This window comes from Trichomycterus rosablanca, chromosome 19 (genome assembly GCF_030014385.1).
Source record: "Trichomycterus rosablanca isolate fTriRos1 chromosome 19, fTriRos1.hap1, whole genome shotgun sequence".
In the NCBI taxonomy this organism is placed as follows: domain Eukaryota; kingdom Metazoa; phylum Chordata; class Actinopteri; order Siluriformes; family Trichomycteridae; genus Trichomycterus; species Trichomycterus rosablanca.
In genome coordinates, this window is record NC_086006.1 from 10,625,478 (window position 1) to 10,697,566 (window position 72,089).

Sequence of the window (72,089 nt, forward strand, 5' to 3'; positions counted from 1 at the left end):
ACAGAAACACCCTGGACAGGGCACCAGTTCATAGCAGGGCACACACACAAACACATACATGTTATCAGCCATGACATTAAAATCACCTCCTTGTTTCTACACACATTCCAAAAAAAAGTTGGGACGGGGGCAATTTAGGGCTAGTAATGAGGTGAAAAAAATTCCAAACAGTTGATGTCCCGTGATTTTCGATCCCTCAGGCGCCACTGCATCAAGAACTGCCACTCAACAATAGCTGATATAACCACATGGGTCAGGGATTACTTTGGCAAACCTTTGTCAAGCACTACAATACAGAGTTACATGCACAAATGCCACTTAAAACTTTACTGTGCAAAAAAGAAGCCTTATGTTAACCATGTCCAGAAGCGGCGTCGACTTCTTTGGGCTCAGAGGCATCTAGGATGGACCATCACACAGTGAAAACATGAATTGTGGTCAGATGAATCATCGTTCCAGGTCTTTTCTTGAAAAAATAGATGTTGTGTGCGCTGTCCAAACACGACAAGGACCATCCACACTGTTATCAGCAACAAGTCCAAAAGCCAGGGTCTGTCATGGTATGGGGCTGTGTCAGTGCCCTTGGTAAAGGTCATTTACACTTCTGTGATGGCAGCATAATGCAGAAAAGTACATTGAGATCTTAGAGCAACATGTGCTGCCTTCAAGACGTCATCTTTTCCAGGGACGTCCATGCATTTTTCAACAAGACAATGCAAAACCACATGCTGCACACATTACAAAGGCATGGCTGCGGAAGAAGAGGGTACGGGTACTGGACTGGCCTGCCTGCAGTCCTGACCTGTCCCCAATAGAGAATGTGTGGAGAATTTTGAAACAAAAAATGAGACAACGATGACCCCGTACTGTTGCACATCTTAAGACGTGTTTGCAGGAAGAATGAGACAAAATAAAAGCTTAAACACTAAATCACTTGGTCACCTCGGTGCCAAAACGTCTTTTAAGTGTGGTGAAAAGAAATGGCAACATTACAAAGTGGTAAATGCTTTACTGTCCCAACTTTTTTTGGAATGTGTTGCAGGCCTGACATGCAGGAATGGATGTTTATTAATAAATGAAATGAAGTTGAGCAGATAAAATGAAATATCTCAGGTTCATCCTGTCTGCAATTAAATTAATGTCAAAGTAAATGTAAGAAACTCTGTGTTTTTTATTATTTGCATTTTCCATACTGTCCCAACTTTTTCTGATTTGGGGTTGTTTTATGTTGAAGTAATTGGAATTCACCATCCATATGTATGTTTAGTCTTTGGTAGAATACTCTGTAATTGTAAGGTAACACAGTCACTGCAGATTCAGATTCATATAAAAACAAATGATTAATATTAGGATGTCAGTTGTGTCTAGTGTATCATAAGAATCCCGCTCCCCTAATTATTACAGCATGGGCTTTCTCAAAACATCAGCAGCCACCTTTCCCACCATCAACAAACCATATGTGAGTGATCATACAGTATGTGAAAGGCAGAACAGCAGCAACCCAACATCTGTGCTTTTGTCTAAGGTGGGTTGGACAATCCCAGTCCAGGAGGGCCAAAACTTTAGCACAGCCAGATGACCAGCAGGTGGGACAGACCATGACTGCACCTGACTGACCAGTTAACTTAAATGCTGTGGCGCCAGGTCATGTGGCGCTTTATAGGTTAGTAGAAGTATTTTGTGATCACTGATGTCAGTAACGCGTTACTCTAATCTGACCACATTTTTCAGTAACGAGTAATCTAACGCGTTACTATTTCCAATCCAGTAATCAGATTAAAGTTACTTATCCAAGTTACTGTGCGTTACTATTTTTGTCATTTTCCTTAGTAAAAAGATATATTTTTGCTTTCTTCTTGTGTCTCGGGGAGTGACGTCTGTCCTATGCGACAATTAAGTCACGGGCTGCGTCCGGAATCGCATACTTACAGAGTACGTACTAGATTGGAGGAAGTATGTACTACTCGGCCGGTAAAGAAGTACATCTTACCAACGTCAAGTGATGACGTGGGGACGTGATGACGTAATATCACCATAGTTACAGACTCATTACAAACCCCACTCGCCAAAATTTAGGATATTTATTGTCTTTTTGTTATTTATTTGTCTTTAAAAAAAATTCTTTTATTTATCTTACTTACACTTGTGAACAGAGGACTCCGTTTTCCGCTGTCTTTCTTGTTTCTTATTCCGCTTCAATCGCCTACGCAGCTCCAGTTGCATTATGGGATACATTAGCGGACCGCATTATATAACTAATGAAGTAACTTGTAATCTAACTTAGTTACTTTTAAAATCAAGTAATCCATAAAGTAACTAAGTTACTTTTTAAAGGAGTAATCAGTAATCAGATTACTTTTATATCTGGATCAGTTGTGATGCCCATATGTTTTTAACATCTAAACTGGGTGCCACAGAAAAAGGTTTAGCACCCTGTTAGACAACTTATCCCATGCGGCCATTGACTAGTAATACCACAATTTGCAGTTTGCAATTTTTTTACATATTGTTAGGTTTATTTGATATTTACAACCCCAAAGTACCCCATGGGCTGCGTCCTGTGACCAGTGATGAAGGTCTAGAAGATGACCAACTCAAACAGCAGCAATAGATGAGCGATCGTCTCTGACTTTACATCTACAAGGTGGACCAACTAGGTAGGAGTGTCTAATAGAGTGGAAATTCCAGCAGCGCTGCTGTGTCTGATCCACTCATACCAGCACAACACACACTAACACACCACCACCATGTCATTGTTACTGCAGTGCTGAGAATCATCCACAACCCAAATAATACCTGCTTTGTGGTGGTCCTGAGAGAGTCCTGACCATTGAAGAACAGGGTGAAAGCAGGCTAAAAAAAAGTATGTAGAGAAATGAGATGGACTACAGTCAAGTAATTGTAAGTGGAGCTGATAAAATGGACAGTGAGTGTAGAAACAAGGAGGTGGTTTTAATGTTATGGCTGATCAGTGTATACATACAGTATATACATACAACTATATACGTTTAGTTTTCACAAGTTTATTTATAGTCCAAACAAACATTAACACTAGTTTGTCATCAGTTTAATAGAGTTCTAGCAAACAAAGACAGTGGAATGTTAAAAAAACAACAACAAGAGGAGCATGAATAAAGTAGACGGCAAGAGAAATACAGATGTATGACTAAAGATAAACCAAGATAAACATTACACCGACTTCTCCAGCTTTATTCATTGTTTCTTTGGCATATTGCTAATTGACAATTAATGTTTAATAATTGCAACACACCGACAAAAGTAGAACAGGTTTCAGGAGCCAATATATCAATACAACTACACAATTATACAACTAGTACTAAAAATCATAATACTCAGTAACGGCAAATATGAGAAAATTCCAGAATGTATCTTTTTTTCTATTGTATTTCTGGCCTGTGAGACCAGTCTCGCACATGGAGAGTCACACACTGATCTCCACATTCCTCCACTTCTGTACATGCACTTTGGGATACTAACCAGGGTCCTTACACAGCAATGAAGCAGACTTAGTGGCCAATATTTTCTGATGCTGGCACTTCCAATTGTGCCTGCTAGAGGGCACCCAGCCTGAACTCAAGGAGTTCAGAATCCCAGCGCTGGTATGCTAGCAGAAAATCCCACTGCGTCACCTGGGTGCCCTCCAGAATGTATTGTATCCTGTTGTGGGTTGTATGCAGTGATGAAATGCTGGAGTTTTTAAACACCTCACTGTCACTGCTGGACTGAGAATAGTCCACCAGCCAACAGACCACTGATGAAGGTCTAGAACATGACCAACTCAAACAGCAGCAATAGATGAGCGATCATCTCTGACTTTACATCTACAAGGTGGACCAACTAGGTAGGAGTGTCTCATAGAGTGGACAGTGAGTGGATACCAGCACAACAGACACTAACACACCACCACCATGTCCTTGTCACTCCAGCGCTGGTATGCTAGCAGAAAATCCCGCTGTGTCACCTGGGTGCCCTCCAGAATGTATTGTACCCTGTCTTGTTATTGGATTGTCGTGGGTGGTATGCAGTGATGAGTGAGGAGTCGTGTGAGAATCGTTAATCAGCGAGATTCAGCACCAGTTGAGTCTTCGAATCACTTCAACTCTACAAGTCATCACATTGTCACAGTTTTTTTGTTTTTGTTTTTTTCTTACAAAGGTTGATGTACGATACTTGCCCACATGGGCACACGATTCATCCATACTGGTATGCACATGTGACACAATTTTAAACCTCACAAAAAACACACACAAACATACAAAAAGGAAACAGTTTAGCTTAGCATTTCTTCAGGGATGGCGTGCTCTTGGACTGGGAGCCACATGGAGGGACTTGGAAATGATTGCATATTGCAACATGTACATTGGCCAAGGCTTGCCAACTCTGTGAGCCAGTAATGAATCACATAGGAGGTCTTTCAGGCCAGTGTTCAACATTAGGTCAGAGATCCACAGCCAGATAAATTTCACATTATAATGGCCTAACGTTATATAACACCAAAATTACTGCAGTTCTTCTAACTACCCAAACAACCATAACTTTAAAACCACCTCCTTTCCATTTTATCAGCTCCACTTACCATATAGAAGCACTTTGTAGTTCTACAATTACTGACTGTAGTCCATCTGTTTCTCTGCATGCTTTGTTAGCCTCCTTTCATGGTGTTCTTCAATGGTCAGGACCCCCACAGGACCACTACAGAGCAGGTATTATTTGGGTGGTGGGTCATTCGGAGCACTGCAGCGACACTGACATGGTGGTGGTGTGTTAGTGTGTGTTGTGCTGGTATGCGTGGTATGAGTTTATAAACACCTCACTGAGAATAGTCCACCAACCAAAAATATCCAACCAACAGCGCCCTGTGGGCAGCGTCCTCTAGATCGCTTAAACTAGATGAGCGATCATGTCTGACTTTACATCTACAAGGTGGACCAACTAGGTAGGAGTGGACAGTGAGTGGATACCAGCACAACACACACTAACACACCACCACCATGTCAGTGTCACTGCAGTGCTGAGAATGATCCACCATTTAAATAATACCTGCTCTGTGGTGGTCCTGTGGGGGACTGTTGAAGAACAGCATGAAAGGGGGCTAACAAAGTATGTAGAGAAACAGATGGACTACAGTCAGTAATTGTAGAACTACAAAGTGCTCCTATGGACAGTAGGTGTAGAAACAAGGAGGTGGTTTAATGTTATGGCTGATCGGTGTATAAAACAATGTATCGGGGCAGGTGATAGACAAATACATGACTTACTTACTACGTCATTATAAGCTACATTGCTTGTTAGTTGTATTGCTAACTGTACTGTATCAATTCCACAGTCATTCATAGGCCAAGGTTGGGGCACATCAGCGCTCGTGATAGTGATCTTCGACCCATAACCTGTGTGGTTGAGATGGACTCTCACAGCTCAGTGTCGGCTTTAGTGGCGGAGTGGCCGTTGATGGTGTTGGGCGGGTTCTGAAGCTTCACAGACTCGAGGGACTCTCCGTTCTGACTCGGCTTCTCTTGGCTCTCGGGTGGATTCAGGGGCGCAACAGACACCAGCGTATTGCCCTGGTTCTCTTCGTCAGCCACACATGACTCTTCAGCCTGAAGGAACACACATAACAAGCGTTTATAAATAAGATCTGCATTATAATACCATATACTTCTATAAATCAATACAATTACAGCTCCAGTTGCTTTCTGCAGCCTGTTTGTAAAATTAAAAGCTTTGTGCCATTGTTTCTGAGCTTCATTTTGCTGTTTACTTGATGTCCAACACTGAAAACAGCTGCATTTATTTGGCATGGAGATAAAAAAATGAGAATGATTCACCCTGTTAATGGTTTAGGTCTTGGGCATGTGTGCTGGATGGTTTTCATATGGTGTTTTTTATTTGAAAATGATCTTTGTTGTTGTTGAAATGTTTATGTTGACTAAATTACGAACCCCATTTCAAAGAATTTGGGACATTTAGTAGAATCCTGATGAAACAGAACGCGATGGTTAGTATAATGTCTTTTACAGGTATATAACTGAAACCAGCACATGGATCTTTACTTATTACTGTTATTGATTGTTCAAACCCTATTTCAAAAATGCTGGGACACCAATGATTTGAAACAATGTCATGAAATAGGTTGTAAACAGCTATGAAGTCCTATAATGCTTTTTAATATGGTGATAGATTTGAAAGGGTACACCGATCAGCCACAACATTAAAACCACCTCCTTGTTTCTACACTCACCGTCCATTTTATCAGCTCCACTTACCATATAGAAGCACTTTGTAGTTCTACAATTACTGACTGTAGTCCATCTGTTTCTCTGCATGTTTTGTTAGCCCCCTTTCACCCTGTTCTTCAATGGTCAGGACTCTCCCAGGACCACCACAAAGTAGGTATTATTTAGGTGGTGGATCATTCTCAGCACTGGAGTGACGTTGACATGGTGGTGGTGTGTTAGTGTGTGTTGTGCTGGTATGAGTGGATCAGACACAGCAGCTCTGCTGGAGTTTTTAAACACCTCACTGTCACTGCTGGACTGAGAATAGTCCACCAACCAAAAATATCCAGCCAACAGCGCCCCGTGGGCAGCGTTCTATGACCACTGATGAAGGTCTACAAGATGACCAACTCAAACAGCAGCAATAGATGAGCGATCGTCTCTGACTTTACATCTACAAGGTGGACCAACTAGGTAGGAGTGTCTAATAGATGGGACAGTGAGTGGACAGTGAGTGGACAGTGAGTAGCACGACACACACTAACACACCACCACCATGTCAGGGGTCTTGTGGGTGTCCTGACTATTGAAGAACAGCATGAAAGGGGGCTAACAAAGTATGCAGAGAAACAGATGGACTACAGTCAGTAATTGTAGAACTACAAAGTGCACCTATATGGTAAGTGAAGCTGATAAAATGGACAGTGAGTGTAGAAACAAGGAGGTGATTACGGTCATGTACTAAGAATGTAAAACAGTGTCCCATTTCTATGCTATGAATGGAGTGGAGTTTGGCTTTCAAATTACACAAAGACAACTGAGGTAAATACATGTTAGACGTACATAATAAATACGAGGGATCTTCAAAAAGTTTCCACACTTTTCTATTTTGGTTGGAAACGGTGAGGGCGGGAGGAGTAGTAATTGGTAATTGAGAGAGAGCTTATAGTCTGGATTAAGTGCCATCTGATTTCCACCTTTTTGGACACTCAAAGAAGCTTTAAGGGGAAGAAGATTTTCATTTGATGATGATGTGAAAGCAGCATAGTTAATAGTTTAAGAAAACTTACCAGTGCCATCCCCTTGCCCTTTGAGCACCTGTGATTTTTCCACACATGTCCTCCGATCAGTGCAGCAGCAAGGAGCAACCCAGTAACAAGCAATCCCCAAAAAACAGAAGCACCTTGACTGGACTCCTTAGGGGCATAAAGAGAAAATGAATTTAAAACACTCATACACAAATTAATCACAAACCACTAACATATTTTATTTGACTTGTTAGATCAGGAAAACAGGTTAATGTAAATGTACACTATGGCCAAAATTATGTAAACACCTGATATAAACCATGAAAATGAATATGTAGCTGTATCCACTCTCCTGGGAAGGTTTTTTATGAGATTTTGGAGTGTATCTGTGGGAGTGTATTTGTGCTCATTCAGTCAAAAGAACATTTGCTGGCTTAGTCAAAATAAGGACTGGTTTGCAACTGACATTTCAATTTTATCCCAAGGTGTTCAGTGGGGTAGAGACCAGGGCTTTGTGCAGCCCACTGAAGTTCCTCCAAAACAAATACAGCATATACATGGAAAACAGCATAAAGCCTCAAACTACTGCCACAGAGTTACTAATCATATTATTTTATAATGTTGCTTTTATAGGTGTGTCTGAAACACCTGGACTCAACAAATCAGAAGGAGTGTTCACATAATTTTGGTTGTATGGTGTTGATATTACCACAGTTTGATTTTATGTCTGATTTAAGTCCAACATTATTAATTACCCTGAATGTTGACTATTATATTGACATTAAATTGTATTGACAGCCCTTTGACCCCTCTATGTAGTTTATAAACTATATTGTAGTATCCCAAGTATTGGGACACCCCTTCTAATTATTGAATTTATGTGTTTCAGCCAAAACAGTTGCTAACAAGTGCAATGTTTAAAAATATATTAGATATAAGCTTCCAACTTTACAGCAACAGTTTAGAGAAGGCCCTTTCCTGTTCCAGCATTACTGTCTGTCTGTCTGTCTGTCTGTCTGTCTGTCTGTCTGTCTGTCTGTCTGTCTGTCTGTCTGTCTATCTATCTATCTATCTATCTATCTATCTATCTATCTATCTACCTACCTATCTATATGTTTATCTGTCTGTCTTTCTGTCTGTCTGTCAGACTGTCTGTCTATCTACCCACCTATCTATCTATCTGTCTGTCTTTCTGTCTGTCTGTCAGACTGTCTGTCTATCTATCCACCTATCTATCTATCTGTCTGTCTGTCTGTCTGTCTGTCTGTCTGTCTGTCTGTATGTCTGTCTGTCTGTCTGTCTGTCTGTCTATCTATCTATGTTTGTCTGTCTGTCTGTCTCAGTCTATCCGTCTGTCCGTCCGTCTGTCCATCCATCTATCTATATCATGTAAATACTGGCTGAAGTGGAATGCACATCTGGATAAAGCATTTAAGCTAAATTGTAAATGCAAATTCAGGATTTACAGCCCATATTGCTAATATGATCAATGTTGCTAATAAATTTCAATTACATGCCACTAACTCCCCTCTGAAAACGCCCCTCTTTGCATGGATTGAAATGTACAGAGTTGTTGAATCATCGTTTGCATGTAAGAGTATCTGAATGTTTTGCATGCATATGTACGGTGCTCTGCTTCAGGCCCATGATGACTTCCAGCTGACAGAAAGAGAAATGGACAGTGGGAAGTTGATAGGGAGAAGTGGAAGATGGAAGGCATCAAGTAGGGATGGGTGCATGCAACAGGGTTATGTCAGGTGGGCCTGACGTCAGTACTGGGCCCTAGGGTGAAGAAAGTTAAGCCAAGATCAAAATCCTCACTTGGGTGAGTACACACATCTTAGACGTCCCTCAGGACTCTAATTACACTTGAGCAAAATCTGTTTTGGATTTGGCTTTTGATCCAAATCCTTCCCATTTGTATCTTTTTCTTTTGCATAGATTTTTAATCTGAGAAAACAGCTGAGAGTATCATTCCCTGTAGTACTACTGTTAAGAAAAATACACAGCTGGGTGGATTTGGCTTGTAAAAAACACACTATATTGCCAGAAGAACATGGACACCCATCCTAATGATCAAGTTCAAATGTTTCAGCCACACCCATTCTTAACAGGTACATAAAATCACTCACTCACTTTCTTAGCCTCTTATCCAATTAGTGTGGCTTGGGGCGGATACTGGAGCCTATCCCAGCTTTTCAATGGGTGCAAGGCACACAGTAACACCTCGGACAAGGCGCCAGCCCATCGCAGGGCAGACACACACACACCTATTCATCTAGGGCAATTCAGTGTCTCCATTTAACCTGACTGCATGTTTTTGGACTGTGGGAGGAAACCCACGCAGACACGGGGAGAACATGCAAACTCCGCACAGAAATGACCCGGACTGCCCCGCTTTGGGATCGAACCCAGGACTTTCTTGCTGTGAGGCGACAGTGCGAGCCACCGTGCCGCCGTGATAAGCTTTTAACTGGACACTTAGGTGGTGCTGTGGTCTATTACGTTAGCCCACCATTGCTAAGATCTGGGTTCGACTGCCTGAGGCCGACTGGTCCAGATATTTAGCATGCTAGATATTTTTCTTGAGCCACTCGGATCGAGTTGTTGAACTAGGCGTTAGTAAGCAAAAACTGAGGTGACGTAATCTCCGTAATCGCTGTCCAGGTAGTGCGTTTGATGTCTTATTAGAATCCTCTCTACTCAGGCAGCTGCCTATGTAGGCAGTAGGCAGAAGGCAGCTCACTAGGTTTTCAGACAGACCCTACATATTCCAGATTAATAATCATACTCCTTTACTAACTACTTATGGCTGACTTGGTGGTCTTTACTCAAGGCCACTTGGAGTAGAAACATCTCTCTCTGGATATATTGTTGTTTGAAAAAGAGGATTTATTGTCTCAGAAGAGAAAAGTTAAACAGGATACTTGTAGTCTGGATACTTAGTCATCCCAAACTGCCTGGTTCTCACATTTATCTTTGACCAGTTGAAGCTTCCTTCCTTGACAATATGCACAGCACTAGATTAAAACTACTGCAAGTGAACACAAGTTGCCCTGTTATTGTGCAGTTTGCAAATAATTAGATAGATTTTATCCACCTTTCTTCTTTAAATGTAGAACTTATGGCCAAAAGTATGTAGAGTTTTTGCTTACCATAAATAGCTACCAAGTAAATAAAGTAAATAATATAAAACCTATTATATGTTTTGACCGTTTAGGGAAAGGTCCTTTTATAGACCAAAATAAAAGTGCCCTGGTGGTTTGACAAGTTTGGCATTGAGAAACTACAGCTGCTTATACAAAGCTCTGATCTTAATCTTAATCAATAATAAAACATGACTGGAATACATTAAACTGTAAATTCTAACAAATGCTCTTTTGATTAGACGGGCACACATTTCAAAAGACATGCCCCAAAAGGTTGTGGAAATACCTCTCAGAAAAATGAAGGATATTATAGACGCAAATGGGGCAAATGGTGTCCACAAGGCTTTGACCTTATAGAGTCAATTAATGGAGTAAAATTTGTGTAAAATTAACTGATTACTATGCTTGGTATAGAATAATTGTCTGTTTTCCCAGCGGTTTATCCCAGTCATAATCGTGGTGGGTCAGATTCATTGGGCGAAAGGTAGAAAGCTCCTACGTTAGTAGCTCCAATTAGCCTGGCTGCATGTCTTTAGACTTGTGGCAGGAAACCAGAGCCTAAAAAAAAATGCAGACACAAGGAGAACATGCAAACTTCACACATAAAGGACCCTGGCCTCTGGACTAGAAAATCAAACCTTGGCCTTTCTTGCTGTAAGGTGACAATGCTTTTAAAATTATTTTAGTGGCCTTATAGAATAATCGTGCAATAATAATGTGCTCATAAGTAAAGAAAACAATATTTAAATACAAACCCAATTTCCAGAATAGTTGCGACATTTAATAAAATGGAATACAAACAAGAACTTACAACCCCAAATCAGAAAATGTTGGTACAGTATGGAAAATGCAAATAAAATAAAAATACAGTGATCCTCACATTTACTTTGACTTTTATTTGATTGCAGTTTGATGTTTTATCTGCTCAACCTAAATTCATTTGTTAATAAACACATATTCCTGCATTTTAGGTCTGCAACACAGTCCAAAAAAAGTTGGGATGAGGGCTATTTAGTGCTAGTAATGAGGTGAACAAACTAAATAATAATGTGATTCCAAACAGGTGATTGTAATCATGGTTTGGTACAAAAGCAGCATCCAGGAAAGGCTGAGTCTTTGATGAGCAAATTTGTCAACAAATGTGTGAGAAAATGATTGAAATGTTTAAAAACAATGTACCTCAAAGAAAGATTGGAAGGGATTTGCATATTTCTCCCTCTACAGTGCATAATATCATTAAACCATTAAAGGAATCAGAAGGAATTTCAGTGCGTAAAGGACAAGGGCGCAAGCTTAAGCTGAACGCTTGTGATCTTTGATCCCTCAGACGGCACTGCATCAAGAACCGCCACTCAACAATAGCTGATATAACCACATGGGTGAGGGATTACTTTGGCAAAACTTTGTCAAGCACTACAATACAGAGTTACATGCACAAATGCCACTTAAAACTTTACTGTGCAAAAAAGAAGCCTTATGTTAACCATGTCCAGAAGCGGCGTCGACTTCTCTGGGCTCAGAGGCATCTAGGATGGACCATCACACAGTGAAAACGTGTATTGTGGTCAGATAAATCAGCATTCCAGGTCTTTTTTTGGAAAAAAATGGACACTGTGTGCTCCGGACCAAAGACGAAAAGGACCATCCAGACTGTTATCAGCAACAAGTCCAAAAGCCAGGGTGTGTCATGGTATGGGGCTGTGTCAGTGCCCTTGACAAAGGTCATTTACACTTCTGTGATGGCAGCATTAATGCAGAAAAGCACATTCAGATCTTAGAGCAACATAAGCTGCCTTCAAGACGTCATCTTTTCCAGGGACGTCCATGCATTTTTCAACAAGACAATGCAAAACCACATGCTGCACAAATTACAAAGACATGGCTGCGGAAGAACAGGGTATGGTTACTGGACTGGCCTGCCTGCAGTCCTGACCTGTCCTCAATAGAGAATGTGTGGAGAATTTTTAAACAATGACCCCGTACTGTTGCACATCTTAAGTCGTGTTTGCATGGGAATGGGACAAAATAAAAGCTGGAACACTAAATCACTTGGTATCCTCGGTGCCAAAGCGTCTTTTAAGTGTGGTGAAAAGAAATGGCAACATTACAAAATGGTAAATGCTTTACTGTCCCAACTTTTTTTGGAATGTGTTGCAGGCCTGAAATGCAGGAATGGATGTTTATTAATAAATGAAATGACATTGACCAGACAAAACATGAAATATCTCAGGTTCATCCTGTCTGCAATGAAATAAAGTAATTGTAAAGTAAATGTAAGAAACTCTGTGTTTTTTATTGTTTGCATTGTCCATGCTGCCCCAACTTTTTTTGATTTGGGGTTGTACGATTTGTTAAGTCTCAGAATCACTCACCTCACTATAACTTTTTCTGACATTCCCAGGTTTATCTGTTCCGGAGGCCACAGTACTCACTGCATTTAAATGATCATTATGGCTTTTCTCTACCATGTTTCTGTTATCACTGATACTGCCAGTAGTAGGTTGACTTTTCTCTGTGTCTTGGGAATTGGGGGCTGCCCTTGCTATGTCGGCTGTCGGTTGCTTGGTTGCTGGTTTAGCTGGATCACCACTACCCATGATATTTGTAGTATTTTCAGATGCCACAGATTGAGTAGTCCCTAAAACACATGAATCAAACAGGCTGTTAAAAATGTCCTTTTTTACGTTTGATCCTTGACTTACTACTGTAAATTGCCTCCTGTGTGTAAATGAGTGGACAGGAGCACTAAAACTGTACATTGCATTCATTTATTGTTCCCAGAATCGGCTGTGGACTTATAGTGACCTTAATTAAAAATATATTCACAAGGTATACAGGTGCATTGCTAAAAATAATACACTAGATCATTAGATGGTTAGACATCCCATTCTAAACTTATTGGTATTATTATGAATTGGACTCCCTTCATTAATGCTACAAAGGATTTGCACAAGGTTCCAATTTGTGTCTGGAGGAGTAAGTATGAGGTCATGCAACAGTGTTGAATAGGAAGGCAGTGTACCATTTCATCGAGGTGTTCAATGATTAATATGCACTTAGTGAGCACATTGTTAGGTTCAACAATCTGGTATTTTCATGAAGCTGTTATAATGGAAGTAGAACCCAATTAGTCCCAATGTTTAATCCAAGGGAAAGTAATACTGTTGCTAAAGATCCACTAAAAAAAGAGGACAATCACAAAAAGGTGGCCAAATTTATAGAGAAAAACTACCAAATAAAAGACAAAAAAAAATAATCGACAGCCCACAACGGAGAAAGTAGATAGAACAGGGATAGCGCAGCACTGACAATTGGAAACAGAACAGACAGGGAAATATCAGAACCTGAGTGGAACCCCTACCCTGGTGCCTCCTATACATGAAGTGATTTTACAGGTGGGTCCGCTTCACAAAAGAGATGTCACACCACCACTGGGGCAATCCGCTGTACAAGTATGCGTCCATCGTGAGGCCAAAATGCCACAATACCAGTTTGAAAAATGTAAAGAATGCTGACATCCCATGTCAGTGGAAAACCAGATGGGATAGAGCAATCTGGCATCACTGCTTCATAGAAAAGCAAGTGTGTGAACAATTGAGCTGGTGAGAATGAAAGAATGTAATCACCTGCACCTCCGTGCCATCTTAGCTGCCCAAAATGGCAACACTGAATGACACAACTCATAAACTGACTCAGTGCTGAATTAATCATACAGCAGATTAAGATTATGACTAATTACAGATGATTAGGATTATTTTCTATACATCAGCATAACTGATAGGAAGTGCAGGATTGAGTATAAATCATTAGAAATGATCATTTTAATACACTTGAAAATAAAACTGAAGTAATGCATTGACACACAGTTAACACAAAAATTGCACTTACCAGGATTCCCAGTAACTGGGCTAGCTGTAGATTCTGGATTAACAATGATAACTGTGCCAGTCAGTGTTTGAGAGTTCACTATGTTGCCAACAGTGCTATGATGTTGTTGTTGTTGTGTTGTTTGTTCTGTGGCAGCACTCGATGGTTCTACTGATGTTGATGTGGTATTTTGACAGTTACTCTGGCAAGCTACAAAGAAAATGTTAAAATGTTAAATGTTGGCCTAATCTTTGAAAGACAATACAATGTTAAACTTAATCAGAAACTACATATACACGTATATATATATATATATATATATATATATATATATATATATATATATATATATATATATATATACAGTGTATCACAAAAGTGAGTACACCCCTCACATTTCTGCAAATATTTCATTATATCTTTTCATGGGACAACACTATAGACATGAAACTTGGATATAACTTAGAGTAGTCAGTGTACAGCTTGTATAGCAGTGTAGATTTACTGTCTTCTGAAAATAACTCAACACACAGCCATTAATGTCTAAATAGCTGGCAACATAAGTGAGTACACCCCACAGTGAACATGTCCAAATTGTGCCCAAATGTGTCGTTGTCCCTTCCTGGTGTCATGTGTCAAGGTCCCAGGTGTAAATGGGGAGCAGGGCTGTTAAATTTGGTGTTTTGGGTACAATTCTCTCATACTGGCCACTGGATATTCAACATGGCACCTCATGGCAAAGAACTCTCTGAGGATGTGAGAAATAGAATTGTTGCTCTCCACAAAGATGGCCTGGGCTATAAGAAGATTGCTAACACCCTGAAACTGAGCTACAGCATGGTGGCCAAGGTCATACAGCGGTTTTCCAGGACAGGTTCCACTCGGAACAGGCTTCGCCAGGGTCGACCAAAGAAGTTGAGTCCACGTGTTCGGCGTCATATCCAGAGGTTGGCTTTAAAAAATAGACACATGAGTGCTGCCAGCATTGCTGCAGAGGTTGAAGACGTGGGAGGTCAGCCTGTCAGTGCTCAGACCATACGCCGCACACTGCATCAACTCGGTCTGCATGGTCGTCATCCCAGAAGGAAGCTGACGCACAAGAAAGCCCGCAAACAGTTTGCTGAAGACAAGCAATCCAAGAACATGGATTACTGGAATGCCCTGTGGTCTGACGAGACCAAGATAAACTTGTTTGGCTCAGATGGTGTCCAGCATGTGTGGCGGCGCCCTGGTGAGAAGTACCAAGACAACTGTATCTTGCCTACAGTCAAGCATGGTGGTGGTAGCATCATGGTCTTGGGCTGCATGAGTGTTGCTGGCACTGGGGAGCTGCAGTTCATTGAGGGAAACATGAATTCCAACATGTACTGTGACATTCTGAAACAGAGCATGATCCCCTCCCTTTGAAAACTGGGCCTCATGGCAGTTTTCCAACAGGATAACGACCCCAAACACAACCTCCAAGATGACAACTGCCTTGCTGAGGAAGCTGAAGGTAAAGGTGATGGACTAAACCCAATTGAGCACCTGTGGCGCATCCTCAAGTGGAAGGTGGAGGAGTTCAAGGTGTCTAACATCCACCAGCTCCGTGATGTCATCATGGAGGAGTGGAAGAGGATTCCAGTAGCAACCTGTGCAGCTCTGGTGAATTCCATGCCCAGGAGGGTTAAGGCAGTGCTGGATAATAATGGTGGTCACACAAAATATTGACACTTTGGGCACAATTTGGACATGTTCACTGTGGGGTGTACTCACTTATGTTGCCAGCCATTTAGACATTAATGGCTGTGTGTTGAGTTATTTTCAGAAGACAGTAAATCTACACTGCTATACAAGTTGTACACTGACTACTCTAAGTTATATCCAAGTTTTATTTCTATAGTGTTGTCCCATGAAAAGATATAATAAAATATTTGCAGAAATGTGAGGGGTGTACTCACTTATGTGATACACTGTATATATATATATATATATATATATATATATATATATATATATATATATATTATACATTAAGAGATAACAAATCATCAGAAAAAAATGTGGACGTTTATTTACAGTTATACTGTAGTTTATACTGTATTATAAATAATATAAAGTTAATGTATTGGCTTGGTAACTGTTTTACTTACTTATTTTAAACATTAATTTCTAAGAAGCAGGCTTATCTGTTAATGCAAAAAGTACTTTTACTTGAAAACAACCCCTCCATAAAAAAAAAATAAAAAATAAAGTAATAAATCAAAAAATACAATAAGTAGAAATATTAAAGATTAGTACCGAAAACAGATAGTAAATTAAGAAAAACTATTTTATCAATCATTTTTTAATTGGTTCATAATTAGAAATATGAACTACGATATTAATGTACAGTGCGTGGTACTTTGTAACTCATTCCCTAGACTCAAAGTCTTTGAAACTCATTGCTCTTAGTTGAGAAATGTATACCCTTAAACTTAACATTTACTTTAAACTCAACGTATTCAGCTTTTTTTTATATATATAAAAAAAAAAAAATTAACAATGAACAACCGCTTTGCTCAGGGCCTGGCTTGAGCTGTGCCGTAAAATGTCATCAAAGTGTGAATATAAGAAAAAAATAAAAATAAAAGCTTAACGTGACAATGTATTGAAAGAACAACACAGGAACACTAAATCTCTCTTAATTATTACTGCTCATAAGATCCCTACACTAATGAAATTCCTCGCTCATTGTTTGAGTACAGTAAGTCATGTTAAGCTTTGTGCAGACACACTTCATAGGAAATAACAGCACAGTCAGCGCAAAAGCTATTGATGTGCCTGTACTGAACGGAACACGGTGTTCAGTGTTTTTTATTAAATTTGTATTATCTTCAGTGTATAAGTGTCAAGAACAACCCCTTTATTTTATATTAGCCTGAAATATATGCAGTTCCACAGGACCATGGAACTCAGTAACAGGTTTCCCATACATCCTTATGGGGAAAAATACCTTGAAACTCAATGTCTTTTAAACTCAACGCCACTCCCAGAATCAATTGACGTTGAGTTTCAAGGTACCACTGTATAATAAAATAATTGGAATTTTCTCCAGTTTCTTTACAAAACATTTTACCTGTTAACTTTTGTTCTGTGCTATAGACAGATTCCTCTAATTTTCCCTTTTTATTGTATACTATGTGATTTCACCCCAAGCCTGTAAAATGTAAATACACACCGATAGAAATCCCACTTTAGTGTGAGTAAATTGTAACATATGCCGAGCACCTGTTAATAATCTGCTGTTGTACTTATTCCTTTTAAGTGTTCCATATAATGTTGCTTTCACAATGGTGCCATGTTTTTAACCCCAATGACACCAAAAACAGCCCCCTTTCTCCCCACCCTAATTAATTTCCTACACACCCAGAACAGATTTTACAAAAACAGTACATTTAACATTGTTATTGTGTTTGTTTTACATTCATAGAGCCATGTTAAAAATGAGTATTGATTAATTGTGTGAGCTAACCTTTTCATTATAACCTGGGCAAACAAATCAAGTCAACCAACCAAAGTCATGATGCTTTCATGAAATACCTTTCAGATGGTTTTGTTTTGGAATTTTAATACACTGGTCATTAATGTAATTAGTGCTGGTATTGTTCAATTTTCTAAATATTTGTGTTTAGTTTTTTACCTTTAATTTAATTTGTATTTAATCAATTGTAAGTATATAAATACTGTATGTATCCATTCAATCGTAGTTTTACTGCCGCTTTATCCTATTTAGGGTCGTGGTGGGTGCGATTCACTGGTGGAAAGGTAGAAAACACCCCAGAGAGTTTGCCAGTCCATCACAGGGCAAACACAAACACACACAAACACAAACACAAACACACACACACATTATATGGTGTATAATTTTACCATAATTGATATTAAGTTCTGATTTTTTAACATTAGTAAAATCCTGTTCTTGTCTACATTACTAGTTGCATATAGTATATACAGTATATATAGGGTATAAACAGGACCAACAGTGCCCACATGTTAGCTTTTAAATACATTTAAGGAAAGGGCTTAAGGTCTACATTTAAGGTCTCCGCCAGTTACAGTGACTAATTGCAATACACATTGCTTTTAAACTTTTAGCTCAGGATCAGTCAGGTCAACTTTCATGTATATGAACTATACTACATTTTAAATTAAATTACTTTATCCTCCTCATTCCAAATATCCAGTATACTGGACTTTTTTTCTGGGTTTTATAACTCAACAAGAAGTTTACTTTGTCACACTCACTTTTAGACACTCCAACACAACTCTGGCTTTCTACTGGATGGTAAAACACATTGAGGATTTTTTTTTAGCTTCTTGAAAAAAGATCCTAAAATAGTAGCTGTTGAGAAAGACGCTCATCGCCTCTGTGACCAAACAAGACATAGGCTTTTATATGCTTTTAATGTTATGAACATGTATTACATTATGCCATAAATGTACAATACTTGATATGTCATGTTTTAATGGTTAATAATAAATATGTTAATTTTTTCAGAATCTTGCACATTTAATGCTCTTAATTCCAAATGTCCAGTATACTGGACACTGAATAACTCACAGTCCCTATGCAAAATGTATTATTTTTTTGTACAATGTCATTTAAAAGGCTGAATTGAACAAGTGTTGCTACAGGATATTGTTTGTTTTTAAAGTGTCCAATCTCGGGAGTGAGGAGGATATCATTAATTACATTACAATAAATTGTAATTTAAAGCTTTGTAAGCATTATAAAATAATAAACCATTCTTGATTTTATGTAAATAATTTTTATTGTTTATATTTATATTGTTTAGGGACCAACAAGTACAAGCCATATTCTGCATGTTACAACAACATGGCTTTGTAGTATGAACTGTCTCCTATTGAAAGTAAGTAGCACAGTAAGTAGCACACTTTTTATACATTTAGCCCTTTTTTCTCCCAGTTTTTACCCAATTGCATTATGCTTCCTCTCTACTGGTGCTGGCCCCCACCCCGTTTGAGGAGAGTGCACTGACACATGTCCCCTCCAACACAGAGCAGTAGCCGACTACATCTTTTCACCTGCACGAGGCGAGTTTATATGCGTATCAGCTTCCTTCAGACACAGCAGCGCTGCTGGAGTTTTTAAATACTGTGTCTACTCTATTAGATGATCGCATATATATTGCTACTGTTTGAGTTGGTCATCTTCTAGACCTTCATCAATGGTCACAGGACACATTACTGTGTGTTATCCACTCATACCAGCACAACACACACTAACACACCACCACCATGTCCGTGTCACTGCAGTGGTCTGAATGATCCACCACCCAAGTAATACCTGCTCTGTGGTGGTCCCGTGGGGGTCCTGACCATTGAAGAACAGGGTGAAAGGGGGCTAACAAAGCATGTAGAGAAACAGATGGACTACAGTCAGTAATTGTAGAACTACAAAGTGCTTTTATATGGTAAGTGGAGCTGATAAAATGGACAGTGAGTGTAGAAACAAGGAGGTGGTTTTAATGTTATGGTTGATCAGTGTATGTTGAGATGTGAGACGTGATGTCTCACTTAAGAAACTCTTCAGTAAGAAAGCACATTTCCTGTTCCCGAAAAAATGTTCTGTCATTGTTTTGACCTCATTTCCTTTCTTTGCTTCCTCTTCTCATGTTTACAAATTATAGAGATAAGAATCAAGTAAAGGAAGCAGAGGGGAAAAAAAACAAGGAAATAAATCAGGGACAAACTTATAACAAACAGAATGCACTCTCACTTTATGTCTTATCTTGTTCCTTGTTACATCAGGCGTTAACTGTTCCAGCATGACTGTCCATATAGGTCTGGTCTAAAGAGTTTGGTGTGGACTGTCTTGTCTCACATAAGAATGGGCACAAATTCTTAGAGACTCAGTACAAAAAAAGTGCGGAGAGCGGGGGAGGTGTGGCAACTTCATATTAATGTCCATGGTTTTGAAGATATCAAACAAGCCTATGGTTGTGTCCACATACTTTTGGCCATATACTGTATCTAATCCCAATCCCTTATTATGATCTGCGCTTGGTGTCCACTTTAAATAATAAAATAATGAAACCATAGCAAACAGAGATAGAAACTGAATCATCACGAGAAACAAACATTAGAAGGACCAGCCGTTTAATCAGCTCTGTAATTTATTTGGAGAGCACTAAAGATGTGGTGTTCTGCAGGGCGGAGCCTCTCCACTGTGACAGATGTGGAAGGCTCCACAGAGGTTTGCTCCTCCTTATGTTCTCTGAACTAAAACCCAGGACCTGGCCCTAAGCCTGGGGCTTACACAGCTGCTCCACCCAGGAACTGAGAAAGAAACTTTGGCTTGCCTTATCCTCTTTTTTTGTCAATCCCTACCTCCAGATGTTTTGCAGCAGCCTAGCAGCTTCCTTTTTTTCTAAATAGTGTAGTTACATGTATAAATCTTAGCCACTCCATAGTCTCTCTCTTTATAAAGTGTGAAAAGTTCAGTTTATCTTATCAAGCGAGCTTATTAGGAGGGTTCGTTTAACAAAATACAACTTGGGTAGAGTGTAGTAACTTTAACCAAGCCCCAATAACTTAAAGCATGAACGGCATGAGCTGAGCTGTGATCATGTGACAGATATGAGACACTACCTCTACCTTACCATATAGAAGCACTTTGTAGTTCTACAATTACTGACTGTAGTCCATCTGTTTCTCTGCATGCTTTGTTAGCCCCTTTTCATGCTGATCTTCAATGGTCAGGACTCTCCCAGGACCACTACAGAGCAGGTATTATTTGGGTGGTGGATCATTCTCAGCACTGCAGTGACACTGACATGGTGGTGGTGTGTTAGAGTGTGTTGTGCTGGTATGAGTGGACACAGCAGCGCTGTTGGACTAAGAATAGTCCACCAACCAAAAATATATCCAGCCAACAGCGCCCCGTGGGGGGACGCGAGTGCCTGACCGGGGGGCGTGGCATTACGAGATTTTTTCTAAAACTACTTCTAAAACTAAAGCAATTCATTTTTCACCCACGGGAGACATATTTCATTAGTGTAACTGACCACACACATACTCACGTTTAATGTTATTCAGTTCAGTTTGAAAAAAAACTTTGACAAAAGCAACGACAGCTGTTATAGGACGTGTGTGTTTCTTTAAGAGAGATGCTCTGTTTACAGTTTGGGGCAAGTTCGCGGTTGGCACACGAAAGGGGGCGCATGTCCAAAAAGGTTGAAAACCCCTGGTCTAGAAGATGACCAACTCAAACAGCAGCAACAGATGAGCGATCATCTCTGACTTTACATCTACAGGGTGGACCAACTAGGTAGGAGTGTCTAATAGAGTGGACAGTGAGTGGAAACTCCATCAGCGCTGCTGTGTCTGAGCCACTCATACCAGCACAACACACACTAACACACCACCACCATGTCAGTGTCACTGCAGTGGTGGTCCTGTGGAGGTCCTGACCATTGAAGAAGAGCATGAAAGGGGGCTAACAAAGCATGCAGAGAAACAGATGGACTATAGTCAGTAATTGTAGAACTACAAAGTGCTCCTATATGGTAAGTGGAGCTGATAAAATGCACAGTGAGTGTAGAAACAAGGCGTAGTGGTCGATAACACTGATCCAACTATTATGTACACAGACATGACTGGCTATGTCTGGGTTGGGCAGCCAAAGCTCTGGTTAGACGGGTGCCCTGTCTAGGGTATTCCAGCCTTGTGTCCAAAGTTTCCTAGTGAAGCTAAACCTGCCCAAATAAAGAAGCTGGTAAATAAAAGTAAATAATGGACTAAATTAGAGTGATCTCAGACTTTTTGCCCCTACTGTACATCCAACAAAGAAAAGGTTTAATCACATGCAGTTTTGGATATCTGGATTGCCTGTGTGCCTTATATTTGGAAAACTAAACATCTGGGGAGGTGCCAGGCTTGCCATGCACACTTAAGTCAGAATGTGAAGTCTTTGATTTTGTATAATAATGGGTAGGATTATGACCGTGGCCGACTTTTCTGTTTGGTCATGCTCTCACTAAAAGAGCTGCAAGTTTTAACCTTGTATCTCATAATAAGCCCCTGTTTTAATTTTTTAACCTTATGTTCACTTCATTTTGATCTCATTTGACTTTATTTTACAACCCCAAATCAGAAAAAGTTGGGACAGCATGGAAAAATGCAAATAATTAAAAAAGCACAAAGTTTATTATATTTACTTTGACTTTTATTTCATTGCAGACAGGATGAACCCGAGATACTTCATGTCTGCTCAACTTCATTTCATTTTGACTCTCCCAGGACCACTACAGAGCAGGTATTATTTAGATGGTGGATCATTCTCAGCACTGCAGTGACACTGACATGGTGGTGGTGTGTTAGTGTGTGTTGTGTTGTTATGAGTGGATAACACCTCTGTTCCTGCTGGACTGAAAATAGTCCACCAACCAAAAATATCCAGCCAACAGCACCCCGTGGGGAGCGTCCTGTAACCACTCATGAAGGTCTAGAAGATGATCAACTCAGACAGCAGCAATAGATGAGCGATCTTCTCCGACTTTACATCTACAAGGTGGACCAACTAGGTAGGAGTGTCTAATAGAGTGGACAGTGAGTGGAAACGGTATTTAAAAACTCCAGCAGCGCTGCTGTGTCTGATCCACTCATACCAGCACAACACACACTAACACACCACCACCATGTCAGTGTCACTGCAGTGCTGAGAATGATCCACCACCTAAATAATACCTGCTCTGTGGTGGTCCTGTGGTGGTCCTGACCATTGAAGAACAGGGTGAAAGCAGGTGAAAAAGGTATGTAGAGAAATAGATGGACTACAGTCAGTAATTGTAGAACTGCAAAGTGCTTTTACATGGTAAGTGGAGCTGATTTGAATCTCAAAGGTGCCATTGGACACCAAGAGTCTACGCAGACATTACTGGCTATATCTGTTGGAGAAGGGTGGGAGGGTTGGGTGGATAAAGCCCTGCAATAGATTAATAGTTTGGCGCCCAATCCAGAATATTACTGCTTTGTGTCCAGTGTGGACCTGCTGTGATCCTGACCAAGATAAAGTGGTTCATGAAAATAAAATAGCCCAAATATTCTTAAAGACAATCCCATAAAACAGACCATAAAACAAAACAAAACACCATAAAAAGACCCATAAAACAAAACTGTTATTTTGCATGTTCAAAAGATAAACAATTTGACTTTTAACACACATTAACCTTAATAAATAGAAGCCTAAAAGAGCCATTATTTCTTGTTAACTGTTCCATTATGCTCAGGGTCATGGTGTGTCTAAGTCCAGTGTAAAACACTTGGCAGGGGGCAGGAATACAACGAGGCTCAGAACAACACACACTAACATTCTACTCATTTACACCAGGGGCAATCTTTTTGGGAAACCAAAACTCTTCTTTAATTTACAACCCCAAATCAGAAAAAGTTGGGGTTGTACTTACTTTGACTTTTATTTGATTGCAGACAGGATGAACCTGATATATTTCATGTTTTATCTGCTCAACTTCATTTCATTTATTAACATCCATTCCTGCATTTCAGGCCTGCAACACATTTCAAAAAAAGTTGGGACAGTAAAGCATTTACCACTTTGTAATGTTGCCATTCCTTTTAGTGTTTCAACTTTTATTTTGTCCCATTCTTCCTGCAAACACGTCTAAAGATGCGCAACAGTACGGGGTCGTCGTTGTCACATTTTTCATTTTAAAATTCTCCACACATTTTCTATTGGGGACAGGTCAGGACTGCAAGCAGGCCAGTCCAGTACCCGTACCCTCTTCTTCCGCAGCCATGCCTTTGTAATGTGTGTAACTGTTGAAAAATGCATGGACGTCCCTGGAAAAGATGACGTCTTGAAGGCAGCACATGTTGCTCTAAGATCTCAATGTACTTTTCTTCATTAATGCTGCCAACACAGAAGTGTAAATGACCTTTACCAAGGGCACTGACACAGCTCCATACCATGACAGACCCTGGCTTTTGGACTTGTTGCTGATAACGGTCTGGATGGTCCTTTTTGTCTTTGGTCCGGAGCACACGACGTCCATTTTTTCCAAAACAGACCTGGAATGCTGATTCATCTGACCACATTACACATTTGCACTGTGTGATGGTCCATTCTAGATGCCTCCGAGCCCAGAGAAGTCAACACCACTTCTGGAGATGGTTAACATAAGGCTTCTTTTTTGCACAGTAAAGTTTTAAGTACGGTATTGTAGTGCTTGACAAAGGTTTGCCAAAGTAATCCCTCACCCATGTGGTTATATCAGCTATTGTTGAGTGGTGGTTCTTGATGCAGTGCCGTCTGAGGGATCACGGGTGTTCAGCTTCAGCTTGCTTCCTTGGCCTTTACGCACTGAAATTCCTCCTGATTCCTTAAATGCTTTAATTATATTCTGCACTGTAGAGGGAGAAATATGCAAATCCCTTCCAATCTTTCTCCGAGGTACATTGTTTTACAAACTGGAGATCCTCTTATCATCTCTGCTCAGCAATGATTCAGCCTTTCTTGGATGCTGCTTTCGTACCAAACCATAATTACAATCACCTGTTTGGAATCACATCATTATTTAGTTTTTTCCACCTCATTACTAGCCCTAAATTGCCCCCTCCCAACTTTTCTTTTTGGAATGTGTTGCAGGCCTGAAATGCAGAAATGGGGGTATATTAACCATACTGTCCCAACGTTTTCTGATTTGGGGTTGTACTAAAATGTTTACTGAGCCCGTTTACTGAGATGTTTTTCTTTTACAGTATGTGTGCAGATGTTGCTCCGTGGCTCATGTTTAGTCTCCGGTTCTTTGTGTACAGATTAATTTAAGCTTGCATAACTGGATCTGAATGTTTGGATCAAGCCAAGCTGAACACAGTTTACACAACTGGTTTGGAGAATGATGCAGCAGGAGTGAATCAGAAGAGCTTTTGTAAGTTCTCTTCACACAAAAGAAAAACTTGTTTTAGGTTTTTTTTTTTTACCCTTCCTCCTTTTGGATAACCAGAACAATTCCCCTGGGTTCTTTATAACCTTAGGTAAGGGGGGAGGGGAAACCATTCAGAGAACATTCTGGGGCTCACAAATGAAGGAAAAGGATGTAAACTTCTGTTTTCAATTAGAGAACATTAACTAGAATTACCTCTGTCGTTTGCTGCACGTTAATTACCCAAAGCGCAGGTTTTAAAACACATTTTCTTGTTTAATCCTCATGTTTGCACACAAAAAGCTGTTCTTTATTAAAAAAAAATACAACTTTTTATGAGCAAAAACTAAAGGTGGTTGTAAACCCAATTAAAAAAGAGAATTCATACGCCTCTGTGCCTTTCATGATCCTTATTCTGACGGGAACACACCCAGAGGCGCTTTCATAAACATAAATACGCTTATAAACATGCATGGGTGTAGAAAGTCCTGTAGATGATGCAAGTACTCGAGTCTGATTTCTTAAAATTTTCCACTCATGGAACAGTTCTGTGTACCTTTGGGCTAATTACGCTCTAATGTAAGTTATTACAGAAGTTTTTGGATCTGCTCGTTGCCTGTGTTTCTGATTGGAAATGAAAGCGCAGCGGTGGGAAAAGCATGTGATCTGTTTAACGCCTAACGACTTCAAAATTGCATGACTACAGCGGCAATGAGGTAAACACAACCTTACCAGAAAAGCAATTATCCAAAGAGTAGACATGAGTGCAAGTAGCCTTTCTTTTTCAACCCCAAATGAGAAAAAGTTAGGACAGTATGGAAAATGCAAATAAAATAAAAATGCAGTGTTTCTTATATTTACTTTGACTTTTATTTGATTGCAGACAGGATGAACCTGAGATGTTTCATGTTTTATCTGCTCAACTTCATTTCATTTCTTAATATACCTCCATTCCTGCATTTCAGGCCTGCAACACATTCTAAAAAAGTTGGAACAGGGACCATTTAGGGCTAGTAATGAGGTGAAAAAAACTAAATAATGGTGTGATTCCAAACAGGTGATTGTAATCATGGTTTGGTACAGAAGCAGCATCCAGGAAAGGCTGAGTCTTTGATGAGCAAAGATGATCAGAGGATCTCCAGTTTGCCAACAAATATGTGAGAAAGTGATTGAAATGTTTAAAAACAATGTACCTGAAAGAAAGACTGGAAGGGATTTGCATATTTCTCCCTCTACAGTGCATAATATCATTAAACCATTCAAGGAATCAGGAGTAATTTCAGTGCGTAAAGGACAAGGGCACAAGCTTAAGCTGAACGTCTGTGATCTTCGATCCCTCAGACGGCAGTGCATCAAGAACCACCACTCAACAATATCTGATATAACTACATGGGTGAGGGATTACTTTGGCAAACCTTTGTCAAGCACTACAATACAGAGTTACATGCACAAATGCCACTTAAAACTTTACTGTGCAAAAAAGAAGCCTTATGTTAACCATGTCCAGAAGCTGCATCGACTTCTCTGGGCTCAGAAGCATCTAGGATGAACCATCACACAGTGGAAACGTGTATTGTGGTCAGCTGAATCAGCATTCCGGGTCTTTTTTTGGAAAAAATTGACACTGTGTGCTCCGGACCAAAGACGGAAAGGACCATCCAGACTGTTATCAGCAACAAGTCCAAAAGCCAAGGTCTGTCATGGTATGGGGCTGTGTCAGTACCCTTGACAAAGGTTATTTACACTTCTGTGGTGCAGCATTAATGCAGAAAAGTACATTGAGATCTTAGAGCAACATGTGCTGCCTTCAAGACGTCATCTTTTCCAGGGACGTTCATGCATTTTTCAACAAGACAATGCAAAACCACATGCTGCACACATTACAAAGGCACGGCTGCGGAAGAAAACGGTACGGGTACTGGACTAGCCTGCCTGCAGTCCTGACCTGTCCCCAATAGAGAACATGTGGAGAAATTTGAAATGGAAAATGCGACAACGACGACCCCGTACTGTTGCACATCTTAAGACGTGTTTGCAGAAAAAATGAGACAAAATAAAACCTGAAACACTAAATCACTTGGTATCCTCGGTGCCAAAACGATTTTTAAGTGTGGTGAAAAGGAATAGCAGCATTACAAAGTGGTAAATGCTTTGCTGTCTCAACGATTTTCGGAATGTGTTGCAGGCCTGAAATGCAGGAATAGATGTTGAGCAGACAAAACATGAAATATCTCAGGTTCATCCTGTCTGCAATCAAATAAAAGTCAAAGTAAATGTAAGAAACTCTTGCTTGCTTGTGTTCAACTAGAACACAATAGTGACTTGGTCATTGTGTGCATTTGATATTTTTGATTCGGTATAAGTACAGGAGCTGTTGTCAGCATGTATCACTATTGCCAGTTATGTAATGTTGCTGAATATAGGGTGGGGTGAAATTCGGTCCTTAAAATCTTTTAATGCAGAACTTATGCTGCAAACTCAGTGGACGGACTTTTGTAATACTTTGGTATTTCAATACGACATGCAAACTCTGTGTTATTATGGCTATTCTTGCTATTATTCTCAGAATCAATGAACACTGAATAACAATCAAAAGAAGAAGCCAATTCAGTGGCTGCATGTTTTTGGACTGTGGGAGAAAACCGAAGATCCCATAGGAAACCCACTGGGACACAGGCAGAACATGCAAACAGAAGTGATCCTGACTGCTCCACATGACCTTCTCTTGCTATTACTCTCTATTTCCTCGGCTGCTCCCGTTAGGGGTCGCCGGCGGATCGTGATCCGCATTATTGGTTTAGCACATTTTTTACGCCGGATGCCCTTCCTGACACAACCCTCCCTATTTATCCGGGCTTGGGACCGGCACTACAATGCACTGGTTAATGCATCCTAGCGTTAATATACAGTATATACACCATTCAGGGATAACATTATGACCACCTCCTCGTTTCTACACTCACTGTCCATTTTATCAGCTCCACTGACCATATAGAAGCACTTTGTAGTTCTACAATTACTGACTGTAGTCCATCTGTTTCTCTGCATGCTTTGTTATCCCCCTTTCATGCTGTTCTTCAATGGTCAGGACCCCCACAGGACCACTACAGAGTAGGTATTACTTAGGTGGTGGATCATTCTCAGCACTGCAGTGACACTGACATGGTGGTGGTGTGTTAGTGTGTGTTGTGCTGGTATGAGTGGATAAGACACAGCAATGCTGATGGAGTTTTTAAACACCTCACTGTCATTGCTGGACTGAGAATAGTCCTCCAACCAAAAATGTGACCACTGATGAAGGTCTAGAAAATGACCAACTCAAACAGCAGCAATAGATGAGCGATTGTCTCTGACTTTACATCTACAAGGTGTACCAACCAGGTAGGAGTGTCTAGTAGAGTGGACAGTGAGTGGACACGGTATTTAAAAACTCCAGCAGCGCTGCTGTGCCTGATCCACTCATACCAGCACAACACACACTAACACACCACCACCACGTCAGTGTCACTGCAGTACTGAGAATCATCCACCACCTAAGTAATACCTGCTCTGTAGTGGTCCTGTGGGGGTCCTGACCATTGAAGAACAGCATGAAAGGGGGATAACAAAGCATGCAGAGAAACAGATGGCCTACAGTCAGTAATTGTAGAAGTACAAAGTGCTTATATATGGTAAGTGGAGCTGATAAAATGGACAGTGAGTGTAGAAACAAGGAGGTGGTTTTAATGTTATGGCTGATCAGTGCATATAGAAAATCTTTAATAAACTTCATGGGTAATTGTTTTTTGGACAGCACGGTATGTATTCTAGTTACAAAAACAATAGCATAAATAAATGTTTTTAAATGAAAACGTCTAATTCTACAAAGTCTTATTTTACTATCACCCATCCCCCCCGTACCACCACCGCCAACTTGGTAATGTGATGTAATGTGAACAGGACATGGCTAGGAACTGCAGGAATGCATGACCTAAGGCTATGAGAAAATAAATGGCAATTTTGGGCTCATGTTTATATTGGCACGAGATTTGACCAGATGTAAGACGGATCACTAAAGAAATACCCCCTGTCCTTAAAGCAGTGGTTTGCAAACTTTTTCTCTCATGCCCCCCTTTGGAAGATGAAAAATTTTCATGCCCCCCCAACAAAATGCTGACAAAAATAGGTCAAGTTTAACTTTGTTGAAATAACTTCAAAGATCATGAATGTTCCTTTCACCTTTATACTGTATCAGTCATTTCTGTTGTACTTGACTTTATCAAACCACTTTTTGACATATCACTAAACTGCTCCTTCAATCAGTCTGCTATTTCAAATATAAAAAAAGCTAAATAAATTTTGCAAACACTTTGCAAAAAAGATAAAGTTAAATCTATGCCAAAAACGTGATTTGTGAGAGTTCAGGTCTTATCACTGTATTAGTGGCTGTTTTTCTTTTCATCCCTGTCAAATACCTCTCCATTCTGTACATCTAGACCAGGGGTGCCCACACTTTCATGGCTTGAGATCTACTGTTTCAGTCTACAGGTCATCACCATCTACTTTTTACGGTCCCCTCATCATTTTTCAAAAAAGCTTTGAAGCTTTTTAAATGCGCTTCAGTTCCTGTATTGATATTCAGCTTTACAGGGCAAGTGACTGAAAATTCACACTGACCTTATTGTGATTATTTGCTCTGAATGGTATCAGTCAGGTTTATGTGGTCTGGACAGGAGCTGCTGATACTGATTCTCAAGCAGTTTTTCAGGTGTTCATCAGTAAGCGTGGACCAATATTTACACTTCATCATTTTCATGTGGGAAAAGGTCGATTCACACAAGTAGGTTGATCCGAAAAAGCTGTCAAATATTTGGCAGTCAAATATGTGGAAGTTTCAAAATTGATGCTATCTAATTCTTTTATGGTTACAGCACCTTTTCATGTAGAGTTGTAGAAATTTAGTTTTTACAGGATCCAGTGAATTTTCTATATTTGTAATTTAAGTGGCTTGTTTCACCTAAGTGCAGCGTTTCATATGAATGTCAGATAACAAACCGCAAATTAAACAAACAGTGGCCACGTTTCATGTCAGTCACGTTGACCTGTTTAAATGAGACGTGATCTACCAGCGTGCACAGTGCGATCAACTGGTACATCGCGATCCACATATTGGGCACCCCTGATCTCTGTCAGAATGAATACTTCTAACCTGAAAGCACGGTTTGTTTATTGTTCACTGTGAAAAAGATTCCGACGTTAAAACAATGGTTCCGCGCTTCATTTCTCCAGGGGGGGGCGCACCCCACACTTTGAGAGAGGCTGCCTTAAAGGAAGGCCTTTTTACTGAACGCCTTGCATGCCATCTATCTTGCTTTGATCACCAAAAAGTTACTCTAATGGTAAACTTACAGTAATGGTACAGTATATAGACGCTGGACATGAGCACTCACAGCCATGGAGCTTCCTTCCCTCAGTGCCAAGACTGTGTGCCTTTGTGTGGTAGAATGTAGAATGCTCATAAACTCAGCATCTGGAGTGCACTGAATAGCTCAGCTGTATTGAAGTCGATAAAAATGTCACTCACAGGCTGTAATCTATATTGTGACAGTGCTACACTAGGCGGAATGAAGTGCAGTACCATTCAAGGTTTCTCCAGATGGATCCAGCTGTTCTTATGGGTATTCTCTGTATAATTAAAGCTCAGGACACTTTCCAGCTTGTAGTCATGTGCTACAATGCCAGTGTTAGCAATGGAAACGGCTCTCGTACTGGTCGCACTGGGTGTGCCTGGGTATTAGAAGTGAGAAAGCTTTTCCCCTCTTCAGAGTCTAAAATCCATTTGCAGCTGTGGCAGAACCTAGTTTTACCCTAATCCACCTTAACACTCAAAACACATGTAAATACCAGGTTACCTTAACCATAATTACCTGGCTGAGTGTCTTTCCAGCTTCACACAGCAGCTGACTTGTGGCGTTGTATCACACCTGAGCAACCTGGTACACTTTCTTTATTTTGTTAATGCATTTTCTTCCCTTTTTCTCCTGACATCCAATTACCCACGCCCCCTCAGACACGTGTGCAGTACCCGACTGCATCTTTTCACCTGCACGAGGCGAATTCATATGCGGATCAGCTTGGTGTACGGAGAACCACACCCTGATCAACACATTATCCCTTGTCCTGTGCAGGCGCCATCAATCAGCCAGCAGAGATCGTAATTTCATCAGTTATACGGCTCTCACCCTGTATGAACAACAGCCAATCGTTGTTCATGTAGGCGCCCAGCCTGCCAGATAGCAGAGCTGAGATTCGAAACAACGAGTTCGAAATGGTAGCTCTGGTATGCTAACATGTTTTAAAGCTGTTTTGGGAGCTACCATTAGGGGACGCCATAGCGTGCTATTTGATTCGGCACAGTTTTTACACCAGATGCCCTTTATGATGCAACCCTCCTATTTATCCTATTTACCTACTTAGGAGACTGAGAGGTGGCTAAGTGGGTAGCACTGTCGCCTCACAGCAAGAAGGTCCTGGGTTCGATCCCCAGGTGGGGCGGTCCGGGTCCTTTCTGTGCGGAGTTTGCATGTTCTCGCCGTGTCTGCGTGGGTTTCCTCCGGGAGCTCCGGTTTCCTCCCACAGTCCAAAAACATGCAGCCAGGTTAAATGGAGACACTGAATTACCCTATAGGTGAATGAGTGTGTGTATGTGTGTGTATGTGTGTGTATGTGTGTCTGCCCTGCGATGGACTGGCGCCCCGTCCAGGGTGTTACTGTGTGCCTTGCGCCTATTGAAAAGCTGGGATAGGCTCCAGGAGGATGTTAGCCAAGCTGGCATCCATGCTGGAGACTCTTACCCCTTTTCCACCGACGCGGCACGGAGCCCGTTCCGGTTCCCGAACTTGATTTTGAACCGGTTCCGCGTGTTTCCACCGGAAAAAAGAGGTTCCAGACAGTGAACTAGCGGGCCAATCTGGCACCACAGAATACTTGGTTTTTCAGCCCGAACCGTGACGTCCGTCAGTGAGCGTGTCATGTTGTACAGCATAACGCGTTAGCAACAATGGCGTCAGTCTCGTATGGAGCTTAATGCTGCATTTTTATCTTTTAAAGTTCTCCTGATTAAATTTTGAACCAGTTTGCCGCTTATATTTTCAAAGCGCCTTTAAAAAGGTGAATTGTGTGATATTACGAGATAAAAGTGACCCGGACAGAACGAAACACGCATAACGTGAAAAATAAAGCATGAAACTTTTTCAACTCCCCGAGCTACATAAACACCACACGTGAAGTGAATACAGTTAAACACAGATACATGTATTTTAGAGTAGATTTGATGGTTATTTCACACAGATGGATGTTCGTGTTGTGGAACTTTAATGATGTTTTATCGCTCAAGTCGAGCGCTGAGCAAATCGGCTGAGCAAAACTCCTTTCACGTTAATGAACTAAAGAAAACAACAACTGAGACAAACACTTATCTTATATATTGTCTTCTTATCACCGATAGTTAGATTGATGCTTTTTCCATAAAAACAAACATCTGTAACAGCAGCACAAATGCTCGCACATAATCCACACACTCGGCCATGTTATTACTTCTCTTAACTCTTAGTATGTTACGTCCACCGATGATGACGCTGCTTGGTTCTCAAAAACTGGTGGAAACGCGCGTCGGTTCTCTACAGAACACCAAGGTTCAGAGAAACCTGAACAGAACCGGTTCAAGAGCCATGGTTTTTTTGGTGGAAAAGGGGTTTCTGTGGTGGACTCCCACCTTATGCATGAGACTCTGGCAGCACTGGGCAGCTCCTTCAGCGACAGGCTGCTTCACCCCAGATGTGTGAAGGAGCGGTATTGCAGGTCCTTCCTTCCTGCTGCCGTTAGACTCTACAGCCAGCACTGCTCCCAGCAGATCACGTACACACACTTAAAACTATACACACTTACAGGAAGTGCAGTTTTTTTTTTTTTCAATAGAGCATAACAATGTGCAACATTTTTTAACTTGCTGGAGCCTATCCCAGCTTTTCAATGGGCGCAAGGCACACAGAAACACCCTGGACGGGACGCCAGTCCATTGCAGGGCAGACACACACACACACACACACACACACACACACTCACTTATAGGGCAATTCAGTCTCTCCAAGTAACCTGACTGCATGTTTTTGGACTGTGGGAGGAAACCAGAGCTCCCGGAGGAAACCCACACAGACACGGGGAGAACATGCAAACTCAACACAGAAACGACCGGGACCGCCCCGACTGGGGATCGAACCCAGGACCTTCATGCTGTGAGGCCACTGTGCTTTCCACTAAGCCACCGTGTCGTGAATCCCAGCTCGTTTTCAAAGCTGGGTTCAGAGTGCAGGGTCAGCCATTGTATGGTGCCCCAGGAGCCCAGAAATGTAAAGGCTTTGCTCAAGAGACCAACTGTGGCTGCAAGGCAGTGCTGAGATTCAAACTCTTAGCTTTTTGATTGATAGCCCAAAGCACTACCCAATAGGCTACCACGGTCCCCTTAGGCACTGCTCTTAACATTACACCTCACAAACTCATGTTATAATATTAATATATATATATATATATATATATATAATAATATAATATAATATTAATGTTTCAATACTAAGCAAATAAATGTTGAAAAACCTCACTCGCATTAGTGCAGTATGATTTTGCTATTGCAATTGCCTTAGTGCTGTTCTGACCCGGTAATTTTTGTTTACACAAGCTTACATTCATTTTCTCTTTAAGTGAACCTCTCCACCAAGTAAACTGTATATCATTTAAGTCTGTATTTTGATTCAGGGAATCTAATGCTGACTCTGTAAACTGCAGTTTACAGTGAATGTGTGAAAGGGGCATGATGCCAGTCAGATGCCATACTGTCTGCATTAGCTAATGGAATTCTACTTCTTAGGTTAATTTAAAGAATCAGAATAAATATTATATAAACAATGACTTATAAATCAGGATTGTATTTCCAGTATGTATTACTGGGCAGTTTAAGTCTATTCCAAGCAAAATACACGTATTTAAGACATTTACATTTTCAGCATTTAGCAGACGCTTTTATCCAAAGTACTATGACAGTATATTGTCTAAGCAATTGATGTTTAAAGGCCTTGCTTAAGGGCTCAACAGTGGCAACCTGGAAGTGGTGGGGCTTGAACCAGCAACCTTTCCATTACTAGTCCAGTAACTTAACCACTAGGCTACAACTGCCCATAAATAATAATAATAATAATAATAATAATAATAATAATACAACACATGCACAATACATTTATAGCATTCAGATGATGACATTTTGCTACACTTGTATATAGTTTGTAATCAGGGTAGACTCTACTACATTAAAACAAAGTGGCACAGTGGCACATCTGGTGGTGTGGATTTCATGAAGCAGCATTAATATTTACGTGTGATGCTTTGTGATCAATTTGTGATAAAAAAAAAAAGCCTAAAACATGATGTTTATGTAATGCTGGATGCTTGGTGATTAAAAAGCAGCATATAACTTTAGCATGTAGAGTAAACCAGATAACATGATTTAGATCACTGTCTGTCTTTATATACTCAGTACCAGGTCTTTGGTCGTTTCCATTTACTTTTGTAGGTCCAAAAATGTCCCTTGTATTTATGACACCGTTTTTTGCCTGATTGTTTATACTTGTGTTCTGTGTTGCACAAGGGTCCTGGAGGAACCTTGCTTTGTTTTAGTATGTACTTGTATATCGCTAAATGATAAAAAGCCACCAAAACTCTTACCGACCAACACCCAAATTTCAGTACCAGATATTATTCCCACCTTATTTGGCAGTCCCACCTTACCTGGAACAGATGCTGTCAAATGTCCATAGAATAAATAATAATAATTATTATTATTATTGTTGTTGTTTTTATTATCATTATTTTTATTATTATTATCATTACAAGGATTATTATTATTATTACTAGTATTATTATTATTACTACTCTTCTTCTTATTATTATTATTGTTGTTGTTGTTTTAATATTATTATTATTACAAGGATTATTATTATTATTACTATTATTATTATTACTATTATTATTATTATCATTATTATTATTATTGTTTTAAAATTATTATTATTACTAGTATTATTATTATTGTTGTTTTAATATTATTATTGCTATTATTATTATTATTACTAGTATTATTATTACTAGTATTATTATCATTATTATTATTGTTGTTTTAAAATTATTATTATTACTAGTATTATTATTATTATTATTGTTGTTGTTTTAATATTATTATTATTGCTAGTATTATTATTATTGTTTTAATATTATTATTGCTAGTATTATTATTATTACTAGTATTATTATTATTATTGTTTTAATATTATTATTATTGCTAGTATTATTATTATTGTTGTTGTTTTAATATTATTATTATCATTATTATTGTCGTTGTTTTATTATTATTATTATTATTATTATTATTATTTTAATACAGTCTTCTTACCCCAGTTCAGGCCTCGTTGGAATGTGCATATTGATCAGGCCCGAGCTAAATGTGTCACTTTAGTGCCAATTGCTCACTAGTGTCAACAATGTAACAAACTCATGTGAATGCTGTAATGTGGTTTCAAATAGGTCGGGGGAAGGGGAGAGAGTTTGTGCCTTAAATTCCCAAAGGCTGGTAAGTTGGTACACTCCCTGGCCAAAATATTGCTCAAACTTAATTATTTTATTGCAGTTGGGCTTTAAACATGGCACATGGCCTGCTTCGGTATGCTTTGTCCCTGACCAAGGAGGGCAACCAAATTTATCACAAGGTACTTAGGTCAAGTTTAGGTCACTCAGCAATTGAAACAAACACACAGGGGTTAAAATGCATCACACCACAGGGTATCGTGCGATGGGAAAGGGCGTTATCTGCTCTGATAGTGAATCCAACCACTAGCCTATATTAAATTAAACCACTTGCATGTTTATAAGTATTCAGTAAAATAAAATTCAAGTGTACGGACAGTAAGCAAGTTTAATGTTTATCTAAAATTATTTAGATTTAAGCCATACAGCATCATTCCAACACTGTCTGTTCAGAATTAACTTATTTTCTGTGTTCTTAATACCCAACTCTACTCCTATACTAATGAAATAAGCCTGGTTTAATATGCCTGAGGTCATCCTGAGGTACATCATCTACAAATGGCATTGAATGGCCAACATTTGCCAAACTACTCTAGTGGTCATGGGTTGGCTAATTAGTGTATGCATCATGTGTCATGTATCTTAGCAATACGCCCGCTGCTGATTTTCCCTGCAAACAGCAATGTGGTAGTATTTTTCCATGAACATACTGTTGCCATGTCTGCGTTTATGGTATAAACCTCCCAGTAAAGCCACCAAGATTTACAAGAAGTTGTTCCATTGGACTGAGCTCAACCTGAAGTCAGACCTCAACCTGCAATTACTAGCAGCCCTGAGCTCACCTTTAGTTTTAACAGTTAGGGCTGGAGAAGCTAGAAATCCCTATCTAGTGACATGTGGTCACTTGTTCAGTGACAAAATGTGCACACAAGCTAATTCAGCCATGTGACCGCTAAAGTAAATATCAATTTCTACCTAAATAAGCGTTAAGTAAACACAGCATGAGGAGCAACAAAGACGTGAAGTGGTTTTCTTTTGAACGGATCATTAGCGAAGGAGGGAAATGCCTGATGTCTGATGCCTGCTGCCTACACACACACACCCGTTTCTACACGAGCCTGCCCGACTCCACCCAGCTTTAGAGTAGGATAAACTCCATAATGACATTCAACAGGCAAGTTTCCACGCCGTTTCAGCCCTCTTTGTTTCAGCTTCCCGCTTATTTTTTTTAACCAGGCGGTTGTGGTTAAATATTTCAAGCTGCTGAGCATCTCATACGACAGGCTGAGAGAGAAAATCCTCAACAAACCATCTTGTTCAAATTAGAAGTCATTCATTCATCTAGTTGGCTGTTTTAACTCTCATTAAACAAAAAAACATGTTCCAAAACAGAGCATATATAAACTATCCATGTAAATAAGGGGAAAAAAACAATTCTAGTTGATTTTTAATAAATTAGTGAGTATGGATGTACTTACTGAGCAGAAGCAGAACACACAGGATGGGCATTAGAGGCATCTTTCTCCACATCTCATTCATTCTCTGCATGGTCGTCCTCCTTTGTGAGCGGGCCTTACGTTGGGCGAGTGCTTGAGGGTTTCCTGTGACTGAATCACCTACTACTCACAGGACACACTGGCAGGATAAAGCATGGTCTGTGCTGTAGAGGTTTTATATGGCCCCACCACTGCCCCCCTTTTTTACTCTCCCCCCTCCCGTCTCATTTGCTCCACACCCACTGGCTTGTCTCGCCTCCATCCTGCCCCCCTGTGCAAACAAACCAGGCCACCTCCTTTCCTTTGTGAGTGAGTAAAGTGAGGGAAAATAGGTACACTTTATGGACACTTTAGCATCAGCTTGAACAATTTAGGTGGGATTTGTGTCCATTCAGTCAAAAGATTTGTGAAGTCAAGAAGGCCTGGCTCACAATTACCATTCAAATTCATCCCAAATGTAATTACTGGCATTGATGTTAGGCATTGTTTCTCCACACCAAACTGTCAAACCACGCACATGCTGGAACAGGAAAATGCCCTTCCCAAAAAGGCTGAAAGGCCTGGCACCCAGGTCCAGGTGGCACAGCTGTCTAATAAGCTGTCTCTTTAATGCAGAAGGCTTGAACGTTTGAGTTTGAATAGCAGCTGTGATATTGATTTGACCAGTGATCCAATTGACACAACTGGCCATGTCTGAGGGAGGGACGAGTAATAGGGTTTATACTCATTGCTGCTATGAAGTGTGACCTCAGCACCAGGTTAAGGTGCCGACACCACAAGTGCTAGAGTTACATGGGACATAGTGTGATTATCCATATACTGTATGGTATCGGCAGTATGGGTGGGTGGCGCAAACGGCAGAGGAATTTTTGAAAATTAGGGAATTGGAAATGACTAAATTGATAGCAAAAGGGAGAAAAGGCTAAAGAAAAAAATAAAATAGTAATTTATGAATAATAATCTGATATTAGACACTTATTAGACAGTCAGTGGGGGTTTGAATCCCCAGCAGTGGTTCTGATCGATCAGGCATCTACATACAGAAGTGATTAGACCTGTATATCTGAGAAAAGGGGGATGGTCCCATGATGGATTGGCGTTCTGTCTGGCATGTGATACTGCATTGTGCCCAGCAAGAACCTAGGACCTTCTTGCTGTGAGGCAACAGTGATACCCACCGAGCCACAGTGCCCATATACACCGATCAGCCATAACATTAAAACCACCTCATTGTTTCTACACTCACTGTCCATTTTATCAGCTCCACTTACCATATAGAAGCACTTTGTAGTTTTACAATTACTGATTGTAGTCCATCTGTTTTTCTGCATGCTTTGTTAGCCCCCTTTCATGCTGTTCTTCAATGGTCAGGACTCTCCCAGGACCACTACAGAGTAGGTTTTATTTGGGTGGTGGGTCATTCTCAGCAGTGACACTGACATGGTGGTGGTGTGTTAGTGTGTGTTGTGCTGGTATGAGTGAATCAGACACAGCAATGCTGATGGAGTTTTTAAACACCTCACTGTCATTGCTGGACTGAGAATAGTCCACCAACCAAAAATATCCAGCCAACAGCACCCCGTGGGCAGCGTCCTGTGACCACTGATGAAGGTCTAGAAGATGTCCAACTCAAACAGCAGCAATAGATGAGCGATCGTCTCTGACTTTACATCTACAAGGTGGACCAACTAGGTAGGAGTGTCTAATAAAGTGGACAGTGAGTGGACATGGTATTTAAAAACTCCAGCTGTGTCTGATCCACTCATACCAGCACAACACACACTAACACACCACCACAATGTCAGTCACTGCAGTGCTGAGAATCATCCACCACCTAAATAATGCCTGGTCCTGTGGGGGTCCTGACCATTGAAGAACAGGTGAAAGCAGGCTAAAACAGTATGTAGAGAAACAGACTGACTACAGTCAGTAATTGTAGAACTACAAAGTGCTTATATATGGTAAGTGGAGCTGATAAAATGGATAGTGAGTGTAGAAACAAGGAGGTGGTTTTAATGTTATGGCTGATCAGGGTATATGGTGTTTGCATGGGTTCCCTCCAAAGACCCTAGGTATCATTCCTGATATTTACTCCCAGTACACATTTCTTCTCTTATGTCAGTTAGGGTCACTACTATATTTAAAGAATTTGAAATGTCAGAATAACATCAGGAACAATGAATTATTTCAGCTTTTCATTTCCAGTGGCCGAGTGGTTTACATACACCAGGTTAGTATTTGGTAACATTTGCCTTTAAATTGTTAAACTGGGGTCAAACGTTTCTGGTAGCCTTCCACAAGCTTCTCACAATAAGGTGCTGGAATTTGGGTCCATTCCTCCTGACAGAACTGGTGTAGCTGAGGTTTGCTCATAAACATTGTATGGGATTGAGCTCAGTGGTTGAGGTACTGGACTAGTAATCAGAAAATTGCCACTTCAATTCACACTATAATGCAAAGTTGACATTGTTGGGTCCCTGAGCAAGGCCCTTATGACTGAATACCATGTAAGTAATCAAGGGTTAAGTGAAAGTTACCCAAGCACTGTAAATTAGGCTATCACCCAATGCTTTGTGTAAATATCAGGGGAAACATCTGGACGGGTTGTGAGATAGGCTTCATGTTTTCTTAGGCACTTACAAGATGGCTTGTCAAACAATTCAACCAGATGGGGTCCTCCCACAGTATGCCTGTCAGTCCTCAGTCATTTAGGGGTAAGAATATACTTTCGGAGGACACTCGCTTGTGTATACAAGCACAAATAAACGTTTAACAAATTTGCTAATGCATATAAGACTTTGCATAGTCCCAATTTAGATATATTCGATTCCTTGTGCACTTTGGTGACCTCTGCTTGTCACAGGACACTTACTGGCCAGTCCCAGCTTTGTTGTATTTCTTCACCACTTACTAATTTACTGTTAGAGCGACAAAGTGGTGAGTGAGGTAGAAAGTGGCCAAAGTAGTAATGAAAACCTGACATGTCACCTAAGAGGAAATTCATCCAGATGTTCAGAACTTGTATATGGACAAGTATTGGGACACGCCTTCAAATTTTTTAATTCATGCTTGCGGTGGGTAGCACTGTCGCTTCACAGCAAGAAGGTCCTGGGTTCGATCCCCAGGCGGGGCGGTCCAGGTCCTTTCTGTGCCGAGTTTGCATGTTCTCCCCGTGTCTGCGTGGGTTTCCTCCGGGAGCTCCGGTTTCCTCCCACAGTCAAAAAACATGCAGTCAGGTTCATTGGAGACATGGGTGTGTGTGTGTATGTGTGTCTGCCCTGCGATGGACTGGCGCCCTGCCCAGGGTGTTACTGTGTGCCTTGCACCCATTGTAAAGCTGGGATAGGCTCCAGCACCCCCCTGCAACCCTAATTGGATAAGCGGTTAAGAAAGTGAGCGAGTACTTGAATTCATGTTTCAGCCACAACAACTGCTAACAGGTTATCAGATCAATTATATATAGTAAATTATATGCTTCACACTTTGCAGCAACAGTTTAGGGAAGGCACTTTCTTGTTTCAGCACGACTGTCCCCCCACACACAAAGCAAGGTCTATACAGACATGAGAAAAAGCTTGGTGGAAAGAAAATCCAGTGGCCTGCACAGAGCCCTGATCTCATTCCCACTGAACAGCTTCAGAATGAACTGGAACATCAGTTGAGGCTTTCTTTAACAACATCAGTGCCCAGCCTTACAAATTCTCATTTGACTGAATGGGCATAAATTCCCACAGTCTTGTGAGATGTCTTTTCAATAGAGCGGTTGTTGTTAAAGCTGATCACATACAGGACTGTTTGTTTTTGAAGTGGGATTTCCAAGAAGCTCTTGGTCAGGTGTCCAAATACGTTTGGCCCTATAGTGTATATGCAAAAATTGAAGTGATGCTCCTAATTTCAATTTGTTTACATTTACATTTTTGGCATTTAGCAGACACTTACAGTACTGTGACAGTATACTGTCTAAGCAATTGAGGGTTAAGGACCTCAGAGGGTTCCAGAGCCCAACAGTGGCAGTGGTGGGGCTTGAACCAGTGACCTTTGGATTACTAGTCCAGTACCTTAACCACTAGGCTACAACTGCCCTACCAAAAATGTAGATTTTACATTTGCAGCATTTAGCAGACACTTTTGTATCCAAAGCGACTTACAATTTGGACTAAACACGATTTGAGCACTTGAGGGTTAAGACCCTTGCTCAGTGGCCCAACAGTGGCAGCTTGGTGGTGGTGGGGTCTGAACTGGCAACCTTCTGATTACTAGTCTAGTACCATAACCACTGAGCTACTGTTGCCCCATGAAATTAACATTAACATTTAGTGAAGCTTTAAAGTGTCGATTTTAGGAAATAAGCTTATAAAGATGCCAGATAGTGACTTTGTATGCTAGATGGTCTTGTCGTCCTGTGACCACTGATGAAGGTCTAGAAGATGAGGTGAACCAGCTAGGTAGGAGTGTCTAATAGAGTGGACAGTGAGTGGACACGGTATTTAAAAACTCCAGCAGCGCTGCTGTGTCTGATCCACTCATACCAGCACAACACACACTAACACACCACCACCATGTCAGTGTCACTGCAGTGCTGAGAATGATCCACCACCCAAATAATACCTGCTCTGTGGTGGCCATGTGGGGGTCCTGACCACTGAAGAACAGAGTAAAAGCAGGGTAAAACAGTATGTAGAGAAACAGATGGATGGATTTGTCCATTCAAAAACCCAAGTGATGAAGCACTAGCAATAAACCCAGTACATCAACCAAAATCAGACAATATCAAGATTTTATTCCTATTATGAATTCATAAAATTTCCCATGAGCACAACCTGTGGCAAGGGGGTCAGATAATTTTTTTTAACACAGGGGGGTCTAAGAGAAAAAAAGGTTAAGAACTTAAAGCATAGGCTTTAAGATGTACTTTCCATCCCCCTTTGTTACTATTATAGACTCCACGTTTTGTGTGACCAGGCACACAAGTTCTTGTTCAGCCTGTTGTTTACTAGAAGTATAGACACAGCTGGCAAACAGTCACATCACCCCTTGTCTTGTTGACCACTGCTAAAAGCAAGAGGTTAAATAGCTCACTTACTGATAGGTCAAACTCTGGACAGAAGAGTGACCGCTCCAGGGCAAGCAGTGAGCTGACTAAAGGACTGCCAGTGCCTGCAACACACAGTGAAATATGATAAATTATATTAAGGAGTTAATACAAAAAAACAACAGAAAATCAAAATAATAAGACAAAATAACATACAGAAGAATAATATAACTAGTGATTAATATTACATTATACTGTATTCATAAATTTCAATATGTACATTTTAAATAATATTACTACTACTATTACTACTAATAATGATGATAATAATTATTATAATAATAATTTCCATTTATATTAAAAGTTCTGTTTATTTAGCACATACCCAAGGATGCTGTACATTAAAAGCAAAAACAACTTACAATATTGGGAAAAGAAACCTTGGCAAAAAACACCCTGGACAGGTCGCCAGTCCATCACAGAGCAAACACACTCTCACACTTGGTGCAAATTTTAGTAACTCCAATTAGCCTGACTGCACGTCTTTGGACTTTTAAGATAAGATAAGACTTTATTGATCCCCTTAGGGAAATTAACTTGTTACAGCAGTATGAAGACAGGAAAAAACAGAAAGAAATACAACAAAGTTAAAATATTGCACACATAGTGTGTAGTAATTTACTCAAAACATCTAAAAAAAAAAATATATATATATACATTCAGATATGCAAAATATATTAAGTATTGCACTTATTGTAAATAAGTTACATATTGCACCTCTTATTTCGCCATGAACATGAAAGAATAGGTATGAGTGATATTATTATATATTATTACTGTTGTAAGCCCTGATGGCTGCTGGAATGAAGGACCTGCGGTAGCACTCCTTACACATGGGATGGAGGAGTCTGGTACTGAAGGAGCTTGTTAGGTCTCCTACAGACTCATGTAGTGGATGTGTGGTGATATCCAGGATGGATGACAGCTTGGCTATCATCCTCCTTTCTTCCACCTCCTCTACAGGTTGGAGAGGACAGTTCAAGACAGAGCTCGCTTTCTTGATCAGCTTGTTCAGAAAAACTGGACCACCCAGAGGACACTGGGAGAACATGATAACTCCACAGAGAAAGGACACTGGTCACCCAGCTGGGGAATCAAACCCAGGCCCTTCTTGCTGTAAGGCGACAGCATACTGGCTGTATGTTCTGTTTATTTAAAGTCTTGCAGTTTATTTCTAAGCACCAGTGAGAATGCTCCTGACACAAAGCTACAACATATTATGCTAATAATAATAATATACACACACCAATCAGCCATAACATTAAAACCAACTCCTTGTTTCTACACTCACTGTTCCTTTTATCAGCTCCACTTACCATATAGAAGCACTTTGTAGTTCTACAATTACTGACTGTAGTCCATTACAGGACCACTACAGAGCAGGTATTATTTAGGCAGTGGGTCATTCTCAGCACTGCAGTGACACTGTGGTATGTTAGTGTGTGTGTTGTGCTGGATGAGTGTATCAGACACAGCAATGCTGATGGAGTTTTTAAACACCTCACTGTCACTGCTGGACTGAGAATAGTCCAACAACCAAAAATATCCAGCCAACAGCGCCCCGTGGGAAGCATCCTGTGACCACTGATGAAGGTCTAGAAGATGACCAACTCAAACAGCAGCAATAGATGAACGATCATGTCCAACTTTACATCTACAAGGTGGACCAACTAGGTAGAAGTGTCTAATAGAGTGGACAGTGAGTGGACACGGAATTTTAAAACTCCAGCAACAATGATGTGTCTGATCCATTCATACCAGCACAACACACACAAACAATCATCCACCACCTAAATAATACCTGCTCTGTGGTGGTCCTGAGCATTAAAGAACAGGGTGAAAGGGGGCTAACAAAGCATGCAGAGAAACAGATGGACTACAGTCAGTAATTGTAGAACTACAAAGTGCTCCTATATAGTAAGTGGAGCTGATAAAATGGACAGTGAGTGTAGAAACAAGGAGGTGGTTTTAATGTTATGGCTGATCGGTGTATATATACACACTGAGGACTATACTAGGTACACCTATCTGGTACATATATTAATTATTTTTAAGCTACATCATAAATACACATTTTGTGAGTTTAGTACTAACTTTAGCCCACACCTAATTTATTAATTAAAAAGGGATTAAATCAGCAAATTACTTTTTTGTTTGCTTGTGCAGAGGAGAATTGGTAATGCATTTTATAGCGCAGGCATGTTTGAAGTCTAGTCAAAGCCTGGCGTTGAGAACATGTGGTTGTGATGCTTTTCAAAACCTGTAGATGCCAAACTCAGGACCGACTGCAGTGTTACAGCAAACAATATAATCGTGTTTCAGCATCTGTTGTTCGACTGTGTGTGTGGTAAATCAGTTACACCCCCATTAAAGATTTACCATGCTCGGCATTTGCTATTCATTATTTGCTTTTAATTCATTTAATCTGACGGATCGTTTTATATTGCCCCTGAATAAACACACACAAGAAATTGCAAGTTTTAAATGACAACTCTAAACAGAACCATTAATTTTCCATTCCCTGAAACTTTCATGTCGTTCGCTTGTTTACATGAATCTTCGTGAAATAGAATCACTGAACAAACGTACTGTACATTGTACTGGGGAGGCATTCGCAAACCCTTCATGAATCCGCCCCGCCTTTTTATTTTTGTTGGAGTGGGTGAAACAATTTGTAATGTCTGTTTCTGGGAATTTGTGCCTGTTCAATCAAAAGAGCTGATTTCTATGGCTGGCACTGATGTTGATGTTGAGTGGGGCTGAGGTCAGGGCTCTGTGCAGGTCACTGGAGTTTCTTTAAACCTTAAAACCGAGGTGAAAAAACTAAATAATGGTATGATTCCAAACAGGTGATTGTAATCATGGTTTGGTACAAAAGCAGCATCCAGGAAAGGCTGAGTCTTTGATTAGCAAAGATGATCAGAGGATCTCCAGTTTGTCAACAAATGCATGAGAAAATGATTAAAATGTTTAGATACAATGTACCTTAAAGAAAGATTGGAAGGGATTTGCATATTTCTCCCTCTACAGTGCATAATATCATTAAATAATTCAAGGAATCAGGGGGAATTTCAGTGCATAAAGGGAGCAAGCTTAGGCTGAACGCCTGTGATCTTTGATCCCTCAGACGGCACTGCGTCAAGAACCGCCACTCAACAATAGCTGATATAACCACATGGGTGAGGGATTACTTTGGCAAATCTTTGTTAAACACTACAATACAGAGTTACATGCACAAATATCACTTAAAACTTTACTGTGCAAAAAAGAAGCCCTATGTTAACCATGTCCAGAAGCGGCGTCGACTTCTCTGGGCTCTGAGGCATCTAGGATGGACCATCACACAGTGGATTTAAAAAAATAGCATTCTGAAAGAAAAAATTAAGAAATTTTGGACAGAGCCTCAAATCACAGCCATTAAATCATACTGAGCGAAAGCACAACGCTAACAGGCTGGCTAATTAGCCATTTTTTCAGACTCTTCAAACAGGAGGTGATGGCGATGAAGTCATTTGACCCAAAACCCAAATCTAATAAGAAATGTTCTGTATTGTCCCATATAGGTTTCAGCAGGAACTGTGTAAAACAAAACTACCTGTACACAGACAAAACTGAACCAGCCGAATTTAGGGCTGACACCAAATGTGCTGAAAAACCAGTCAAAAGTCTCTTTTTTTTATAGAAACATCCCTGTGCTGTTTGTTCTCCCTGAATGAGAATGAAAATATTGAGACCATAAAAATAGTCTTTGATTAGCAAAGATGATCAGAGGATCTCCAGTTTGTCAACAAATGCATGAGAAAATGATTAAAATGTTTAGATACAATGTACCTTAAAGAAAGATTGGAAGGGATTTGCATATTTCTCCCTCTACAGTGCATAATATCATTAAATAATTCAAGGAATCAGGGGGAATTTCAGTGCATAAAGGGAGCAAGCTTAGGCTGAACGCCTGTGATCTTTGATCCCTCAGACGGCACTGCGTCAAGAACCGCCACTCAACAATAGCTGATATAACCACATGGGTGAGGGATTACTTTGGCAAATCTTTGTTAAACACTACAATACAGAGTTACATGCACAAATATCACTTAAAACTTTACTGTGCAAAAAAGAAGCCCTATGTTAACCATGTCCAGAAGCGGCGTCGACTTCTCTGGGCTCTGAGGCATCTAGGATGGACCATCACACAGTGGATTTAAAAAAATAGCATTCTGAAAGAAAAAATTAAGAAATTTTGGACAGAGCCTCAAATCACAGCCATTAAATCATACTGAGCGAAAGCACAACGCTAACAGGCTGGCTAATTAGCCATTTTTTCAGACTCTTCAAACAGGAGGTGATGGCGATGAAGTCATTTGACCCAAAACCCAAATCTAATAAGAAATGTTCTGTATTGTCCCATATAGGTTTCAGCAGGAACTGTGTAAAACAAAACTACCTGTACACAGACAAAACTGAACCAGCCGAATTTAGGGCTGACACCAAATGTGCTGAAAAACCAGTCAAAAGTCTCTTTTTTTTATAGAAACATCCCTGTGCTGTTTGTTCTCCCTGAATGAGAATGAAAATATTGAGACCATAAAAATAGAGAAGATCTGCAGGGTTTCCTATGAGACCAACCAGCTGAACACGGTTCAGATTTACATGGTGGACACCACCTTTGCTGGTTTTAAGGAAGATAAAAACCTTGACCGTTTTTTTTATCTTTTGAGAAAGACGGCTCAAATGAGCCAAGTGAGAAGAAAGCACAATGGTCCTCTTAATTAGATGAGCCTCTCAATTATTTTGAGATGATCAGTTCTGGCTCCTGTAGGAAGGAAGTGGAGTTTGCCCAAGGAGACAAGGCGCCAGGGCAAACGATCTCTGTGACATCAACAGCCTCAATGAGCCGCTAGAGGAGGTGGAGGCATGCTAGATTGGAAAGAGAAGGTGGTAGAGGTGGATCTGCAGATACAAGCCTCCAGAAATAAGATCTTGGGTGCTGCGATTAGAAGAACCATTGCAGAGCTCATCTTTGCTCAAATAGAAGAAGATCTATAGGAGCAGGAGCACTCTTATGCAGCTCTGCTGAGCTTTGCTCAGACTACAGAAGCTTTAAGGGGAAGAATATTTTCATGTGATGATGTGAAAGCAGCCAAAAACCAAAAACAAAGTTGGTACGAGGCTGGGAAAAATGCATCCGAAGGTGACTGTAGAAAAGTGATGTCATTTGTTTGAAAAATTCTTACAAACTATAACAGCTTCAACTCTTCTGGGAAGGCTTTCCACAAGGTTTAGGAGTGTGTTTATGGGAATTGTTGACAATTCTTCCAGAAGCGCATTTGTGAGGTCAGACAATGATGTTGGACGACAAGGCCTGGCTCGCAGTCTCCACTCTAATTCATCCCAAAGGTGTTCTGTCGGGTTGAGGTCAGGACCCTGTTCAGGCCAGTCAAGTTCTTCCACACCAAACTCGCTCATCCACGTCTTTATGGAGCTTGCTTTGTTCACTGGTGCGCAGTCATGTTGGAACAGGAAGGGGCCATCCCCAAACTGTTCCCTTAAAGTTGAGAGCATGAAATTGTCCAAAATCTCTTGATATGCTGAAGCATTAAGAGTTCCTTTCACTGGAACTAAGGGGCCGAGCCCGACTCCTGCAAAACAACCCCACACCATAATCCCCCCTCCACCAAACTTTACACTTGGCACAATGCAGTCAGACAAGTACCGTTCTCCTGGCAACCGCCAAACCCAGACTCGTCCATCGGATTGCCAGACGGAGAAGCGTGATTCGTCACTCCAGAGAACACGTCTCCACTGCTCTAGAGTCCAGTGGCGGCGTGCTTTACACCACTGCATCCAACGCTTTGCATTGTGCTTGGTGATGTAAGGCTGGGATGCAGCTGCTTGGCCATGGAAACCTATTCCATGAAGCTCTCTACACACTGTTCTTGAGCTAATCTGAAGGCCACGAAGTTTGAAGGTCTGTAGTGGTCTTTAGTGATTGACTCTGCAGAAAGTCGGTGACCTATTCGGGCACACTATCCTCCTCAGCATCCGCTGACCCCGCTCTGTCATTTTACGTGGCTACCACTTCGTGGCTGAGTTGCTGTCGTTCCCAATCACTTCCACTTTGTTATAATACCCCTGACAGTCGACTGTGGAATATTTAGTGGTGAGGAAATTTCACGACTTGTTGCACAGGTGGCATCCTATCACGGTACCACGCTGGAATTCACTGAGCTCCTGAGAGCGACCCATTCTTTGACAAATGTTTGTAGAAGCAGTCTGCATGCCTAGGTGCTTGGTTTTATACACCTGTGGCCATTGGAAGTGATTGGAACACCTGAATTCAATGATTTGGATGGGTGAGTGAACACTTTTGGCAATATAGTGTAGTTCCCATCCAACTCCGTTGATTAAAAAAAGGTCAAATGGACCAATAATCACTTGACAAATAAAATTCACATCCTCTTTACCTGGCGTATTTCAATATTTTGCTGTTTGCTGATCTGAAAAACATGATGTTTCGATTGGTTTGCATGATGTTCTAAAACATACAATATTTTTACAGACGATTCTCGATTTATGATGGGATTACTTCCGATAAACCAGAGAGAATTCTTCACTTTTGGTAAATGTGCTACACTGATGATGGCATCCATGCTGATCTGGGTTCGTAACTCCTAACAGCGGTGCTATGGGCCTTTTCCTTTTTTTTTTCACCCAGCGCAATCCACTCTACAGCAGCAAGGAGAAAAACAGACATAATTTAGAGCAGTCATGTACACCACATGAAATCGGCTGTATCATGACCCAGGGCAGCTAACATCAATGTTATTATTGTTACCAAAAGAAATAGCTCATTGCTGAAGGGCATCAACAAAACAACAAAATAAGACGTCCACTGTTGCAAAAAAACATCAAATAGATAGCAAAAATTTAACCTTTATAAGGACATTGTGAACACATTTAAAATACATTTAAAAGTCACACTCAGTGTAGTAAAAAAAGCTAGGAGTTCTTTTCGTTCATTCAAGCTAATATAATACTGAGCAAAAAAATTATAAAAATGTTTTTCTTGGAACAAACTGCTGCAGGTTTTAGATTTTCACATTTTAGTTTTAGAAGCTTCACATATTCAATAGATACATTAGATAGACAGACAGACAGACAGACAGACAGACAGATTAGATAGATAGATTAGATAGATAGATAGGATAAATTAGATAGATAAATAGATTAGATAGATAAATATATATTTATATATATATATAAAAATATAAATACATATATATAATCACGTGTATATACAAAGTACTATACACTATATACACTGATCAGCCATAACATTAAAACCACCTCCTTGTTTCTACACTCACAGTCCATTTTATCAGCTCCACTTACCATATAGGAGCACTTTGTAGTTCTACAATTACTGACTGTAGTCCATCTGTTTCTCTACATACTTTGTTAGCCTCATTTTAACCCTGTTCTTCAGTGGTCAGGACCCCCACGGGACCACCACAGAGCAGGAATTATTTAGGTGGTGGATCATTCTCAGCACTGCAGTGACACTGACATGGTGGTGGTATGTTAGTGTGTGTTGTGCTGGTATAAGTGGATCAGACACAGCAGCGCTGCTGGAGTTTTTAAATACCGTGTCCACTCACTGTCCACTCTATTAGACACTCCTACCTAGTGGGTTCATCTTGTAGATGTAAAGTCAGAGACGATCGCTCATCTATTGCTGCTGTTTGAGTTGGTCATCTTCTAGACCTTCATCAGTGCTCTCAGGACGCTGCCCATGGGATATATTTTCGGTTGGTGGACTATTCTCAGTCCAGCAGTGACGTGATGTGATGTGATTATTATTTACATAAAAAGGGGATTAGAGGGGAACTTAACCGTGCTGAAAAAATTGTGTCATGTTCCTTATTTTGACCTGAAGTATCTAGGCGTAGTTCTTCCAGTTAACTATCCAAATCACAGGACAGAGCTATTTAGAATCCACACTTTGAATAGATACACAGACAGTACCTCAGGAAATGGTCCTTTTCCTGGTGCAGCCAAAAGAGACACGCCACAGATCATCCTGTCTGGCCAAGGTATAATTCTCCCTGTTCTGTAACCTATGATAGGCAGAAAATACACACCTGGGAAGGTTTCTGAGGATGCAGAGCCATCAGGAGTGGCAGTGGTTGCAGCTAAAGCGGGCTTTTAATACTTTTTTGTTAACTTATAGAAATAATAATCTAATACACCTTGTGTAAATGTGCTATGTACAACCCCAAATCAGAAAAAAAAGTTGGGACATCATGGAAAATGCAAATAATAAAAAAGAGTTTCTTACATTTACTTTGACTTTTATTTGATTGCAGACAGGATGAACCTGAAATATTTCATGTTTTATCTGCTCAGCTTCATTTTATTTATTAATAAACATCCATTCCTGCATTTCAGGCCTGCAACACATTCCCAAAAAAGTTGGGACAGTAAAGCATTTACCACTTTGTAATGTTGTCATTTCTTTTCACCACACGTCTTAAGATGTGCAACAGTAGGGGTCGTTGTTTTCATTTCAAAATTCTCCACACATTCTCTATTGAGGACAGGTCAGGACTGCAGACAGGCCAGTCCAGTATCCGTACCCTGTTCTTCCACAGCCATGCATTTGTAATGTGTGCAGCATGTGGTTTTGCATTGTAATGTTGAAAAATGCATGGACGTCTCTAGAAAAGATGACGTCTTGAAGGCAGCACATGTTGCTCTAAGATATCAATGTACTTTTCTGCATTAATGCTGCCATCACAGAAGTGTAAATGACCTTTGCCAGAGGCACTGGCACAACCCCATACCATGACAGACCCTGGCTTTTGGACTTGTTGCTGATAACAGTCTGGATGGTCCTTTTCGTTTTTGGTCTGGAGCACAAGGCGTCCATTTTTTCCAGAAAAAGACCTGGAATGCTGATTCATGTGACCACAATACACGTTTCTACTGTGTGACGGTCCATCCTAGATGCCTCCTAGCCCAGAGAAGTCGACGCCGCTTCTGGACATGGTTAACATAAGGCTTCTTTTTTGCACAGTAAAGATTTAAGTGGCGTTTGTGCATGTAACTCTGTATTGTACTGCTTGACAAAGGTTTGCCAAAGTAATCCCTCACCCATGTGGTTATATCTGCTATTGTTGAGTGGCGGTTCTTGATGCAGTGCCGTCTGAGGGATGTAAGATCACGGGCATTCAGCTTAAGCTTGCGCCCTTGGCCTTTACGCACTGAAATTCCTCCCGAATTCCTTGAATCGTTTAATGATATTATGCACTGTAGAGGGAGAAATATGCAAATCCCTTCCAATCTTTATTTGAGGTACATTGTTTTTAAACATGTTCTCACTCATTTGTTGACAGACTGGAGATCCTCTGATCATCTTTGGTCATCAAATACTCTTCAGAGATCCCTTTCCTGGATTCTGCTTTTGTACCAAACCATGATTACAATCACCTGTTTAAATCACCTATTTGGAATTACATCATTATTTAGTTTTTTCACATCATTACTAGCCCTAAATCGCCCCCTGTCCCAACTTTTTTTGGAATGTGTTGCAGGTGCAGGAATGGAGGTACAGTATATTAACAAATGAAACAAAGTTGAGCAGAGAAAACATGAAATCTCTCAGGTTCATCCTGTCTGCAATCAAATAAAAGTCAAAGTAAATGTAAGGAACACTGCATTTTTATTTTATTTGCCACTTTCAAAATTGATAATAAAAAAATAAAACCTCACTTCCTGTGACAGGTTTAGCTGATTTACAGTGCCTGAAGAAAATGTCATACCCTGTCAAGATCCCTACCTTTTGTCACATAACACTTTGAAAATGAAACTGTATTGTACTCAATATAAACTTTAAAAGGTCAAAATGACGTTCATCAATCACACACACCAGGCTTATTGGCCCCCATCTGTCATCAGTTGTACAGATGTATTACTTAGTACAGATTCCATTACTTGTAGTGTATGGTAATGTAAAGAATTCACCATGGTTGGAAAAAGTGCTTTTTTTTTTTAGAAAGGCTCTGGTACGGTGGCCGAGAAGTGCAAAACAAATTTACATTTCAGAAAACAAAATTACAAAAAAACAAAAACAAATTTACAACAAAAGCAAAAACAAATTTACAAGTGCTCGGGTACCCAGTGTTTGTAAATTTGTTTTGGCATATGTAAAAGTGTTTCAGCACTTGTAAATTTATTTTCGGCATATGTAATTTTGTTTTCTAAAATGTATATTTGTTTTGCACTTCCCGGCCGCACATTTCTGACGGAAAAGGCAGGGACAATAAACCGGAAGTGCGTGTTGCTTACCTGCTGTCAATCAAACTGTTTCTCAGCGATAAAGTGAACGGAGTTTGTGATGGTGACGATAAACAAGGTTTTGTCTAGTTTGTGGAAATCATTTTATCCAGTTGACCCGCTATTGTTTTTCTTGTGGAAAGTTTTGTGCAGATGTTTAGACGTGGCGTGTGCATCTCTATTTACCGTCCGCTCTTCTAAACATCTAAGGAATTCCCACAAGAACAACAAAAGCGAAATAATGAAAATAATTAACACAAAATGGACAAAACATTGTTTATTAGGGACGGAACATTTGATACCGAGGCTTTAAAACTTGTTTCACTTTTGTAACACTGGACTCAGTGTATCGGAGCTTATATTAAAGCAGCATGTGCGGGACTGATGAAGCTTTGTGCTGAGTTTTATCTCACTCACTATATAAGAGACAATCAAACCAGGGTTACCCACCGTCCTGTAAAATACAGAATCCTGCTTTATCTGGAGACCAAACGCCGCGTTCAGTATTGAACTGATACAGGACGCTTTGTTCCGTATTTTTATCAGTGGGAGACTGAGGGAATTATATTAAGTAGTGTTCACTTTTATTCTTAGTAACGGTGTGTGTGCGCTGGTTATAGCAGCAGGGGGGGACCTTACACAGTCATGAGAACAAAGGTTTTATTTATGGTGTTTAAAATTTATTATTTTCATTCTTTATAATAAGTCAGAACCATATTTTAGGCAAAACAACGCACTCCGCCCACTGTGCTACTCATACAGCGGTGTATTAAACAGGTTATGTCACGTTACTAAGAATAAAAGTGAACACTACTTAATATAATGAATTAAGCAGCAGTTTCCTTCTGTTTTATACACCACACCGTCTCCCATTGATAAAAATACGGAACAAAGCGTCCTGTATCAGTTCAGTACTGAACGCGGTGTTTGGTCTCCAGATAAAGCAGGATTCTGTATGTTACAGGACGGTGGGTAACCCTGTTTTGATTGTCTCTTATATAGTGAGTGAGATAAAACTCAGCACAAAGCTTCATCAGTCCTGCACATGCTGCTTTAATATAAGCTCCGATACACTGAGTCCAGTGTTACAAAAGTGAAACAAGTTTTAAAGCCTCGGTATCAAATGTTCCGTCCCTAATAAACAATGTTTTGTCCATTTTGTGTTAATTATTTTCATTATTTCGCTTTTGTTGTTCTTGTGGGAATTCCTTAGATGTTTAGAAGAGCGGACGGTAAATAGAGATGCACACGCCACGTCTAAACATCTGCACAAAACTTTCCACAAGAAAAACAATAGCGGGTCAACTGGATAAAATGATTTCCACAAACTAGACAAAACCTTGTTTATCGTCACCATCACAAACTCCGTTCACTTTATCGCTGAGAAACAGTTTGATTGACAGCAGGTAAGCAACACGCACTTCCGGTTTATTGTCCCTGCCTTTTCCGTCAGAAATGTGCGGCCGGGAAGTGCAAAACAAATATACATTTTAGAAAACAAAATTACATATGCCGAAAATAAATTTACAAGTGCTGAAACACTTTTACATATGCCAAAACAAATTTACAAACACTGGGTACCCGAGCACTTGTAAATTTGTTTTTGCTTTTGTTGTAAATTTGTTTTTGTTTTTTTGTAATTTTGTTTTCTGAAATGTAAATTTGTTTTGCACTTCTCGGCCACCGTACTCTGGGATAACTTGTGAAAAGACACTAATTAGGAGTAAAAAGAATATACAGTGTATCACAAAAGTGAGTACACCCCTCACATTTCTGCAGATATTTAAGTATATCTTTTCATGGGACAACACTGACAAAATGACACTTTGACACAATGAAAAGTAGTCTGTGTGCAGCTTATATAACAGTGTAAATTTATTCTTCCCTCAAAATAACTCAATATACAGCCATTTATGTCTAAACCACCGGCAACAAAAGTGAGTACACCCCTAAGAGACTACACCCCTCAATGTCCAAATTGAGCACTGCTTGTCATTTTCCCTCCAAAATGTCATGTGATTTGTTAGTTTTACTAGGTCTCAGGTGTGCATAGGGAGCAGGTGTGTAGTACAGCTCTCACACTCATACTGGTCACTGAAAGTTCCAACATGACACCTCATGGCAAAGAACTCTCTGAGGATCTTAAAAGACGAATTGTTGCGCTACATGAAGATGGCCAAGGCTACAAGAAGATTGCCAACACCCTGAAACTGAGCTGCAGCACAGTGGCCAAGATCATCCAGCGTTTTAAAAGAGCAGGGTCCACTCAGAACAGACCTCGCGTTGGTCGTCCAAAGAAGCTGAGTGCACGTGCTCAGCGTCACATCCAACTGGTGTCTCTGAAAGATAGGCGCAGGAGTGCTGTCAGCATTGCTGCAGAGATTGAAAAGGTGGGGGGTCAGCCTGTCAGTGCTCAGACCATACGCCGCACACTACATCAAATTGGTCTGCATGGCTGTCACCCCAGAAGGAAGCCTCTTCTGAGGTCTCTACACAAGAAAGCCCGCAAACAGTTTGCTGAAGACATGTCAACAAAGGACATGGATTACTGGAACCATGTCCTATGGTCTGATGAGACCAAGATTAATTTGTTTGGTTCAGATGGTCTCAAGCATGTGTGGCGGCAATCAGGTGAGGAGTACAAAGATAAGTGTGTCATGCCTACAGTCAAGCATGGAGGTGGGAATGCCATGGTCTGGGGCTGCATGAGTGCAGCAGGTGTTGGGGAGTTACATTTCATTGAGGGACACATGAACTCCAATATGTACTGTGAAATACTGAAGCAGAGCATGATCCCCTCCCTCCGGAAACTAGGTCGCAGGGCAGTGTTCCAGCATGATAATGACCCCAAACACACCTCTAAGACGACCACTGCTTTATTGAAGAGGCTGAGGGTAAAGGTGATGGACTGGCCAAGCATGTCTCCAGACCTAAACCCAATAGAACATCTTTGGGGCATCCTCAAGCGGAAGGTGGAGGAGCGCAAAGTCTCGAATATCCGCCAGCTCCGTGATGTCGTCATGGAGGAGTGGAAAAGCATTCCAGTGGCAACCTGTGAAGCTCTGGTAAACTCCATGCCCAGGAGAGTTAAGGCAGTTCTGGGAAATAATGGTGGCCACACAAAATATTGACACTTTAGGAACTTTCACTAAGGGGTGTACTCACTTTTGTTGCCGGTGGTTTAGACATTAATGGCTGTATATTGAGTTATTTTGAGGGAAGAAAAAATTTACACTGTTATATAAGCTGCACACAGACTACTTTTCATTGTGTCAAAGTGTCATTTTGTCAGTGTTGTCCCATGAAAAGATATACTTAAATATCTGCAGAAATGTGAGGGGTGTACTCACTTTTGTGATACACTGTATAGTTGTAACACTGATCCCTCTTTTCTTTTTTTTGTTGTTGTTGAGAAAACCAGGTTAACAGACCTACAATATTAATTGCAGTCTTTAAGGGTAAGGATTGTCCGACCAAACTTACAAAGTCACAAAAAGTAAAGTTTATTAGCTTTATCAAATCCCATAACCTCCAAAGCAAATCACTGTATAACAGTAAACACAATCAACCAATCTGTACATTTTACACACATCACCATTTCAAACATTCTCAGTCTCTATTGCCATAGTCCACAACCTGGTTGAATCAGAACTCCTATGTCATACGCGATGAGTAGCCAGCCAAGTTGATGGTGTACCTAATGCCCTATGCCCAAAGGACGTACGCTGATGGCCTAAATCACAAAGATGGACACAAAGCATAAGGAGAACTTATTTCTGTAGGGAGCTTTCTAGCTTACTAAAAAACAATCAGGAAAGATATAAGATGGATAGATGTAACTATAAATGTATACTAAACAATTAATAATTATGCATAGATTTTTTTATTAATTAAAATGTCCTGCTCACTGGTACATTCATGCTAGTGCAACCCATATCACTAGGTTCTGAAGATTTGCATATGACACTGACTTATATGCGATCACTTTATTTATCTACAACACTGTGTCCAGTCCAATAACTTCCTAAACTTCCTCAAAACTTTCCCTCCCTCCAATGCTATTGTCTTCAACAGGCGAGCCAGAATCAGTTCAGATGTTTTACTTCAGCACTTGTCTCATGAGGGAAAAACTCTGAATACTAATAAAACGAACCTCACCACACCCAAAACAGCCATAAACCCAACAGTCAGGCAGACAAAATATACATCATATTCAGCCAGCCGGCATGAACCCCAGAACAGACACACGCCCTATTTACATTAAAAAAGCCTGGAAACAAGTATAAAGCTGAACAATTTAACATGTTCTTTCAGATCAATGCTAAAAATCCACCCTGTTATCAATGAGTGCATTTACACAATCTAATTAATCTTAGGTTCTGGCAGTTTGATTATTTAAATGATGTAAAAGTATCTGATTAATGCCACATTTCGATTATTAATAATGCAGATAAAATACTTGAATTTCTTTGCTTCATACAGTTTTCTGCCACTGGAATGTGTAAGAAAACACCACTGGCTTGCACGATGCTGCATTGTAGTGTTGTAACCATACTGATAGACTAAATAATGAACTACTGCATTTTTTAGGACACTGCTTGTGCTTGATTCAGGAAGATACTGAGAAGATTACGAGGTGTTTTCAGTCTAAAAATAAATACATTCTTTATATGTACCGTCACATCAGATTACTGACTAACTCTTGTAAATTGAGAGGTTTTCTGTAATCACATTATTACATGTAAGTGCAAGTTAACCCATAAAGGCCGGCAAGGTGGCTCGGTGGGTAGCACTGTCGCCTCACAGCAAGAAGAACCTGGGTTCGGAGTTTGCATGTTCTCCCCATGTCTGCGTGGGTTTTCTCCCACAGTCCAAAAACATACAGTCAGATTAACTGGAGACACTGAATTGCCCTATAGGCGATATGTGTGTCTGCCCTGTGATGGACTGGCGCCCTGTCCAGGGTGTTACTGTGTGCCTTGCACCCATTGAAAAGCTGGGATAGGCTCCAGTGCCACTAGACCCCTGAAGGTGTGCTGTGGTATCTGGCACCAAGATGTTAGCAGCAGATCCTGTGAGGTGGGGCCTCCATGGATCGGACTTGTTTGTCCAGCACATCCCACAGATGCTCGAATTGAATTGAGATCTGGGGAATTTGGAGGCCAAGTCAACACCTCAAACTCATTGTTGTGCTCCTCAAACCATTCCAGATCCATTTTTGCTTTGTGGCAGGGCGCATTATCCTGCTGAAAAAGGCCACAGTCATCAGGGAATAGCGTTTCCATGAAAGGGTGTACATGGTCTGCAACAGTGCCCAGGTAGGTGGTACGTGTCAAAGTAACATCCACATGGATGGCAGGACCCAAGGTTTCCCAGCAGAACATTGCCCAAGGCATTATACTGCCTCCGTCGGCTTGCCTTCTTCCCACAGTGCATCCTGGTTCCATGTGTTCCCCAGGTAAGCGACGCACACGCACCCAAGGACGGATTAAGGATAGTCTGGGCCCCTGGGCAAAGAGTTAGACCCCCCCACCAAAAACATAAATAAATTAATACATTAAACAACCTGTCAATAACTAACCCTAACACAAGAATCTATTTTATATAAGTTTCTTTCTACTCTTCTTTCTTGCAAAGTCATCCACTAATTCATCAAAATTAAGCTGTCTGACCAAATCTGATTCAATGGTCAGAAGTGACAGTGAGTTCAGGCGGTTTTGGCGCATCCTAATCCTGAGTTCATTCTTAATACGAGCCAGTTTGGAGAATGAACGCTCCCCTTCACAATTTGTGATAGGCACAGTCAAAAAAAGTCGAAGTGCTATGTAGACATTTGGAAAGGTTGACTGTAAATTCAAATTTATCATGGTTTTGAGCATTTTACTAGGACATTTTTCTTTTTCTGTTATGAATGATTTGTATAGTATCAATTCATCTGCCAGGCTCATGTTCAGATCTGAAGGATATGCTGCAGCGAGTGAGTTAGCCTTTAAAGTGAGCTCACTGTTGGACATATTGTCAGGCATGAAAAGAACATCATATAGCTCAGTTAAGTGTGTGTATGCATTCAAACTGCTTGAAATTGCTTGTCTTAAATTTAAATAATTGCAAAATTGCTAAATTAATTTGTGTCTCTGCGCTTAAGAGAAATTGAACATAATAATTTTGAAACAATACAAATTCAGAAACATTAAGTAAGGGCCTGAAAGTCAAGGAGCCATAGTAGGGGCCCTCGTGATCAAGGGCCCTCTAATGGTATGCCCTGCTCTTCTCTAGGGCCCCCTGGTAGGGGCTCTCATAACCAGGGCCCTCTAAAAATATGCCCCCCACTTTCCTAGGACCCCTAATAGCCAGAAGTTGAATTTCAATCATTTTCTCACACATTTGTTTAAAAACTCCAGCAGCATTGCTGTGTCTAATCCACTCATACCAGCAAAACACACACTAACACACCACCACCATGTTAGTGTCACTGCAGTGCTGACAATGACCCACCACCCAAATAATACCTACTCTTTAGTGGTCCTGGGAGAGTCATTGAAGAATGAAGTTGAAGAACAGAGTAAAAGGAGATTAAAAAGTATGTAAAGAAATAGATGGACTACAGTCAGTAATTTTAGAACTACAAAGTGCTTCTATATGGTAAGTGGAGCTGATAAAATGGACAGTGAGTGTAGAAACAAGGAGGTGGTTTTAGTGTTATGGCTGATCAGTGTATATACTGTATATAATGTGCTGTATCCTGGTCAGGATCATGGTGGCTCTGGTTTAACTGGATACACTGGATGCAAGGCAGGAACAAAGTGCCAACCCATCACGGCTTTGGTCACGCCATCAAACATAATGACTGTGTAGATGCCCGGCTAACTATTAAGCATCTGCTTGGATTTGAACATGGATCTCAGTGGCGGTGGGCTAGAGTAACAGACTGCTGTGGCACCCAAGCACTTTATTACAGTAGTGATATTCTAAAATCTATAATATTCTATAATATTCATTGTTTGAATGTGATTTTAATGTTAAAAGTGACTACAAACTATTAGCAATGTTGTGATAGTATCGTAACTCTTGGTACCACCACTAGATGGAAATCTAGGACCTATTAAGTAAGAGAAGATCTGAACCATATGTATGGAATTATACAGCTTGGTGTAGCAACACCCCCCTCTTGTGGTCAGACTAATATACACATAGGTCGTGAACGTGAATAAAAGATAATAATCCGTATAAAAGGTGCATCTAACTACCTGCGTGAATGTTTACTATGTAAAGTTTATAGTCTTAAAATGTAAAGAAACATCTCTAATGAAAACAAACTGCATCTGCAAAATGAAATCGCACTAAAAGAGATGACACTTTTGTTGAATTAGCAACAAAACAATATTAAATTAGCATTTAAATGACCCAACCTTAACAGAACCTACTAGACCCTAACAGACCCTACTAGACCCTACTAGACCTTACAAGACCCTACTAGATCCTCACAGACCCTACTAGACCTTTAAAGACCCTTCTAGACCTTTCTAGATCTTAACAGACCCTAATAGATCTTAACAAACCTTACTAGACCCTACTAGACTTTAACAGAACCTACTAGACCCAAACAGACCATACTAGACCTTAAAAGACCCTACAAAACCCTACTAGATCTAAAAAAAAAAAAACCTACGAGAACCTACAAGATCATACCAGACCCTAATAGACCTTGAAAGGCCATAGTAGACCTTACTAGACCTTAACAGACCCTACTAGACCCTACAAGACATTAACAGACCCTACTAGACCTTAAAAGACCCTTCTAGTCCCTACTAGACTTTAACAGACCCTTCAAGACCTTAACAGACCCTACAAGACATTAACAGACCCTACTAGACCTTAAAAGACCCTTCTAGTCCCTACTAGACCTTAAAAGACCCTAATAGACCTTCATAGACCCTTCTAGAACTTAACAGACCCTATGAGACCTTAACAAACCTTACTAGATGTTAACAAACCCTACTAGACCTTAAAAATTTTTACTAGATTCTAGTAGACTTTGAAAGACCCTTCGAGATATTACAAGACCTAAACAGACCCTACTACACCCTACAAAACCTTATTAGACTGTACTAGACCCTAATAGACCTTAAAAAATTCAACTAGACACTAACAGACCCTTTAAGACCTTAGTAGACCTAAACAGACCCTACTAGAACCTAAAAGACCTTAAAAGACCCTACTAGACCCTAACAGACCCTACTAGACCCTACTAGACCCTAACAGACCCTACTAGACTCTACTAGACCTAAACAGACCCTACTAAAACCAACTAGACCTTAACAGACCCTACTAGACCTTAACAAACCCTACAAGACCTTAACAGACCTTAACAGACCATACAAGACCTTAATAGAACCAACTAGACCTTAAGACCCTAAAAGACCTTAACAGACCTTACTAGACCTTAACAGACCCTACTAGACCTGAACAGACACTATTAGACCTTACTAGACTTTGCTAGACGTTAACAGACCCTAGTAGACCATAACAGACCTTACTAGACCTTAACAGACCCTACTAGACTTTAAAAGACCCTAACAGACCTTAACAAACACTACTAGACCTTATTACACTTTAACAGACGCTACAAGACCTTACTAGACCTTTACAGACCCTAATAGACCTTAACAGACCCAACAATACCGTACTAGACCTTAAGACCCTACTAGACCTTACAAGACCTTAAAAGACCCAAGTAGACCTTAAAAGACCCTAAAAGACCTTACTAGACAAAAACAGACCCTACTAGACCTTAACAAACTCTACTAGACCTTGACAGACCTTAACAGACCCTACAAGACCTTAATAGAACCAACTAGACAATAAGACCCTAAAAGACCTTAACAGACCTTACTTAACCTTAACAGACATTAAAATACCTTAACAGACCTTACTAGACCTTAAAAGACCTTAACAGACATTACAAAAACTTTAACAGACCTTACTGGACCTTACCAGACCTTAACAGACATTACTAGACCTTAACAGACCTTACTAGACCTTAACAGACTTTACTAGACCTTACAAGACCTTATTAGACGTTAACAGACATTAAAAGGCCTTATTGGACCTCAGTAAGCCTTAACAGACCTTACTTGACCTTAATAGACCTTACAAGACCGTACCATACTTTACTAGACATTAACAGACATTACTTGACCTTACTAGACCTTAACAGACCCTAAAAGACCTTGTTTGACCTTAACAAACCTTTCTAGACTTTAAAATTCCTTACTAGACTTTAAGAGACCTTACTACACCTTAAAAGACATTACTAGATTTAAACAGACATTACTGGACCTTAACAGGACTTACTGGAACTTAACAGACCTTAATAGACCTTAACAGACCTTACAAGAACTTACAAGGCCTTACTAGACCTTACAAGACCTTACTTGACCTTAACAGACCTTACTAGACCTTAACAGGCATTACAATACGTTACCAGACCTTACTAGACCTTAACAGAACTTACTAGACCCTAACAGATTTTACTAGACCTTAACAGGCATTACAATACGTTACCAGACCTTACTAGACCTTAACAGAACTTACTAGACCTTAACAGATTTTACTACACCTTAACAGGCATTACTAGACGTTAACAGACCTTACTAGACCTTAACAGAATCAAATAGACCTTAACAGACCTTTCTAGACCTTATCAAGCATTACTAGACAATAACAGACCTTAATAGACCTTAACAGACCGTACTAGACCTTAAATGGCTTACTGGACCTTAACAGACCTTACTAAACCCTAACAAACATTACTAGGCCTTAACAGAACTTGGTAAACCCTAACAGACCTTATTGGACCTTAACAGGCCTTACTGGAACTTAACAGACCTTACTGGACCTTTACAGACCTTACTAGACCTTAACAGACCTTAGTAGAACCTAAAAGACCTTACTGGACCTTAACAGACCTTGAAATATTTTACTAAACATTAAAAAACCTCATAGGACCTTAACAGGCATTACTAGACCTTAACAGACCTTAATAGACCTTAACAGAGCTTAATAAACCTTAACAGACCTTGCCAGACTTTTCAAGGCCTTTCTAGACCTTAAAAGACCTTACTAGACGTTAATAGACCCTAATAGACCTTAACATACTTTACAAAACATTAACAGACATTACCTGACTTTACAAGACCTTAAGAGACCCTAACAGACCTTGTTGGACATTAATAAACCTTTCTAGACCTTAAAATACTTTACTAGACCTTAAGAGACCTTACTACACCTTACCAGACATTACTAGATTTAACAGAAATTACTGGACCTTAAAAGGACTTACTGGAACTTAACAGACCTTAATAGACCTTAACAGACCTTACTAGACCTTAAATGGCTTACTGGACCTTAACAGACCTTACTAAACCCTAACAAACATTACTAGACCTTAAAAGACCTTACTAGACCTTAACAGGCATTACAATACGTTAACAGACCTTACTAGATTTTAACAGACCTTACTAGACCTTAACAGAACTTACTAGATCTTTACAGACCTTAGTAGACCTTAACAGGCATTACTAGACGTTAACAGACCTTACTAGACCTTAACAGAACTAAATAGACTTTAACAGACCTTCATAGACCTTAACAGGCATTACTAGACCTTAAATTGCTTAGTGGACCTTAACAGACCTTACTAAACCCTAAAAAACATAACTAGACCTTATCAGAACTTACTAAACCCTAACATACCTTATTGGACCTTAACAGGCCTTACTGGAACTTAACAGACCTTACTGGACCTTTACAGACCTTACTAGACCTTAACAGACCTTAGTAGAACCTAAAAGACCTTACTGAACCTTAACAGACCTTACTAGACCTTAACAAAGCTTACTAGACCTTAACAGAGCTTGCCAGACTTTTCAAGGCCTTTCTAGACCTTAACAGACCTTACTGGACCTTTACAGACCTTACTAGACATTAACAGACCTTTGTAGAACCTAAAAGACCTTACTGAACCTTAACAGACCTTACTAGACCTTAACAAGCATTACAATACGTTAACAGACCTTACTAGACTTTAACAGACCTTACTAGACCTTTACAGAACTTACTAGACCTTAAAAGACCTTACTAGACCTTAACAAGCATAACTAGACGTTAACAGACCTTAGTAAACCTTAACAGAACTAAATAGACCTTAACAGACCTTTCTAGACCTTAACAGGCATTACTAGACGTTAACAGACCATAGTAGACTTTAACAGACCTTAATAGACCTTAACAGACCTTACTAGACCTTAAATGGCTTACTGGACCTTAACAGACCTTACTAAACCCTAACAAACATTACTAGACCTTAACAGAACTTACTAAACCCTAACAGACCTTATTGGACCTTAACAGGCCTTACTGGAACTTAACAGACTTTACTGGACCTTTACAGACCTTACTAGACCTTAACAGACGTTAGTAGAACCTAAAAGACCTTACTGGACCTTAACAGACTTTACTAGACCTTGAAAGACCTTACTAGACATTAAAAAACCTTATAGGACCTTAACAGGCATTACTAGACCTTAACAGACCTTACTAGACCTTAACAGACCCTACTAGACCTTAACAGAGCTTACTAGACCTTAACAGACCTTGCCAGACTTTTCAAGGCCTTTCTAGACCTGAACAGACCTTAATAGACCTTAATAGACCTTAACATACTTTAACAAACATTAACAGACATTACTTGACTTTACAAGAGTTTAACATACCCTAACAGACCTTGTTGGACATTAACAAACCTTTCTAGACCTTAACATACTTTACTAGACCTTAAAAGACCTTACTACACCTTAAGAGACATTACTAGATTCAACAGAAATTACTGGATTTTAACGGGACGTACTGGACCTTAACATACCTTACTGGACCTTAACAGACCTTACAAGACCTTAAAAAGCCTTACTAAACCTTAACAAATCTTACTTGACCTTAAAAGGCCTTACTAGACTTTACTAGACCTTAACTGAACTTTATAAAACCAAATAAACCTTAATAAAACAGAACTTAAAAGGCTTTAGGAGACCTTATCAGACCTTACTGGACCTTAACAGGCCTTACTGGACTTTAACAGACCTTACTGGACCTTATCAGACCTTAGAAGACCTTAACAGACCTTGATGGACCTTAAAAGACCTTACTGGACCTTAACAAATTTTACTAGACCTTAACAAACCTTACTAGACCTTAACAGACTTTACTAGACCTTAACAGAACTTACTAGACCTTAACAGACATTACTAGATGTTAACAGGCCTTACTGGACCTTAACAGATTTGACTAAACCTTAAAAGACCTTACTAGACCTTAACAGAACTTCCTAGACCTTAACAGATCTTACTAGACCTTAACAGATCTTACTAGACCTTAACAGGCCTTACTGGACCTTAACAGGCCTTACTGGACCTTAACAGATTTCACTAGTCCTTAACAGATTTCACTAGACCTTAATAGACTTTACTAGACTTTAACAGACCTTAGTACAGTCCCTGACAGAAGTTCTGTCCCTTATCCATGTTGTGGAAACAAAAGCTTATAACCTGACTTTAAATTCATCCATTGGTTTTAGAAATGACTCATATGAAAGCTGAAACCCTCCCAAATGAGGTTTAATTTACGAAAATAAATTTGCTTCACTGCAGAAATATTGATCATTTAATGAACACAGAAAGGTCAGATTTTGGCAAGACAAAAGTTTTGTCGCCCACAGAAAGTAATGTGAAAATCAAACAAATAATTTACTTCAAATACAAAGATATGTTTCATAACATTGGTGAATGAAGTTGTGGTGCTATTAGAGCCATATTTAATATTTTTTGTGACTTCCATGAGCTTTAAGCACTGCATCCATGCGGTTCGACAATGATTCATACAATTTATTGATGAAGTCATCAGGAATAGCAAAGAATGCAGTCTTACATGCCTCCCAGAGTTCATCAAGATTCTTTGGTTTTGTCTTCCAAGCTTCCTCTTTCATCCTACCACAAACATGCTCAATTATGTTCATGTCTGGTGACTGGGCTGGCCACTCCTGGAGCACCTTGATCTTCTTCGCCTTGAGGAACTTTGATGTAGAGATGGATGTATGAGATAGAGCACCATCCTGCTGCAAAATTTGACCCCTTTTATGATTGGGAATGTAAGAGGTAGCTAATACTTCTTGATATTGTAGGCTATTGATATTGCACCTTGCAAATGTTTCGCACACCCCCATACTGAATGTAACCCCAGACCATGATCTTTCCACCACCAAACTTAACAGTTTTCTGGGTGAATCTTGGATCCATACGGGCTCCAGTAGGTCTCCTTCAGTATTTGCGGCGGCTGTGGTGTAATTTGCGGCAACTGAAGATTCATCTGAGAAATCCACCTTCTGCCACTTTTCCAGCGTCCATCCGTTTAGCAGGCTGTGGGCCTTGGCAAATGCCACACGGTTTTTTAATTGCCTTTTGTTTAGTGCTGGCTTCTGGGCCCTGATTCAACCATGGAGGCCATTTCGAGACAGAATCCTACAAACTGTTCTAGTTTACACAGGGACTTGAGGTGACCAGGCCTGGTGGAGCTCTGCTGCAGTGGAAGAGGGGCTGGCTTTGGATTTTCTAACCAACAAACGTTCCTCCTTAGCAGTTGTCTTGCGGGGTCTGCCGGACCTGGGCTTGTCAAAAACATCTCCAGTCTCTTCAAATCTTTTTTAATTCTTTGTACTTGACGCTGAGACACATTAAAGGTGCCAGCCACCTCTGCAGTGGATCTGGTCTTCAGCCTCTTGATAATCAAGGCTTTGGTCGCAGGGTGGATTTTTGGCATGTTGTCAGAGGTGAAGTTGCAGTTCAAGTGAAGGTCTGCGGTGCTGGGGTTCTTTTTATACACACCCACTAATTAACCGATCAATTAGTGAGCACAGGTGAGGCTGTAAACTAGGATTGGGTGCATTATATGACAAGGCGACAAAACTTTTGTCTTGCCAAAATCTGACCTTTCTGTGTTCATTAAATGATCAATATCTCTGCAGTGAAGCAAATTTATTTTCGTTAATTAAACCTCATTTGGGAGGGTTTCAGCTTTCATATGAGTCATTTCTAAAACCAATGGATGAATTTAAAGTCAGTTTATAAGCTTTTGTTTCCACAACATGAATAAGCGACAGAACTTCTGTCAGGGACTGTAGATCTTAACAGACCTTACTAGACCCTAACAAACCTTATTAGACCTTAACACACTTTAGTAGATTCTAAAAGACCTTAACAGACCTTACTAGACTTTCACAAGCCTTACTAGATCTTAACAGACCTTTCTAGACCTTAAAAGACATTACTGAAACTTAACAGGACTTTCTGGACCTTAACAGACCTTACTGGACCTTAACAGACCTTACTAGACCTTAACAGACCTTACTAGACCTTAACAGAACTTACTAGACCTTAACAGGAATTACTAGATCTTAACAGATTTTACTAGACCCTAATATACATTACTAGACCTTAACAGGCCTTAGTAGACCTTAGTAGACCTTTACGAACCTTAACAGACCTTAACAGGCTTTAGTAGACCTTAACAGACCTTACTGGACCTTAACAGGCCTTACTGGACATTAACAGACATTACTGGACCTTATCAGACCTTAGAAGACCTTAACAGACCTTAATGGACCTTAAAAGACCTTACTGGACCTTAACAAGTTTTACTAGACCTTAACAAACCTTATTAGACCTTAACAGACTTTACTAGACCTTAACAGAACTTACTAGACCTTAACAGACATTACTAGATGTTAACAGGCCTTACTGGACCTTAACAGATTTGACTAAACCTTAACAGACCTTACTAGACCTTAACAGAACTTACTAGACCTTAACAGAACTTACTAGACCTTAACAGATCTTACTAGACCTTAACAGGCCTTACTGGACCTTAACAGATTTCAATAGACCTTAACAGATTTCACTAGACCTTAATAGACTTTACTAGACTTTAACATACCTTAGTAGATCTTAACAGACCTTAATAGACCCTAACAAACCTTATTAGACCTTAACACACTTAAGTAGACCCTAAAAGACCTTAACAGACCTTACTAGACTTTCACATGCCTTACTAGACCTTAACAGACCTTTCTAGACCTTAAAATACATTACTGGACCTTAACAGGACTTTCTGGACATTATCATACCTTACTGGACCTTAACAGACCTTACTAGACCTTAACAGACCTTACTAGACCCTAACAGAACTTACTAGACCTTAAGAGGAATTACTAGATCTTAACAGATTTTACTAGACCTTAACAGGCGTTACTAGACCTTAACAGGCTTTACTAGACCTTAACAGATTTCACAAGACCTTAACAGATTTCACAAGACTTTAACAGACCTTACTAGAACTTATCAGACCTTACTAGACCTTACCAGACCTTACCAGACCTTACTAGACCTTAACAGACCTTACTAGATCTTAATAGACATTGCCAGACCTTACTAGACCTTAACAGACCTTACTAGATCTTAATAGACATTGCCAGACCTTAACAGGCCTCAGTAGACCTTGACAGACTTTAATAGACCTTACTGGACCTTAACAGACCTTACTAGACTTTAACAGACCTTACTAGACCTTAACAGACCTTATTAGACCCTAACAGACCTTACTAGTCCGGTTTCCGGTGGTACGCACGTTGAGACTGTAGCCTAGTTGTTTGTTTGTTTGTAGCCATTAGCTAAATAACTTTTTATATACGTATGTTCTAAACGTTAATCTTTCGCGCGTAGTTGATATAGAGTGTTATTTTGTCTATCGTAAAAAAGCGCTTGTGTTTACGCTTGTTTACTAACGTAAATCCGTGCTTGTGAAAACTTCTGCTACCGGCATCCGAACGAAGCCGGTTTTAGTTTGTTTTGTAATTCAGCGCATAAACATATTATTCATCCAGAATTAAAACCGCTTTCTGTCCGCACGAAGCACGTTTGTGTTTGTTTTTGTATTTTAGCGCTTAAACATATTTTACTTTGTGGAGAGTTAAAGCCGTTTTCTGTTCGTAGGAAGCGCGTTCTGTTTGTTTGTTTGTACACCAGCACATAAACACAGTTTTCCTTTAGAATTACAGCCGGTTTTGTCGGAAACAAAGCGCGTTTGTTTGTTTTTGTACTTCAGCGCTTAAACATCTTTGTTTTGTGGGGAATTAAAGCCGGTTTTCTGTGACTACCAGCAGAAGCGCCGGTGAAACCAACATAAACATCAACTTCAACTCCAACTTCAACTCATCTTCTAAGCTAAGTACATTTCTCTGTTATGGCCCCAGCAGGAGCTTTATATCCATGTTCCGAGTGCAACATGTTCAGTTATTCCTTCTCCGTGTTTAGTGATAACTTTATATGTGATAAGTGTAGATTAGTTGTTAGTCTGACGGAGAAGATCTCAGTGTTAGAAGGGCGCATTCGGGCTTTAGAACAGACTACTACTAGTGAGGGCTTAGATTCAGCTGTAGCAGTCCCGAATGCCAGCAGTTCAGGTACAGAACCCCAGACTCCGGCATTAGAGCCCTCACAGCGGGGCGACTGGGTGACGTCTCGGCGACATAGTCGTAGGGCAAAGCACCGACCATCTCAGTTGCACGTGTCCAACAGGTTTTCCCCACTCAGTGACCCACCCGCTGAGAAGCCTGTTAATGTAAGTGCTCTGGTTATAGGAGATTCTCAGCTCCGACACGTGCGTATTGCAACCCCCATAGAGACACCAGCAACCATAGTCACTTGTATTCCGGGGGCCAGGGCGCCTGACATCAGAGCAAATCTGAAAGTGCTGGCTAATGCTAATCATAGATTTTCGAAGATTGTTATCCACGTCGGCACTAATGATGTTCGTTTACGGCAGTCTGAGGTTACTAAGAGTAATGTTAAAGAGGTGTGTGAGTTAGCTAGGTCGATGTCTGAGGCAGTAGTGTGCTCTGGCCCCTTACCGATTCGACCCAGTGGCGAAACCTACAGCAGGTTGTTGTCGCTGAACCGCTGGATGTCTAAATGGTGGTCAGAAAACTGCATTGATTTTGTAGATAATTGGTCCACCTTTGAGGGAAGGCCTGGTCTTTTGAAGCGGGATGGTGTCCACCCCACGTGGGAGGGTGCTGCTCGCATTTCTTGCAGCATAGGTGACAGGCTTTACCACCGCGTTAGTGTAGCGGCAGATAGTGTTAAATGACTATCCAGAGCCAAGACCAGGCAGCAGACAAACAGGCCTAACCGACTGTCTGCGAGTCGCCATCGGACGTCACCCGGAATCCTTAAGTCACAAACCATTGAGACTGTGTCTGTTTACCGTGGCAGGTGTAAGCCAAAACAAAATCAAAAGGTATGTCATAATAACTTTAGAAAAGTTTATAAAACTTTATAATAACTTTTAAAGATAAAATTTATCTAAATGAGCATCATGAAAACCATAGTAAGGCTAAACTAAAGTTAGGACTTCTAAACATCAGGTCACTTGCATGCAAAACAGTAATTGTAAATGAAATAATTACAGATAATAGTCTTAGTGCACTTTGTTTAACCGAGACCTGGGCTAGACCTGATGAGTATCTAAGTTTAAATGAAGCATCTCCTCCGGGTTACAGTTATGAACATAAGCCACGTCTTAGTGGTCGTGGTGGAGGAATAGCCACAATTTATGATAAAGACATAGGTCTTACTGTAAAATCATCTCCCATAACAAACTCGTTTGAAGTTTTTATCTCTGACAACCAATAAATGTTCATCTGATAAAACTAGTATGTTTAAACTGGTTACTGTTTATCGACCTCCTGGTCCTTACTCAGAATTTCTTAACGAATTTGCCGATTTTCTTTCTAGACTAGTCTTATCAACTAAGAAAGCTTTAATTGTTGGTGATTTTAATATTTATTATGAGGATAAGTGTAATAGAGAAAAATAAAAACAATCCCAGATTCCTTTTCGAGACAGTGTCCAAATTAACTAAAAACGTCAATGAAACTGAATCTAATATACCGCCTGACTGTACCAGCGATGATTTTTTAAATTCTTTAATGACAAGATAGAAAAAATACGACTTCAGAGTCAAAGTGTGTCACTTGCCAATGTTAAGTATGGACTCACTCCGAGCAGCATTGGTGATAATAGTAACGAGTTAATCCAACTAAATTCCTTTAATCCAATCTCCCAAAATGAACTTAAATCTTAAAAACTTAAACTTAAATCATCGAAGTCATCATCGTGTATACTCAATCCTGTTCCAACTCATTTACTTAAAGATTTACTCCCAGCTATTGTAGAGCCCCTGCTTACAATAATCAATGCATGCCTTAGCCTTGGGTATGTACCTAATTGGTTTAAAAGTGCCGTTATTAAACCCCTAATTAAAAAACCTAATCTTGATCAACATGTACTACGTTGCTGTCGTTCTGCCTCTCTTGTCCGATCACTCAGGTTTGGGTAGGAGAGGTGGGCGCTGATGTCCTATGAAAGCCTTCATGACCTTGTTACCTGCTCGCTCTCCCTTTTAGTTATGCTGTAATAATTAGGGCTGCCGGAATCTAAAACTCTCTGTAAAACTGTTATACTCAACTAGCATTGTACATTATTAACTACATTCTTTGTTGTTTTACTCCAAAGGCGTTCTGATGGAAACATGTTCACCCACCGAGGTTAAGCGCTATATAAATAAAGTTGACTTGACTTGACTTGACTAGACCTTAATAGACATAACTAGACCTTAACAGGCCTTAGTAGAACTTAGTAGACCTTAACAGACCTTAACAGGCTTTAGTAGACCTTAACAGACCTTACTGGACCTTAACAGGCCTTACTGGACTTTAACAGACCTTACTGGACCTTATCAGACCTTAAAAGATCTTAACAGACCTTACTGGACCTTACAGACATTAATAAAAACCTTAACAGGCCTTAACAGACATTACTAAACCTTAACAAGCCTTACTGGAACATAACAAACCTTAGTGGACCTTACCAGACATTACTAGACCTTAACAGCCCTTACTAGACCTTAAAAGGCCTTACTGGTCCTTAAAAGACCTTACTAGATTTTAACAGACCTGACTGGACTTTAACAGATTTTACTAGACCCTAACAAGCCTTACTAGACCTTAAAACACTTTAATAGAAACTAAAAGACCTTAACAAATCTTACTAGACCCTAACAAGCCTTACAAGACCTTAACAGACATTACTAGACCTTAAAAAACATTACTGGACCTCAACAGGACTTTCTGGACCTTTACAGAACTTACTGGACCTTAACAGAAATTACTAGATCTTAACAGATTTTTAC

The 72,089-nt window shown here is 40.2% G+C and overlaps 1 protein-coding gene across 1 annotated transcript; it reads right to left on the reverse strand.

Moving 5' to 3' along the window:
• Positions 1–5,151: 5,151 nt before the first annotated feature.
• cd34 (CD34 molecule) lies at positions 5,152–37,436 on the reverse strand. The gene is made up of 5 exons (XM_063015892.1): positions 37,292–37,436; positions 14,302–14,490; positions 12,786–13,051; positions 7,307–7,432; positions 5,152–5,618 (listed from the first exon to the last, which is right to left on the reverse strand). The coding sequence occupies exons 1-5, from the start codon at positions 37,359–37,361 to the stop codon at positions 5,430–5,432; spliced, it is 840 nt and encodes a 279-aa protein (XP_062871962.1). The 5' UTR covers positions 37,362–37,436; the 3' UTR covers positions 5,152–5,429.
• Positions 37,437–72,089: the final 34,653 nt, after the last annotated feature.

Excerpts from the sequence above, each read along its gene's own strand:
- cd34 (XM_063015892.1), bottom strand. The coding sequence starts at position 37,361 with ATGCAGAGAATGAATGAGATGTGGAGAAAGATGCCTCTAATGCCCATC. Across the intron at positions 13,052-14,301 it reads CCCAGTTACTGGGAATCCTG|GGACTACTCAATCTGTGGCA; the intron begins GTAAGTGCAATT and ends CATGTGTTTTAG. Across the intron at positions 7,433-12,785 it reads TCAGAAAAAGTTATAGTGAG|GAGTCCAGTCAAGGTGCTTC; the intron begins GTGAGTGATTCT and ends TATGCCCCTAAG.